At 47.0% G+C, this 51,262-nt stretch overlaps 4 protein-coding genes across 8 annotated transcripts; 1 reads left to right on the forward strand and 3 right to left on the reverse strand.

Annotated features, from left to right (window-relative positions):
• Positions 1 to 5,793: 5,793 nt before the first annotated feature.
• LOC117848601 (protein ROS1C) lies at positions 5,794 to 16,875 on the forward strand. Of its 4 annotated transcripts, none has more exons than XM_034730065.2 (20): positions 5,796 to 5,983; positions 6,414 to 6,895; positions 7,017 to 9,131; positions 9,655 to 9,745; positions 9,864 to 10,744; positions 10,901 to 11,217; positions 11,531 to 11,610; positions 11,960 to 12,044; positions 12,311 to 12,420; positions 12,524 to 12,592; positions 12,731 to 12,767; positions 13,111 to 13,193; positions 13,610 to 14,044; positions 14,536 to 14,572; positions 14,641 to 14,704; positions 14,779 to 14,918; positions 15,468 to 15,533; positions 15,627 to 15,741; positions 15,818 to 15,856; positions 15,941 to 16,319. In XM_034730065.2, exons 2-20 carry the CDS (start codon positions 6,664 to 6,666, stop codon positions 15,976 to 15,978), a joined length of 5,034 nt encoding a protein of 1,677 aa, XP_034585956.1. In that variant the 5' UTR covers positions 5,796 to 5,983; positions 6,414 to 6,663; the 3' UTR covers positions 15,979 to 16,319. The 4 variants fall into 4 exon arrangements, with proteins under 4 accessions (XP_034585958.1, XP_034585956.1, XP_034585953.1 ...); XM_034730062.2 differs by lacking the exon at positions 15,941 to 16,319 and adding an exon at positions 16,353 to 16,875 and having other exon boundaries at positions 5,797 to 5,983; XM_034730064.2 differs by lacking the exon at positions 15,941 to 16,319 and adding an exon at positions 16,353 to 16,875 and having other exon boundaries at positions 5,797 to 5,983; positions 12,329 to 12,420.
• A 470-nt stretch (positions 16,876 to 17,345) lies between these two features.
• On the reverse strand, positions 17,346 to 26,705 carry LOC117848603 (uncharacterized). 2 transcript variants are annotated; one of them, XM_034730069.2, is made up of 5 exons: positions 26,377 to 26,705; positions 25,827 to 26,296; positions 25,424 to 25,739; positions 18,606 to 18,714; positions 17,346 to 18,479 (listed from the first exon to the last, which is right to left on the reverse strand). In XM_034730069.2, exons 1-5 carry the CDS (start codon positions 26,491 to 26,493, stop codon positions 17,497 to 17,499), a joined length of 1,995 nt encoding a protein of 664 aa, XP_034585960.1. In that variant the 5' UTR covers positions 26,494 to 26,705; the 3' UTR covers positions 17,346 to 17,496. The 2 variants fall into 2 exon arrangements, with proteins under 2 accessions (XP_034585960.1, XP_034585959.1); XM_034730068.2 differs by having other exon boundaries at positions 17,346 to 18,714; positions 26,377 to 26,684.
• Positions 26,706 to 27,233: 528 nt separating this feature from the next.
• On the reverse strand, positions 27,234 to 29,576 carry LOC117848604 (large ribosomal subunit protein P2B). The gene is made up of 4 exons (XM_034730070.2): positions 29,416 to 29,576; positions 28,536 to 28,631; positions 27,894 to 28,117; positions 27,234 to 27,476 (listed from the first exon to the last, which is right to left on the reverse strand). The coding sequence occupies exons 2-4, from the start codon at positions 28,621 to 28,623 to the stop codon at positions 27,450 to 27,452; spliced, it is 339 nt and encodes a 112-aa protein (XP_034585961.1). The 5' UTR covers positions 28,624 to 28,631; positions 29,416 to 29,576; the 3' UTR covers positions 27,234 to 27,449.
• Positions 29,577 to 37,667: 8,091 nt separating this feature from the next.
• Positions 37,668 to 39,893, reverse strand: LOC117847308 (cytochrome P450 94C1). Its single transcript, XM_034728496.2, has one exon. The coding sequence runs from the start codon at positions 39,681 to 39,683 to the stop codon at positions 38,109 to 38,111; it is 1,575 nt and encodes a 524-aa protein (XP_034584387.1). The 5' UTR covers positions 39,684 to 39,893; the 3' UTR covers positions 37,668 to 38,108.
• Between the last annotated feature and the right edge of the window lie 11,369 nt (positions 39,894 to 51,262).

Genomic DNA, 51,262 nt, shown 5'->3' on the forward strand with positions numbered 1-51,262 from the left:
GACGACGGGGTTGACCCTAGCAACGGGAGGTTCTTTGTCATCCTCGATCTCCAAGACCTCCTCAATTGCTAGCAGTTGCTGCCGCACGACTTCTGTAGTCATTTTATCCACCTTAGTTACTTCCCCGACTACCTGCAATCCGCCAGTGTCGTATTGAGTAGACATGGTGGTAAGGAATTCACTTACGATACTGATCCTCAGGATCTTGTCCTTCTTTGAATGTTATTACCGGTGGAGGCACGTCCTCGGTGGTGAAAGGCTTCTTCACCCCACGCTTCATGGCGACGGTACGCTTTTCCTTCGGCGGTGGAGCCTGTCTAGCCTCCAGGTCATCCTCCGTTGCACGCTTGGATGACCCAGAGGAAGACCCGGCTTTGTCTGACGGTCAGGCATTAATTACAAACTCTTCATCAACCTCAAAGTCAAAGCTATTGAAGGATGAGAATCCCTCCAACTCCTCTTCCTCGACTACCCTCTGTACACTAGCAGTCGTGTGTACGCGCGGAGCGGCATCAGAGCCATCCGATCCGGGTGGAGGAGGTGCGGAGCAAAACAAGTGTACTTCATTCTGCATGCGAAGACAAGTCAGAACATCAACAGATACAAAAATTAGTGCTCGGGGGCTATGGCCACGGGTACTTACACTACTTGGTGGGTTTGTGGCGCAGTACTCCCGCACATTTGTTGGGATCTCGCTCACATGCTTAAAAAGGCATCTCAATTGCGCCATGACTTCATCCACGGAGAGGTCATCTGATGACATCCGGGATGGATCGTTGAGGCTGGAGTAGTCGTACCCCCATGTACACCGCAGTTGTAGGACTTGGATCCGCCTCTTCATGAAACTAAAAGCTACTCCTACTCCTGTTAGCCCTTGCTGCTTGAGTGTGGCTATCTTCTCCAGGAGCTCAGTTAGCTGTAAACTATCTACCTGGGTGGGCTCGTCCAACCACCTGTTATTCCAGATAGGGTGGTGGCCTATCACCATGGGGAGCTTAAGATCGTGGTTGCCGATATAGCACCACCTTTCCTTCCAGCCAGAATGCGAGGCAATTAACTCGTAATCCAAATACAAGCCCTTGGCTTTCTCCCTCATTTGGATCCCAGCCCCATCGACTACTTCTGTATGTTCCATTTTGGGCTGGGGTTTAACTCTGAAGATCTTGCGGAACAGCTGAAAATGCGGCTGAATCCCTAGAAAGGATTCGCAAAGATGAACAAAAATTGCAATATGCAGAGTAGAGTTGGGGTTGAGGTGAACCAATTCCAGCTTGTAATATTCCAAGAGCCCGCGGAAGAAATCCAAAGTGGGCAAAGCCAAGCCGTGTTCAATGAAATGGGTAAAGATTACCGTCTCGTCGGCATATGTCTCCATTGGCCAGGGGTTGACGTAGGCAGCTCTCCAGTTGATGATGTCTTGGTCTTGGAGAAGATTGGCTACCCCAGTACCTTGATGTCCGCCTCCTTCAGCACAGATTTCTTCCAGGCACATGCAGGCAATGGCGGGGCCATCTAGTCAATCTTTCCAGATTTGGGAGCCGACAGCTGGATCCCCTTCTTCTTCGATGACTTCTTCTTTCCGCCTTCTGCTGCCTTGCTTGAGTCACCTTCTTCCCCATTCGTGTTGCCACGAGGGTCTTCTTGCGCATGCGCTCGGGGGCTAAGAGGTGGGGGACGGTGGCGCTCGAGCTTAGGATCGGGCAGCAGCGGCGTTAGGGCAACAGTGTGAATGAGCAGGTGGCACAGGCGTAACGGAGGGAAGTTTTCCTCCATTATTTATAACCACATCGTAGTTATAACAGTGGCGAGATTACGAGGAATATTCTATTTTTAAACACCCGAAGATTTCACACCGGTTGCAGTTTCAATATTTTCGGAAGAAATAAGGTTACTGTTAGCGAACGATCACGTTGACCAGTGGTTGACCCTTATACCCAAAACTAGTCGTCTAACAGCTTGGGGACTGTGTACCACATGCCCATTGGCTAAAAAGTTTTTTCTTTGGATTTTTAAGGAAAAAGAGATGCAAAATTACAGATTGACCCTCAGCCTAATTCTTCGATTCAACCTAAGGTTCGGGGGCAACTCCATATGAGTGCGACTTTCATCACACTTCCATACAAAATTTAAGATTGAAGATTCAAAGTCAAGTTAAATGAGGCTTGAGCACATTCTAGCTGCATGGTAGTGCACGAGTACATTTGAAGACTCAACCCGATGAAGTACTCCAAGAGCACCAAAACTAGTCGGAGAAGCCTACAAAGGTACTCGGACTGCTGCATTTGACTAAACAGTACTCGAGGGCTTGTCGTACATACATCTATGGGCCTACCAGAAGGTTTGGACAGTCCTAGATACACGGCGGTACACCGAGATGTGTCAGACATGGAGACTACGATGCAGGACGGTGTGGTCTACGTGGAGGATAAGAACTAGTCAAGTATTAGGAAACTACTAGCAATTAGAGTAGAACTCACTAGTCGAATCCGACTAGTATTTCTTGTAAATAAACTGACCTATAACCCTACCCCCGGCAATATAAGGCGAGTCAGGGACCCCCTCCAAAGCAGTTCAAGCCAATTGAATACAACCAACACACAGGACGTAGGGTATTATACAATCTAGCGGCCTGAACCTATCTAAATTGTGTGTTCAAGTTCACCTTCGAGTTCCATATCTCGGCGAGCCCCACGCACTAAACACTACCTCGGGCATCCCCTCGTTAGGTTGCCAGGTCTAAACACCAACAGTACCAGCTGTGCATAATGATGGTGTGATCGTCAGGGATCCTGAAGTCTACGGGAAGCTGATAACACAGATACATACGCCTATTTCTTCTATGTTTTGAAGGTACATGCCTTACACCTAGTACTGATCAGCGAGGACATGCTAGGTTGCACAGAATATCGAGTCAATCACTACAAAAGCAATGGTGAATGAAACGTCAGATCAGGTAATTGAAGCAACTTGAATAACAATTCAAGTGAGATCATAATATTTCATATTTTTCTAAGGCACCTTTTAATTCTAGGCTCATTATGCAACAGTTGGCTAATAAAGTTGGACAAACTTTGATTGTTCCTGAAGTTGGAATCTCTTTCGAATCCGAGTAGAGAGCTTATGATTTGTACAACACATATGCAGGCAAGATTGGGTTCAATATTAGATAGAGCGACATAAAGCGCCGAGGAGATGGCAGTATTTGTCATAAACATATAGTTTGCAGTAGTCAAGGTCACCGACAAACAGAGTCATCCAAGAACACTACAAGGAAAGGTTGCAATGCTCGTGTTCAGTTTAGTGTTAGCAAGGAGGGGGTTTGGACAGTGTATAAGGTTGTGCTTGATCACAATCATTACCTTGCTAGTCCAAATAAAAGGCAGAAGCTGAGGTCCCAACGAAGTGTTCAAGAAGCAGATAAGAAACTAATTGGCCAAATGAGGAATGGCGGGATGAAGCCAGCCTAGGTGTTTGAGTTTATGGTACGATTTTATGGAGGAGCTGACAAAGTGCCATTTTCATGGATCAATTGCAACAATGAGATTGATCAACAGCGTAAGAAGTATTTAGAATCCAATGACGCATAAACATTGTTGGAATAATTGAAAAATAAGCAAATAGAGGATCCATCATTCTTTTGACACCACATTTCAGACTAATAAGTTTGAATTGCCTTTTGCTCCACTACTCAGACAATCAATTTTGGGGTTGCATTATAGTTTAATCTATTGAATCTTTTTTTTAGCTATTTGAAACCTTTCTAACAGCAATGTCAGGCAAGCATCCTAGTACAATTTTTACTGATCAAGATGCGGCCATGGCAGGCGCAGTAGCTTATGTATTCCCAAACACAAGCCATCGTCTTTGTTTATGGCACATTTATTTAAATCCTGCTAAACATCTCAGTCATGTAATTTAAGAGCATCCGGAGAAGTTTCTTCCTCATTTTAAGAGATCTGTCTACGAAGACACATCAGAATTTTACTTCAAGAAGAAGTGAGATGAATTGTTGCGTGAGTACAAACTGGAGGACAATGAATGGATATTAAACCTATATGATTTGAGAGCAAAGTGGGCTACGATGCATCGTGACTTATTTACAGCTAATATGAACTCCACTCAAAGGAGTGAAGGTATGAATAATGTATTCAAGAAAAGATTTTGTAGAAAACTGGGTCTTTCGGAGCTCCTTGTAGAATGCGAGAAGGTTTCTGTTAGTCTTCGTGAAAATGAGTTGGATGAAGATTTCCAATCACGTCGAAAGAGCCTAGTTACTTGCATCCCTCTATTGAAGATCGCGACCGATTCATATACAAGAGGATGTTTAAAGAATTTGAGGAAGAATTTAAGGAACAATTTTCATTTTCTTGTAAATTGTTACCCAGCGAGGGGTCAGTTTTGCAAATATATGGAACACATCCATACATTGAAGAATTTGATAACTACCCTGTACATCGGAATACAAAAGCATCAACAAACTCTTTATGTTTAGCACATCCATACATTGTACATTTTTTTAACTACACTATACATCCGAATAGAACAACATCATGCCATTGTCGTGGTCCTTCCAGAACTGCAGCATATTGCTTCACTGCACACCATCTTCACCTCTAAAATAATTCATCACTCCTTTCATCCGCATCTAAATCTTGTACTACTGAATTTTGTACTTTCATTTTCCTGTGAGAGATGAAACACAAACAAGAAAGAATCATGTCTGTGAAAGATTGCTCATGGTACGGACAATAGCCAACATTTACCGAGGCACTGAAATACAACAACTGTGAGGCAATAGGATATACATAGGGACTGAAATAACACGACTATAAAACCTATTATTTTTAGCATCTACAATGGACATAGACGTATGTGGAAAGTAAAATTCACGAATAACTGATGGGAAAAAACAAGTACCTCTATGGGCACAATTGGTCCATCCATCTGTGTGGTCTGCATCAACTGAACAACATCAATTGCTCATCCTGATGTGCCACATAGAACAAATCAAATCAAAAGGTACTAAAATTAGTTCAGATTGAAGCATATAACCTTCTATGACTCAGGTGTAGATTGAGGTGCCTGCTGATGCAGTTGCGAAGGGGGAGCTAGTGAGCGTGGCGATTGTGGCGTTAGACGGCGAACTAGGGAGTGGAGGTGCCTCTTCAAGCGGTCAGACGAGAGGGCCACCAGTGGGCGAGGCGACTACGTTGGCAGCGGAGGACGACGGAGGATGACGGAGGCCATGGCAGTGGAGGACGACGAGAGTTAGAGGTGTCTATCGGCGAGAACGGGGGTGGGGGGTGTGCGGATTGCGACGGACCACGGCGGCGACGGCGGACGACGGAGGCGGCACGTTCGTATGAAATGCAGGCGACTTCGATAGGGAAGCAAAAAGGAAATAAATTACTCTTCTGCCTGCGAGTCCAGCGCTGCAAGCCACATCTTGCACATACGAGTTGAGCGCTAGCTGCGAGCCAAGCTGCTATTTCGAGGAATCGTGTGAGCCGAGCGTGATTGATCTTTGTAGGAGGAAGCCTGCGAGCAGCAGGGCGTCCGATGCTTGGGTGTCCACGCGGCAACCATCAGGCGTCGGACTGCACGGACGGAGCTTTGCAGCCCGGCTGCACAAAAGTTTTTCCCATTTTATTTGCATAAATTTATATCTTTTTAAAAGTTAAAAATTATATAATACAAAACTTAAAATAAAAGTATCATCTATCGAAAATCGACCGTTACAAGGATTTTGGTCGGACCGTAATATTTGTTGCGGCGATCACCCATCGTCGTCTATTTCTCCCTTCCGTTCAACTCTCTCCCTCTCCCTGCTCTCTCTTTCTCTGTCTTCCTAAGCTGCCGTCCCGAGCCGCCGAGCGCGTCGCTGGTGAACGATCACCCTTATCACCTCTCTCTCGGCCTTCCTTTACTGGCAGCGCCGAGGCGCCCTACGCCGGGCCCTTCGCCGGCGGCGAGCCTCCACCAGGTATGCTCGCCCCTTCCTCTCCCTTCCTGCTGTGCGAAACGGAGCACTGCAAACCCAAAAGCAAGCTATTTTTGTCTTCGGATCTAACCCAGTTACAAGTAATCTTCTTGCGAAGAGCCTTTTGTTGCGTGGCATTTTGTGCCCCCTGTCCTCCTCCTTTCTTTCTTTCTTTCTTTTTTGCCTTATTAGGCAATCAACTGGAATAATTTGCTGATCTCTCCTTCACTGCGTTTTTCTGTCCAGTAACATGAATCCAGTTGGAGTGTGTAACATCGATTATAAGATGCAAGGAAATTATAAACTTTGTATAAGTGTTTTTGCCTTTTTGGTGCAATTATTTCCCGGGGTTTTTGGGGAGGTTTTAGCCCCCCTTCCTTTTGTTTACTTACTTACTTATCCTTAATCTGATGTGATCTTGTTCTTTGTGCAGGTTGTGGAAGAAGAAAGGATTCACCCCTCAGGGTGCACCCTGCACGCATTTCCTGAAAACCTGGTGGATTTTGACACGGGCATGTCGGCGGGGCGATCTAAACATTCCTGGCAACAGACCTCTGTTCCTGAATGCTGGGGTACCTAACTTAGGCTGTGACAATCTTGCTAATACAGCCGCAGCAGGCTACAGCAGCCCGATCGCCTCCCCGGCCTTATTCTCCACACGCTCCACGTCTGTCCTGAATAACATGCAGGAGAGTTCTGCTCCACAATCTGCTCTGTCAAGTCCGATGAGCACCGCAGCTGAACAACACGGCAGCTCCTCTGTCCAGGCATCCTGGAATATGCCTGCCGGGTGCACGAAGGTGCCCATTAGTATCTTAGTGTTCCGTAGGCGACTGACCGGAAGGGGTTCCAGGCCGCAGTTGCCACCATCTCATAGTTCTATGCCAGCCCCTGCCTTGCCTGATGCTTCAGAGGGTAAGCATGTCTTGATCTTATTCTTTCCAGGTTTCATGTTGGTTCAGCTTTGTGGCTGGATCATCATACATTATGAATTACTGAACACCTTTTATTTGTTGTTGCTCTATATATTCTGAAGTGGGAGCTTCTGTTCAGCTTGCTGGGAGTAATTTATTGTCACTTGGAAGAGCATCAAACACTGTTGCAGGTGATATGACAATGAATCCGGCACAACTGGCCACTCCAGATAAATACAATTCTGAGCATCTTTGGCCAAATGGTTTACATGGTGAAGAATCCAAGACTGAAAATGGAACAGAAGCTAGCCAACTGCAACAATTAGCAACAACAATTTTCTGTAACAACCATGATAATTTGGAAGCAGTGGTTCCTGCAAACACCTTGGAAACACGAATCCAGCATTCTGATGAATCAACTGCCCTTCTTACAGAAAGAACTGCTGATGACAACATGCATACTTACCAGCCTATGCAAAAAAGGCCCAAGACACAAACCAATCAGAGTGAACATACACCATTGTCAACACCAGCTGCACCCAAGGAGAGAACACTAAATCAAATTGAGATGCAGATCGCAAGTGCTGAGAAAACTGAAATGTTCAGGAATGGGGAAACCCCAGCACAAAAAATGAAGACTCGGAGGAAAAAACACAGACCAAAGGTAATCAGAGAGAATAAGCTAGCCAAAGTTCAAAAATCTGATTCAACACCAGATGGAGAATCTCCAAATCAGAAAATCAAGAGAAGTTATGTCCGAAAGAAAAGAAGTCTCAGCTCTCTGGAGAAGTGCTCGGCTCCTGCTAGTGATCAGTCAATCTCTAGAGGAAAAGGAATTGCAGCTAGAAGAAGAACTGCATCAGTTCGAAGAAGCCTACAATTTGAACCCGAAGAACAAGGAGTGCAGGGAGACCATTCGTCAATGGCCAACTTACAGCACCACAACTATGAGAAACCTGTCCATGCTCAAGGTTGTTTTTGCTCAGAATCAGAAGTGCAAATTGAACATGGTCTACAAGCAGATGTGGAAAATTCACCAGGAGGATTAGCTTTTGGCATGAGTCTCAGACTGAACAAATTGTTAGATGAGTACATACATTTGCCAGAGGTCACTCCAAAACCTGCAGAAGAAGTTTCAAATGCAACCTCTGGATCTTTAAGTAAGGAACTAGCAAGTGAACAAGATAATGTGGGAAGAACTTGTGAACCTGATGACACAAGTAAGTCCAGTTTGTGCATTGAAGAAAGGGTGGTAAAAACAGTAATAGAAGGAAACAAAATGGACTTGGAATTGAAGTATTGTGATGTTGATGGTTTCCATTCCTCAGCTAGGTCTATACCTGAACAGATGAGTAAGGTGTCAGAAGTGGAGAACCATAACAATGGTGAATCGTCCCTAACTGGCACACGGAATTCTGTTATCTTGAGGACTGCAGCTGAGATGCTAGCATTTTGCCAAGCTGGTGGGGTAAAAAAGAAGCGATCAGCCCGAGTCCGCAGAAATTCCTTCTATTCTGTGATGGATCTTGAGAATAATACTTTACAAGCATCAACAAAACTGCCACAGCCATGCATGGATGCTCTGTATGAAAGTTCGTACATTAAGTTTATGACCAAAAAACGTTCACAAAAAGCACGACCGCACTGTTCCAGTTTCATTCATCCAAATGATGAGCTGGAAAACAGGTTTTCAGCTGAAAGCAATTTTTACGGTGGATCTAATGGATCCATAATATCAGAAGATACTTTTCCAAACTCTTCACCTCTGACCCTGGGCAATGAAAGAATAAACTCTGATACTCATTGTGATGTACCAGAAGGGAGCTCAGCAAATACATCAACAGGAAAATATATGGATTACCTTCAAGGAGTTGCCTCAAAGCTGAAACATCTTGATTTGAACATTGAACAGGTGCACGGAACTGAGATGCATTTATCTCTGAGCACACCTGCTGTCATTTCTTTTGGAGAAACAGATGGTCTATCAAATGCCCTTGTCCCTTATGGTGGTGGAGTGATAATTCCATACGAGAGGCCCTTGCAGTTGGTCAAAAAGCAGCGGCCTCAGGCTAAGGTTGAGTTGGATTTTGAGACGACAAGAGTTTGGAATCTTTTGATGGGGAAAGCAAGTGAGCCTGATGGAACTGATATTGAGAAGGAGAGATGGTGGCAGCAAGAAAGAGAAGTTTTTCAAGGTCGTGCTAATTCATTTATAGCACGCATGCGACTTGTTCAAGGTACTGAACATCTATATTATCCTGAAATAAGTTTCCCTTTCTGGTACTAATACCCGTCTCAAGAGTGCCAGCTAAAGTATATCAATTTACGAAGTCTTCGAAGTAGGAACTTAGCCTAATTTGGGTTTCTATTTATTTTTATTTTCTGCCGCCTAGTTCCTCCTAGGTTGGTCGAGTTTACATAGTCCTTGAAATGTTTCAGATTTCCCATCATTGAGCAACCTAATTTTGAAAATGCTCTATATGTGCTAAATAGCTATGGAATGGTAATGCTGAACTCCACCTTTTCAATATAAAATGATAAATAACGTTTGAGCTCATCTTCGGCAATTGATCAGCCACTTAAAGCTTTATTTATGCAGGACAATATGATAGCAACCATTTAGACTTGGATCCTTTTATGGGTTTGACCATAGCTTATATGGGAAAGAAGTGTGATAGCACAGAGTCTACAATTAAAAAATTTAAATTGTGAATCCATGGTTGAAGCTTGTGGCTAATTTCTCAACCACTTGTTTATCAGGGGACAGGCGCTTTTCCCCTTGGAAAGGATCTGTAGTTGACTCTGTAGTAGGAGTATTTCTCACTCAGAACGTAGCTGATCATCTTTCAAGGTATGACATTCACATTCTGCGTGCTTCAAAACTCCGAATCCTTGAAATCAAAATGATGATGAATGAATAGGTCTTATGTACAAGCTCTCATTATGATTACTATTTTGACAAAATACAGCTCTGCCTATATGTCCCTTGCTGCAACCTTTCCGTCACAGTCAGTCAATAGCAACTGTAAGGATGATGCTACTACCACCAAAGACAATGAACAAACCATCAGTGCAAGTGCACTAGGAGAAAAAAACATATTTGACCTTTTTTCCAATGGTACCAGACCTGATAGAGGAGTGGGTTGCGAGGAACTATCAATGACCTATGAGAAAATACACATGGGACCAAAGGACAATACTAGGACTAGTGAATTGATTGAAGGTGAAACTTATTCCTTTGGTTACAAATCAGCAAATGGAAGTGTTTTCAATCACCAAGTGACAGGAATTGAACATAAAGAACAACAATTTCCAGATTTCTCCTTGGTAGAATTAACTGAGCCTACAGAATTCATCCAACAGATGCAGATCCAGAAGGAAACGTCACCCTCTCAAAGTGTAACTTTGGAAACTATTCAATCAAGATTATCTTTAAGTTCTGGGATACCTATAAATTTTGTTGATGGTATTTCCTCAGCATCTTATCAGCAACTGGGAAGCAATTTTGATCTTGAAAGATCATTAACAGGAAACAATGCCATCAGTGAAATTGAATGCCAGAGACTCCAAACAGCAGCAATAAACGATTATGGATTTGCTAAACCCGGGGTTCCTTCTAGTTCTGCGATGCCATTTATCTTGACTGTTGATCCTCAACAACTGAACTTGAGAAATGAGCCAAATGTTTCTTCAACGTCTTCCAACAGTCCTTCAGATTCTGCATCACCAAAAATAAAAAATGGTACCAGTCCTCTTTTCATGCCATTTGATTCCTATGTGCCAGAGTGGAGTGGTAATAGGACAGCTGGCACCACTCTGAACTCCACAAAAACAAGCACCGAGCTTCCAGGTCAGTATGCATGTCTTTCTTCTATAATTTAGTAAAATGAAGTACTTTTTGAACTGCTTGACAAAAACTTAACCATGCATTAAAGTGACACCATGACCAAAGGACTAGATTTGAAGATTCAGAATTCAAGGAGCATGAAATTACTTTTCCTGACAGGTGAAATTACAGCAGAAACTGCAAGAAAAGAAGATGAATATACTTTGAAATCTGGTTTAACTTCCTGTAATGAAGTACCAGATTCTGCACAAGCATCAAGGCCAAAGAAAACAAGAACCACAAGTAAAAGGAATACAGAGAATTTTGACTGGGATAAATTACGAAGGGGGGCTTGTAGCGAAGGCCACATGAAAAAAAGAAGTCGTGAAAGAAGAGACTCTGTAGATTGGGAAGCAGTAAGGTGCGCAGATGTGCAAAGAATATCTCATGCCATTCGGGAAAGGGGAATGAATAATATTTTAGCAGAGCGAATTCAGGTAATAGTTGAATAGTTACTAGGATTAACTATGATTTATATGCACTACCTATGTGTGGTTGACATTCAAACCATTTTTTCCCTCTTAGAAGGCTGCATGATAGAGTTAGTAACTTATTCCTTAACCCTAGGTTTGAACAGTTGATTTTTTTATATGTACATGATGTCTTTGTGGAAAGTCAGTTTTTTTGTCCTTTAGTCATAAGGCTCTATCATAGAGAGGACTTAACTATAACGATATTTTCTACTGTAGCATAAGAAGTTTTATCATCGTTCCTATAAATTTCCTAATGTTAAAATTGGTGGTTTTACAGAATTTCCTGAATCGTTTGGTTAGAGACCATGGGAGCATTGATCTTGAGTGGTTAAGAGATATTCCCCCAGACTCTGCAAAGTAAGATGCTATGTTTACATTCGCTCAGTTCTTGGCAATTGACATTTCTATTGCTGGAACTGACTAGACCAGAATCATTTTTAATTGTGAGAATAAATTAAATACAGGAAGGGGTGCAACATTTGGAAGCCAACATTGGAAATCAGTATATAAATTCACTGTGCAATAACATTTAAATTCCGTGAAGTGCCAACTTTATTCTTTATTACTAGTATACAAAAGGTTGTAAGTTGTAATATATATTAAAGTAGTGAAGGGCTCCATAGGAAACTACATGCATTTATATGAGCCTTGTGTACTTAACAGGTGAGAACTGTTTTTATTAAAAATATATTTGGTTTACTGTCAGGGATTACCTGCTAAGTGTACGCGGGCTGGGGCTTAAAAGTGTTGAGTGTGTTCGTCTTCTCACACTGCATCATCTTGCCTTCCCTGTAAGTTTGTTTCTGTTGTCCTTAGATAGAATCTCTTCAAAATCAGCAATCCACTTGCTTGAACCATGGACAAGACTTTTATTAATGCCTTTCTATATTACTATTACTATTATCAATACATTTCTATATTTTATACAAGTTTTTTTTTTCAAACTGGTGGCTCATGTTGGGTTCCATCTCTAGCCTACCCCAACTTTCTTGGGACTATGAGGCTTTGTTGCTATTGAGTATTTAATTTGCCTGTAGTAAATTTAATATTTGCATAGCAATGCTTTTCTACTCAGGTTGACACCAATGTTGGTCGCATATGTGTAAGACTGGGATGGGTGCCCATTCAACCCCTTCCTGAGTCTCTACAATTACATCTCTTGGAGCTGTACGTGTCCTGCACTGTCCGCACCCATTATGCCACTTACAGGTTTTTGCTTCAGTTAAAATCTGAATCCATTGCTTCTTTTTTTTTTTTTGCCTTGTCACAGATATCCTGTCCTCGAAACTATACAAAAGTATCTTTGGCCTCGCCTTTGTAAACTCGATCAACAAACACTGTGAGTTACAAACGCATTTGCTTCGAAGTGCGGATACTTTTATTAGTTTTTGCGAGTCCATGCCAACTGCAATATTTGCATATCATGTATAAATAAGTCCTGAGGGTAATAATTAACAAAATTATCACATTTTCACAGGTATGAGCTACACTATCAGATGATTACCTTTGGGAAGGTACTTCATGAGCATCTTTGAAACTAGCTGAATAGTCTGTGCATGTGCAGCCAAATGTGAATTTTGTATATTCATTAATCATTATATACCTCTAGTGACTTTAATGGAAAATAGAACTGTATTTGCTATAAGATTATAATTCCATACTTATATTTATTATAGAACCTTAAAATTCTAAAATTAATCTACAGATAATCTGGCCCTACCATATAAGCGGGGCAGATAACTATACGGATTCCTTTTTCCCCCCTTTCAGACTTGAATCCCAATAAGAGGTGCCTTGAGTCCCACTTGTTGCTTATAATATATAGATGAGTGAGACTTCTTCACATCAACCATGCAGGTCTTTTGTACCAAAAACAAGCCAAATTGCAATGCATGCCCAATGAGGAGTGAGTGCAAGCATTTTGCAAGTGCCTTTGCGAGGTATTGACACACTTTCTGTACACCTTCAGTCATAGTAGGTTATGATTAAGTAGAAAAGAGCTTTGTGGAGCAATTAGTGGACTTAAGAACCCACCAATTGGTCTGAATAATTGATACTTTCACAGCGCGCGCACATAAACCTTGTGATGGGTGCGTCCACTTTCATTGGTTGAGAGATACTGGAATCACCTCAGTAAAACAACATGACAATATAACCTACTGGCTCAGCCTCAGGGTGCAAACAGAATTGTGCAATACCTCAGAGCCAAATTGATTTGGTGCCACACTTAGAGCTGTGAATCTATTGATCCTTATGCACAGACTACATAAACATATCATTTTTGTATAGGAGCTTTACTTCTGTTTACCTCTTTATATTGACTGACTTTCTTTTCCTGATTGCATTTGGAATTAAGTGCAAGGCTTGCACTTCCTGCTCCTCAGGAGAAAAGCATAGTGAGGTCAAGAAATCAATTTGGTTCCCAGAATAGCAGCATGTACACTATGGATTCAACTCATCTGCCTCGTCTTGAGGGGAGTATCCATGCAAGGGAGTTTCGTCCTAAGAACTCAGAGCCAATAATCGAAGAGCCTGCAAGTCCAAGAGAGGAAGAATCCCCAGAAACAATGGAAAATGATATTGAAGATTTTTATGAAGATGGTGAAATTCCAACAATAAAGCTCAACATGGAAGCTTTTGCACAGAACTTGGAAAGTTGCATTAAAGAAAGCAATAAGGAACTCCAGTCTGATGATATTGCAAAAGCATTGGTTGCTATTAGCACAGAAGAAGCTTCAATTCCTGTACCTAAACTGAAGAACGTGCACAGGCTTCGAACAGAACACTATGTGTAAGTGGTGAATTAATTTTTTTGGGGAAAATATCTGGTGAAAATGCATGGAAATCAAACTTAAAACACTCAGTATGTATGAAATCAAACTTAAAAAATCTCTTAAGATACCAAAATTTGGGTAGCACATGTTCAATATGTATGAAGAAGTTGCAAGGTTGAGCTCTACTGCATTTTTCTTTACTCAAAACTATAGGAGACTTATCCTATGTGTGAGATGCAGGACTAAGTATTTGTGTCTTCTGCAGCTCACAAATGCAATCGAGTTGAAACTTGACATTTTTTATTAGGGATATAAAGCATGTGTTTCTGGATTTTATTAAGCTTTCACCTTTCATTTTTACCTATTTGGCCTTTTCGCCAATTACGTGCTCTTTTGATTAGCATTGATATCCATCACTTCAGACTTACAATATTGTTATTGTCCATCTTAAATAATGTCATTCATCCTGAAGATATTTATTATTTAACTGCAATTTATGTGCTTGCAGATACGAACTTCCAGATTCACATCCACTACTACAACAGGTGAGATGCTGCCATTTCTCTTTGAAGAGTTACAAACTATGGTTCCTGATTCAGCAATTGATTAACAGCTAGATCTTGACCAACGGGAGCCTGATGATCCTACCCCGTACTTATTGGCCATATGGACACCAGGCAAGCTTATTTTCTTTGGGTGCATGGGGTAGACAACAAGTTGATTTTCACTAACTCTATGGACTACTGTGCAGATGAAATAAATGAAATAAGCAAGGCACCAAAACCATGCTGTGACCCGCAAATGGAAGGCAGCTTATGCAATAATGAGATGTGCCACAATTGTACTGCTGAGCAAGAAAACCAATCTAGATATGTCAGAGGCACAATTCTGGTAAAGGAACCCTATAAACTAGCAATAACTGATCTAAATATGGTTTAGGTTGAAAGCAAGTATGGCTCGGAAATAATAGATTGATTATGGAGAGGCAAAGCTCATGTACATATATAGGCAAGGATGTCCTAGAGTTTGGTTTATAGAAACAGCACCAATTAGACAAATGCATCTATCTATCCCTGGCACCCATGGCCAAAGGGTCTACTTAACATAGCTAACGCTAACATAGGTGAATTAATGTTACATGAGTTGTGAAATAAAATTGATATTCTGTGCACAAACCCAGATAATTATTGGATATTCTGAGCTTATATACCTACAGTTTGGCTCAGAATAGAGGTGTAAAACTTGTATCCAATAATTTATCGATTTATAATATTCACTTCCAAGAAAAAGAGCAACATATACTATTGACTCGTCAGGCTAAACCATGCATTCTTTTTTGCTAGATAATATGAACAGATCTGAGCAAGATGAATAATGCCTATTGGTTTCAGAAATTTCATGCACATTTCAGCTAATGATAAGTTACTGGGACATGAACAGGTTCCTTGTCGAACAGCTATGAGGGGTAGTTTCCCACTTAATGGCACTTACTTTCAAGTCAATGAGGTATACCGAGCTACATCTAATATCTAAGAACTGCTCATAAGCCTCCTGTCTCCATGGACAGACTTTTTGAATTTTGTGTATCTGTTCATACAGGTATTTGCTGACCACAGCTCTAGCCACAACCCTATACATGTCGAAAGGGAGCAGCTATGGAACTTGCAAAGGCGCATGGTCTTTTTCGGGACTTCAGTACCTACCATATTCAAAGGTTCCCCCCCTCGCACAAACAACTCAATAAAATTTTATCTGTAATAGTACCAATAACAGTAATTTTGATTATGTAGGTCTAACAACAGAAGAAATACAACAATGCTTCTGGAGAGGTATGAACAATACTTCCATTCATTCAGTCATCTCATGCTATTCCTGGGAAACATCTTGCAAATTGTCATCACACAGTTTTACAGAATGCAGATCCTGTGATGAACAGTATTCTAGACCATAGTGTGCTGGGTGCTTGGGTGTCCCAATAGTATATCGGAGTCTTATGATTGCCACATGGTGTCTATTCAGTAATGAAGACAATAGTTCATGGTGGCTATATGATTGACTGGAGTCAGTGTTACTTTTCAAGATTACCGGAGAATAGTGGAGGCATCTTGGAACAAGAGAATGATTAAGGCTGAAGAACAAAATTGCCAATATGAACTGAGAAACAAACTAATGAAAAATTAGAAGAGAAATTGACGTGCACACTTATTCATAAACTTATATTTCCTATGCGCAAGATCATGAGTTGTAGTAGTTCTAGGCTTCAACTAAACAATGACTTTCTGTGTGAATCAACTCAACTGTGGCTCTTACTAAAATGCAATGCAGGATTTGTCTGTGTGCGAGGATTTGACATGGAGACTAGGGCACCAAGGCCGCTGTGCCCCCATTTGCATGTTGTAGCCAGGCCAAAATCCCGCAAGACAGCAGCAACTGGTTAAGTAATCTAATTCAGCAAAGATATCAGTTTTATAAACATCATGTTTATGGCGATATGATGTCATTAGCTCTCGACCTGTGCATGGACCATATTAGTTCCTGCCGGACGACAGCCATTCTTCTAGGCAATAAACCATGGAGTTGGAGACTGTTACTTGAGATGTTGGAACTAATCAAGATAATGAAGAACCAATCCTTTCCGTTCGCATTGCTGGTGCGAGTTATAGTTATCATCAAGCGTTAATCCGTTATGATGTCATTGTGTTCCTTTCTGAGACACAGTATCTTATCAACATTCCATTTGGTTAATCAATTGTACTTGTACTAGATTTTTGTGTGCTGAGATCATGTTGCATGCTACATACCTAAAATATTGGTTTGAGTACTGGACGGCTTGCCAGAACTTTGTTTCTGTACCTGTGTTCTAGTTATATGCATCAATGGTTTAGTGGTTTTTGGTACAATCATTATGAAGATCACACGATGTGTTGGGATGATGACAGTAATGATGGTGATACTAAACATGCGTAGCATAGTAGTATTGTAATAAGCTGTAAATAAAGATTGCTGGAGAAGCAAGCAAGCTATACTTGCCATCATGGAAGGATATCCTTTGCCACAAATTACATGATATAAAGAACAGAAACCCTTTGAATACCAGGGGAAAAAACGATACCTTCCCTGATGGATGCATATCGTCAAAGAACAAGGATTCATCGGGAGAAAGCAGAACTCAGATCTCTAGGGCTGGCAACTTTGCCTGTATCCTTCATATACAACTCTTGAGGAAATTCTTGTTCATAGGGCATTGTTGATTTCAGATATTTAGCTTTACTGAAATACTAGTAGCTTTTCAATTTGTCATTATGACATAGAACAGAGGAATTCAAACATGGATACTGCTTATAAACAGAACTTGTTCTCAGATACTAGTATCCAAACCTAGGGCCAAAATTGATGCAACAAATGGCATCTAACTCGACACAACGTAGGGTTCAAAGCATGCAAAGGTACAACAGAACTTATTTAAGCTCTAACCATGACCATACTGGAAGTGCATGCCAGCATTTCCAGAAGGCATTACCCTTCTAAAATCATTGCTAAACCTCGAAACTTCGGGGAGAAAAGAACCACTCCCCATTCTGAAATCCGGCGCAGTGATGTTATACCCACCAGAAGTAGGCATGGATAGCAACATGGAACTATGAGGATCATGATATGGATCTGGTGACAACTCAGAACCATATTGCGAAAAAGATGGAGCTGACATGATATGATTAGCAGGGTAGCTTGTCAATACGTGTAGTTCATTTGCCGCTGTCAAACTGAACCTTGAACCATAGCCATCACTTGAGGCCATCTCATTTCTAGGAATCGAATCTGTTGGCAAACGAAACAAACCAGCAGGGCCTGCGGGTACTTTCACATTGCCTTGTGGTAGGACCCTGTTAAAGTAGCCTGCTGGTGCTTGTAGTGCCAATACCTCCTGGCCGAGAGGGTTTGACCTGCTGAGTGAAAGTTGCATGCCATTGGCTGGCAAATGATTCGGTGCTGGAAGTGCCAATATATTCTGGCTGGCTGGACTTGGCTGGCTCAGCTTTGCTCTGAGAGACATCCTGGCACGTTGAAGGGCCTCTAGCACCCCTCCAACATCATCGCTTGATGGTTGATGAAGCCGAGTATCAAGCTGGTTCTCAGTGTGGTTATGAAAGCACGAGGAGCTCCATTCTGAGACTTCACTTTTAGGGGTATCACTTAGTGGGCTCCCAACTGATGATGTATTTACATAGCGCTCAAAAGAGCGAGCATTCACACGGTAGCTTGAACCACTGTCTGAATTTTCATCTCCTTGACCTTTGTCATATCTTGCATTTAGGATGCTATCACAGCTTGCTTGTGGAGGGAGAACTGATTTCCCAAGATTATTACCACTTCCTTCAAGATAGCTCTTAGTCGTAAGCACATTCTTCCTAACCTGCAATTCACCATGGCTTGAGGCAACTATCGCAGTGCCCACTACAAAATCATGATCAGACCCATCAGCTTTACGCTGCTCAATAACACTATCTTTGGCTACATTTGGGGGCAATTCTAAAACAGAGCCCTTTGGTAGAAATTCAGAGGGATTGTGATAATCCTCACTTGATCTTGCATGTTCGCAAACCATTTCTTTATCCACAATCTGAGCAGTTTCCATCCTCCCGCTAGCATTTTCAGCCTGATTTAGCTTGTTGTTTAAGTTAACATTATCCTGGAGATTAGAGAGCAGAAATAGGTGCACAATATGGAAATATTAGCTCATTTTATTTTTTATCCAGTCAAATGCAATAACGACTAAATAGAAAGTGCATCAGGAAACAAAACAGATCATGGCTCTCGCTTCGCTCCGCTCCCCGCGCTCCCCGTTGAGCGCCGCCCCCGGTCCCCACGACCACCCCTCACCGGCGGCCACTCCGGCACCGGTGACCACCAGCCCCACTTTGGGAGGATCCCCCTCCCCGTCCCGAAGGCTCTCCCCCCGCGCGGAACCCTTCTTCCCCGGGGGGACTTCCGGCGGTCGGGGCAAGCAAGTCCGATGGAGGGACGAGTCCGGATCTGACTCGTCCTCCTACGGAGGATCCCCGCGGCCGTCCTACCGCGACATCCTCTTATCCAGCCCGCCGCCCCCCCCCCCACCTGTCAAGGCCCCCCCCCCATCCCACCCCACCGCGCCTCCCCCGTGCCTCCCTCCCCCGGCGAGGGACGTCGCCCCTGGGCCGCGAGGTGCCCGCCGCCGCCCCATTGGGCGCCGCGGCCAGACCTCTGTGGCCCCCGGGCCCCCTCCACGAGGCCACGCCCCCCCGGCTGTTCGATCTGCAGCCGCTCCTCTGCCTCCGCCCAATGCTGCGGCGGACGAGGGTTGGACTACAGCGGAGAGTCGCCGCACCCGGTCCAGGAGGCGTCGGCGTCAACGCCGGGCGCAGCGCCAGTTCTTGGAGGCCCTCAATCCCCGACCTGCGGCGAAGGGCATCCCGCCGGAGCTCAATGGTCGATGCCTCAACTGCCTTTCCTTCAGTCACCTCATTGCCCAATGTCGTCGCCCCATCCGTTGCTTCCGGTGTCACGGGTTCTGGCACCTCGCCCGCGACTGCAAGCGACCGCGCAGCCCGGCCAGCTCCGCCTCCTCCGGCGTTGGGGACGAGCGCCGCTTCGTGCGTGCCCGGCGGGATTCCCCCCCCCCCCCCCCGACGCCTCGTGGGCGCGACGCCGGCGGCCGCACTCCCTCACCGCCTCTCCCTGGAGCTCGCTCGGCGGACGCCCCGGCCCCCCGGTCGGTTGCGGGGGAGGGCAATGCTACCTCCCACCCGCGTGGATCCATGACCGCGTCATCGCTGCAGCTGAACCCGCCGCGGCCCCCGCTTCACGAAGGGCCGTCGGGCTCTGGCACCCCCTCAGATGACGACATCGGCAACGAGCTCTTCTTCAACGACTTCCCTCCCGGTCACCCTGATTGCCGCCCCGGGGAAGTCACCTGCTTCCTATCTAGAGATGCTGCTATGGATGCGGAGGAGGAGCGCCTGCGGTTCTCTCTTCTGGCGGCGGCTCCAGGTGCTCCGGCGGATCTGCCGATTGAGGGATTTCGCCGCGCGATTGCTGATTTGCCGGTGGCTGGGTCCGACAACTTCTCGGTGCGCCAATTCTGGCCTGAGAGTTTTCTGGTCTCCTTCACGTCGCAGCGCGCCAGGGACGCGGCTATGGATGCGCGGTTCGTGCAGGTTGGCGACCTCCGCTTCTCTCTCCGCCCCTGGACACGACTGGTCCGAGCGAACACCGGCTCTTGCCTCTTTCGTGTGTCTCTGGAGCTGGATGGCATCCCCGCGCACGCCTGGTGCGCCCGCACAGCGAGGAAAATCCTTGCTCCCGGTTGCTGGGTGGAGCAGGTGGCGTCTGCTCCCGGCGACGGGCTGAACCTGCGGACGTTGAAGGTGCAGGGATGGACTGACGACCCGGCCCGCATCCCGAAGCGATGTAGGCTCTGGATTGCAGAGCATGAACAGCAGATATCTTACGACGACCCGATGATGCAAAGTATTTGGGGGAACCTTCCACCTTACCTAAGGCTGAAGAAAGGACTGTTTTACGATATCGTCATCCGGCTTCGCCATGTCGCGGATTTCCGCTCGCGCTCGCCGACTCCATCCCCTTCACCTCCGTCCAGCGATGGGGGGTCTGATCGTGATGGCGACCCCGACCGTTTCGCCCCTGGAGGGGGCGGAGTCGGACCGCGGCTGCACGGCTTCCCCACGCGGCAAGGTTTCGAGGACGGCTCCTTCTTCGACGGGGACGATGTCGCTGCTTCGGGCTCTGGCACCAGGCGTGTCTCTTCGGCGCCGCCGCCGTCCCGGACGCTGCGGCGGCCTGAAGCCCCTGTGACGGCGCGCCCGGCGGCGGCCTCTGCTCGGCCTCAACCACTCGTACCTCTTCTTGGAGGGCCGGACCCCGGTGTGGGCGCGTCTGGCCTCCCTGTACGTTGCAAGTCGCCGCCACACCCGGCTGCTGTGGCACCGCAGGGTGTCGCCGGTTTCGGATGAGCTGGGAGTTATGCAGGCCTGGGAGCATCCGACCCCTCCCTGCACGTATTCCAGGCGTCCTCGTCGCTCGCCGGTGTTGCTGGCGGACCCCTCTCCGTCTGAGCAGGTGCCGCCGACGCAGGAGATGACTTCGCCTCCGGAACCACAGTTGGAGTTACCACCATCCCCCTCTTCCTCCGTGGTGGCGCGGGCGAGAACTGAGGCCTTCCTCCATAGTGTTCGAATGCCCCTGGATCCCCCGCTGGCGGAATGTCCCCGGACCCAAGTGGCGCCGCCCATCATTAAAGAGACGCCCCGCCGTAGCAACCGGCTCGCCACCAAACCGCTCAATGCTGCTGTTCGCCCTTCCCGTAAGGGAGAGATCCTCGCCATGAAGAAATTGGGAGTTCTGTCCCAGGATGCTGATGACAACTGCGCCACTCCCCGCAACTTTGATAAGTTTCTGTCGTCCTCTGTGCAGCCCCAGCATTTTGCTGCACTCCGTGACATCCTTCCAATGGCTAACGGTCTCACTGACGCCCAGCTTAGGCACCTGGTGAGTCAATCTGAGGTGATCAGCGTCTAACGCTGTGCTGCTGTTGTATCCTGCTGACTGGGGCTACGTTTTCTAATGGAAGTTGCAAATATTAATATGCTGGTGTGGAATGTCCGCGGTCTGAACGCTCGTTCCCGTCGCGAAGCTCTGCGCTCTTTGGTGTCCGACTCGAGGGCGTCTATTGTTTGTATTCAGGAGACTAAATTGAGTGCTATCACACCTTTCACGATTGCTAGCATGCTGGGCGGCTCCTTCTCGTGGTTCGACTATCTGCCGGCCGAAGGAACCAGAGGAGGCATTCTGATAGCCTGCAAAAGCCCAGATGTTTCTTGTGTGCGTTTGCATGGGGGACGCCACTCTTTAACCATTTCAGCTCAAATACAAGGCCATGACTCGCCTTGGACTCTGACTAACGTTTACGGACCTCAGCCAGACGGTGAAAAAGTTGAATTCCTCGACGAACTGCGCTTAGTTCACTCGCTGGCATCGTCCAGGTGGCTTGTCGTGGGGGACTTCAACCTCATCTTGCGAGCATCGGAGAAAAGCACATCCAACATTAATCGTCGCAATATCGGCCGCTTTCGGAGCTTCGTGGATGATGTCAACCTGAAGGAGATCTACCTCCAGGGCAGAAGATATACTTGGAGTAATGAGCGACAAACTCCGGTTATGGCACAGCTTGATCGTGTTCTTGTGTCGGTGGATTGGGAAGTTTGTTATTGCTTTGCAACGCTTCAGGCGCTATCGACGGACATTTCGGATCATTGCCCACTTTTATTGGCGTCCAACGCCAGCTATCTCCCCAAGCGTCGTTTTCACTTCGAACCATGGTGGGTTCGAATGCCCGGTTTCCTTGCAGCTGTCCAGGGGGCCTGGGATGGGCCGACGGCCACAAACGACCCGTTCATCTCCCTTGACCAGAGGCTTAAGAGGACATCCAAGGCGCTGCAGCAGTGGTGCAGTAGGAAAGTGGGTGATGTCAAAGTGCAGCTCATGACAGCCAGAGCTCTAATCCTGTGGCTGGACCGGGCGCAGGAGGTCAGGCCCCTATCATCAGATGAAGCTCATTTGAGGGCTCAGCTCAAATGCAAAGTCCTTGGCCTCTCTTCCCTTGAGCGCACCATTGCACGCCAACGGTCCAGGCTTCTCTTCCTAAAAGAGGGTGACGCCAATACTAAATTATTTTACCTCCATGCCAGTCACCGCACGAGGAAGAAACATATAGCTAGACTTGAGCACAACGGTGTCATTGCTATCACACATGATGAAAAGGAGCTACTTCTATACAATTACTTCAGGATGATCCTTGGAACACCTTCTTCCAGAACTGAGGCTATTGACCTTGCTTCGCTTGGACTACTGCCACTGGACCTGGATCCCCTGGAAGCTCCATTCCCTGAACAGGACATATGGAGAACCATCGTCGAGCTACCTAAAGAGCGTGCCCCCGGGCCGGATGGCTTCACCGCGGAGTTCTATAGAGCGGCTTGGCCGGTGATCAAACGCGACGTCCTGGCATGCTTTGACGCGCTCTACCATGGGGCTTGCATCCAGTTTGGCCGGTTAAACAGCTCTCTAATCACACTGATACCGAAAAAACAGGATGCCATCTCACCTGCTGACTACAGGCCTATCAGCCTGGTGCATAGCTTTGCGAAGTTAGTTACGAAGTTGCTTGCTAACCGGCTTAGCAAGGAGCTCCACAATTTGGTGGATGTTAATCAGAGCGCTTTTGTCAAGGGAAGATCCATCCATGATAATTTCAAGTTTGTTGAGCTTGCTGCGAAGACTCTGTACAGAAAAAGAAAGCCAAGTTTGCTAATCAAGCTAGATATCTCTAAAGCTTTTGACACGGTGTGCTGGCCATTTCTCCTGCAAGTCCTCCAAGCGAGGGGCTTTGGGACTAAATGGAGGGACTGGATTTCTGTCCTGCTGTCTTCGGCCACCACCAGAGTGCTGCTCAACGGCTCCCCCGGTCGACTAATTGACAATGCTAGAGGGTTGAGACAAGGCGACCCCCTTTCGCCGATGCTTTTCATACTTTTCATGGAAGTTCTGCACCGGCTCCTCAGGAGGGCAGCTGAGCTGGGTGTCCTCGCCCCTCCTGCAGATAACACCATTTGTCATCAGTGCTCGTTGTATGCTGACGATGTGATCATCTTTGCACGGCCTGTGGTTCAGGATGCTATTGCTATCAGAGGGATTCTGGATTTCTTTGGTAATGCTTCTGGACTCCGTACAAACCTGCAGAAGTGCTCCATTGCACCAATTGCATGCTGTGATCAGCAGGTAGAGAGAATCCGTGGCATCTTTCCAGCCCAAGTTGTAGGTTTTCCTATACAATACCTTGGTATGCCACTGTCAGTACGGAGCCTTAGGAAGAATCAGTTCCAACCTTTGATTGATAAGGTGGCCAGCAAGATTCCGAATTGGAAGGCACAGCTTATGAATAAGGCGGGGAGAATGACTGTGGTCCAATCGGTTCTGACGGCCACCTGCACCTATAATCTTATTTCTCTTGACATTCCAGCTTGGGTCTTCCAGGAAATTGACAAACTCCGGAAAGGATTCTTGTGGGCTGGTAAGCCGACTGCCAATGGTGGGCAATGCCTTGTGACCTGGCCAATTGCCTGCCGACCTAAAACAGTGGGGGGCCTAGGTATCCAAGACCTCCGTCGGGCTTCGGTGGCTCTGCGACTGCGCTGGTTGTGGTTCATGAGGACTGACGATCGGCGGCCTTGGAAATGCTTGGCCAACACCCTGGAAAAGAACAGCACTTTGAAAAAAGCCTTCCAGATTTCCACCAGGGTGCAATTGGGCAGTGGGAACACCGCACTTTTCTGGGAGGATCAATGGCTGGACTCCCTATCTCCTTGCATTCTTGCTCCTGATCTGTGCCTAATGGTCAAGCCTCATGTCAGAAGTACAAGAACAGTGGGGTCTGCTCTCATGGAGAAAAGTTGGATCCGGGACATTGTCGGGACACTAACAGTGGCTGCAATTGCACAATATGTTCAGCTATGGCATGCGGTATCCAACGTCCAGTTACAGGAAGGAGTTGAGGATAGGATTGTGTGGCGTTGGGAGAAGTCAGGCTCATACTCGGCCAAGTCAGCGTACAATTTCTTCTTCGTGGGGTCTGTTCAATCTCTGGCCTTCCGATGCATCTGGCGAGCGTGGGCTCCCCTCCGAGTTAAGCTCTTCATGTGGACTGCTACAAGGCAGCGGCTCTGGACATCGGCTCGTCGGATGAAGCATGGGTTACAAAGCTGGGACGATTGCTGTCTATGCTGCCAGGAGTCTGAGACCTCTGATCACCTGCTTGCAACCTGCAGCTACACGCAGCAGGTATGGTACGTAGTTGACCAACTGACCGGAAATGCCTCATCCTTGCCAGCTGCCGGGTCTTCACTATTGGATTGGTGGTTACTCCGGAGACGAGGATTTCATGGCACTAGTAAGCGAGGATTCGACTCCACTTTCACCTTAGTCTCCTGGCTCATTTGGAAAGAGCGCAATAATCGGGTCTTCGCCGGAAACATTCAAAGGACACCGCAGCAGCTAGCGGATGCAGTCTCGGCGGAAGCGGCGGCCTGGTACATGGCCGGGGCGCTTTGTCTCCATAGTGTGGGTTGGTGTTTTGTGAGCCAGTGATGTTAGGACTTAAGGTCTTCTTTGGTAGCTCCAGAATCCTGTAATCGGCACTGAGTTATACTGCCCGTGTGCGTGTGCCCGGTATAGGCCCGCGTTGTATTATTATTTCCATCTCTTCTTAATGGAATGATGCGCAGCTCTCCTGCGTATTCTAGAAAAAAAAAAGAAAGTGCATCATATCTGAAAAGGACAATGTGTACCGTTGTTGAATCTCGACTCTCGCTGAATTTCTTCTCCCACTCCCTCTGAGCATTTTCTTCAGCCTCATACTGCCCAATTAGCTCAGCCTGCTTCTCGAGCACCCTCTCCATCTCCCCATCCTTCTCATACACCATGGCAAACCGATCACCATCATCATTCAATCCTCTATTGCCAGAAGAGCCACGCCCATCGTGCCTCGCCTCGCCATCAAAATCAGGCTGCTCGTCAGTACAAACGGTACAATCTGATCTCTCCTGCCCGTCCTTCACACCCTCCGCAGCAATGTTCTTCCCCTCCTGGCCTTCCGTCTGAGATCTGTCGATTAGAACAGCACGCGTGTCAGATGGCGAAAGCACCAGTCAGCAATTGACATAGAATTCGAGCAATGCGCAACGCTTGGACCTCAGCTCCTTCCTCATGATCTTCCGGCACGACTGCCCCGGATGGTACTTGGGCGACGAATCCGCGGCGCGCGAGTAGAAGTAGCCCCTCCTATGGCTATGGCCGTGCCTCTGCCTGAGCTGCCTGCCCTTCTGCTGCTGCAGCGGCTGCCGCCGCTCGCAGTCGTGGCTCCCGGCGCGGCCTTTCCAAGAGAGCCCCCCGGCCCGAGCAGCAGCAGCAGCCGCCTGGGCTCCCAGCTCCGATCCCGACAGCGCGTCCTCCGCCTCATTCCCGCCGCCGCGGTCCCTCTCGGCGGCATCAGGGTCGCCCGCGTCAACCTCGTCCTCCGAGCCCGAGCCCGAGTCGCCCGCGGCGTCGGAGAGGCGGCCGAAGCCCTGGGAGTCGAGGATGGCGAGCACCTCCGCGGCCGCCCGCTCCGCCTTGCGCCGCTGCGCCGTCACCGTGCGGAGCTGCTCCTCCAGCTCCGCGACCTGCGGCGACGGGGCTAGGCGGTAAGAAGGCCGGGAATGCGGAGGAGGGAAGCGACGGGAAACGGTGCGCGCGCACTTACCCGCCTGGCGAGGTGGTCGGCGCGCTCCTTGGCGGCGCGGGAGACGGAGCGCTCGGAGAGGAGGCGCGCGCGGAGGAAGTCGATGGTCATCGCCGTCGTCGCGTCCGCCGCCGCCATTGCCGAGCCCGCAGTGGAGTCTCGCGTTCCCCGAACCGAAGAAGCCGCGCTCGCGCGACCTCACCTCACCGGGGCACGGGCATCCCTCCCCTCTCGACTTTCTTCTCAGGTCTCGGGACGGGAGCCGCGTCCGGGGGTCAAGTCGCATCCAAAGCGACACCGATACGGTGTCGCGTCCCGTGCGCGACGCTTGTTATTGCCTGCCCCTGCCGTGCCGCGTCGGGCGGGCGGCGATGGGTTCTGCCGTGCTGGTGCTGTGAGGTGTGGAGGTACCGGCCCGCGATCACGTACTCACGTGATCCCGTGATGGCCGGTGCTTTGAGACCTCGACCAACCCATTCCGCTTTACGCCACACTCGTCGTCTGATCACGCCGCGCAGGCTTCGCCGCGATCAACAGGGCACGCCATAAAGCGACGGTGCTAGCTGCCGGGGTTGTTGCTGCCCCCGACTTGCCGTCCGGTGTGTCCGGGCGTCCGGCACCGAAAGGTGGCCATAGCAGGTTGGTGCTCGATTCACCCACAGCACCGCTCCAAACATGGCAGAAACACAGGTGGGCCACCGCCATATCAAACAACTGCTCAGCAATCGGCGGTCGGGATGGCACACGGCCACACGGGGAACCAGGCCGTACGTTGACGAGTCGAGCACTAACAACCACTGATCAGACATTCAGACGCATCGTAAGATCACTAGCAGCCACTGCCCAGATGCATCGTAAGATGCTGGGAGATCTTACGATACTGAACGTTCGGGAATTCAATTTATGCAGATTTACATCAAACATCAAAGTTTCCTGAATACGCGGTCTCACATATCATGATACCAAGGTACTAGACATATACAATCACACGCAAAATAGCACACAAATAGTAGTTTTCAGCATGGTTATTCTGCGGATACCAACCGACGTATCAGACCATACGCGAGAAGAAACTATATGCAGTGCAGCAGCACTTAATCGAACAAGCTGAAACCCATATCCTGCAAGGAATTCACCAAGAGTAACAATCAGTGAGGATGTACTAGTAGTTTGTACCCAAAAAAACTGCATAACTCAAATGAAGATAAACAACATTCCACGAATTGTTGTATTGCTTATGAGTCAAAAGATACGCTAATCCTCTACATGTGCAGTTATTTCAGGCAATCTGTGAATTATAGTGAGGCAGAGAAGGGCTGTTGCCGTGCCAAACATGGAAGAAACAGCTTGCTATGACAAAATTACAATAACCAGGTAACAAAGTAAACTTTTGATTGGTGGAAGCAAAAAACAAAAAATCTTAGTAATCAGTAATCGTTCTTGGATTAACATCTACAGCCTGGTTAGAGAGAGGCCTGCCAGAAGAGCAGCAAAAGATGAATGAATAAAGAACAATTCCCTAGGTGAAAAACACTTACATCGTCAGATTCTTCCTTCTCTTCAACCTTCTCTTCCTTCTTTTCCTCTTCAGCAGGTGCTGCACCACCAGCTGCAGCAACCGGAGCTCCCATGGCAATTGCACCACCACCTGAAGGCACCGAGGCGAACTTTTCCCTTCCAGCTGCAATCACTTCTGTTATGTCCTTGTCCTTGAGTTCTGTGAGCAGGAAGTCCAGTTTCTCTTCATCAGCTTCAGCCCCAACTGTAAGAAAAACAGAGATTGTTATTAAGGCCAATAATATACAGCATCATATAACTAAATTTTTCTAACATAATTCTCTAAACATTGAGTGCTTTCCTGTCTTGCAAACATCGAGTGCTAAAATTTCTCAAAACACAGCACCATATCATAACTAAAATTTCTCGGATAATTCTGGAAAACATCGAGTGCTTTCCTGTCTTAGACTATAACAGATAAAAGGAAAATTGTGGCTGAAGTCATAATTAATAGAATGTTTCGTGTCTTGTTGAACAAAGGGGGAAAATTAGGTGTAACCCTGTATGTTAATCAACTGGAGATAGTCACTCTTATCGCATGCAGCATAAGCTAAACCTTAAGACAAGCTGCAAACTGGATAAATCTGAACCAACAGCAGTCACAACCAACATAGCAGAAATACCTGATTCCAGAATGCTCTTAACATCATCAGCAGTGGGGGAAGTGTTTCCACCCAGAACAGCAAGCAGGTAGGCAGCGATCATCTTCATCGTGAAAACTGCAGAAATGCATAAATAATTTTCAAAGATGAGTCAATGAATTCAGCTCAACTATGCAAAGCATTGAGCAATGTAAATAACAAGGGACAGAAAGAGATCCCAACATGAAAGCACTGATAATTAATAAGACATTCTACCTCTTAGAAGTTGAGACAAAGAAACAAGATAAATACATACTGAAATGAAATTACTCAAGTAAATCCAATTCAACTAGGCATGTAAGAATATACTTGGATCGAATCCTTAGGGTTTAGTTGATAGTCAAATGTGAGGTAAACCCCCATATCCGTGAAGCTACACTCTTAGGGTTTAGTCAGGATTCGAATTGAATCCCAAATTTCCCCAAAAAATCCACTCTTATGATCCCATCCAAATCCCTAGGCATCAAATATCTCATTTGATCTTAGATTTGAGCCCTGGAAGGCCAGGGTTTCTTTATTGTCAGATAAAGGAAGACTACAATTGCAAGATTGCACTGATATTTGGCTTAATATTTTATCGACTCCCTTCAAGCCACGCAAAAACTGAGTCGAATTTAAGTAGCTAGTGATCTTAGAGTGGGGAGAAATCGTGGGATGCCTCCGGAACGAAACAAACCAAAGATGGACAGGTTAGACAATCGAACAAATCATAGGTCCCAACTCCAACATGTACCAGGGAAACGTGAATAGTTGCAGTTGCAGAACAAATAGCTCTACTCTAGGACCCCAATTCGATCAAATTATACAGGAAATCGTTGGTAACGAAGAGGAATAGGAGAGATGGGGATCGGAGCACGCGTACCTCGAGAGCTGAACCGAACGGAGGAAGCGGACGATAGCCTGCGGCTGCGGCGGCGGAGGGGAGCAAATGGTGCCTAGTGTTTCCCGAACATTCTCCTCGTTATCTATAATATCGGTTGGCGGCCAGGATGCACTCCTCCCGCTGCAACGGAATCTGGCCCGCTCCATTCGGATCAAACGTTATGACGGAGAGAAATCCCTGGCTGGCCACAAAGGCCCACTATCCAGAGAGGCTGGCTAGTAACGTGAACTTGGGCCTAGAAAGTGTTTCACTGATTTGGTTGGGCCTCGAGCATGAAACCGATTAATGGGCCACACGCGGCCTCTTCTATTTTTCTTTCCCCAGAAATCACTCAACTCAATCCTTTTGCTACGTCCCTCATGCTAAAACGAATTTTCTATACGACTGACTCATGAACGAGAGACCACCTTTTCTTCATTTCTTGTCTTGTCCGTTGCATCGCATTCATCAAGCCCTGCCCCTTTCTTAGCCAGACAAAAAAATGAACGCGAACGCACAATCCCACGTTGCCATATCAAAAAGGATAAGGTAATCGATTACATCCACGAGCTGATACATAGATTCCGCTCCTCCATCATGCTTGATTATAATCTAAATGATAATTTCTCGCTTCTCGCTTTTCGCTTCTTGTAGTTTAAATTCTAAAACGATTTACCACATAAACAAAAATTTGAAAAAAATAAGCAAAGCGTTTGGTGGGATTGTCACTTATTTTTACCGATAAACCGCTTATAAGCGGAGACAAATAGATCATAAAAAGTAGCTTTTGTTAGCAGGGGCTCCCACACAGTTCGACAACCTTAATCAGATCAGATGGAACAAACAGTCCAAGAGCGAAAGAGCAGCCATGGTGCGTTGATGCCGCGACGGAGAAAAAGCCAAAGATCCTTCCACGGCGCAGCACATATGTATAGCACAAGTTGCCTAAACCCAAGCCAGCTAAACACGGTCCGACGGGCAGAGAAAGCAACTCGCCCACTCACAACCGCCATCATTGCGGTGTAGGGTACGTTAATCATGTGCCGTGCCGCCGCCGTGCTGCCCAACCCCGACCACTACGCTATGGCCGCTCCATTCCACCTCTGACCTCCCTCGTCACCCATCCAGCACATCGCGCGAGCCGGATTCCGCTGTCACGGCGCACGAACCCGCCGCCCGGTCGGCCACGACGTCGACACGCGCTACGCTACGCGCCCGCCCGCCTCCTCCAGACGCCAGTCCTCCCGTCCACCGCGTCGCTGGCGGCCGGCCGGGCCGGTACACGCTGCAGCTGGCCGGCTTTTGCAGGGGGTCCGTTTGGTCCGGCCATTGTAGATGTAGGGGTTAGCGCTTGGCACACATGGTGACATGGGCTAAGGACCTACGGTGTGGTACGCGCGGGTACGGTACGGCGACGGACCGCCGCCGCGGCCAACCACTGCGGTTGGTGCGTACGTGATGTGGCTGTGCATGGATTCGGTCGGTCCGCCCGGCGCCACGTCCGCGCTGCCTGCAGCCTGCAGCCTGCCTCGCTGGGTTTGGACGCTGCGCAGTGCTACGCTGCTGCGCCGGTCCTGCTCCGCACTACGGCAGTGTTGTGTTTGCACTGCTGGCTGCACGGCGTGGGCTTAAAGTGATGGGATGGATTCGTCCGTGCGGGTTCATTTCGAGGTGCCTGCCACCGTACCGGCGAAAGCTGCTGCAGTTGTTCAGGGCCTCACGTGCCACCGCCAGCACCCCGGTCGAGAAAGGATCTCGCACTCGCGTCGCGCAGCATGCGGGAGAAATCGAGCTGATACAAAACCTGAGCGCACAGCGCGGAGGATCTCGCCTCGTGGTCTTGCTGACAGAACTTAAGAGCGACTCGCAGCAATTACTCGTCCATCCCAAATTATAAATCATTTCAAGAATTTTGGAGAGTCAAAGTATTTCAAGTTTGACCAAATTTAGTGATAATATAATAACATTTATGATGTCATCTAAGTATCATTAGATTCTTCATCAATTATATTTTCATAGTATACCTATTTGATGTCATAAATTTTTATAATTTTCTCTATAATTTTGATCAAACTTGAGATGCTTTGACTCTCCAAGGTTCTTGGGACGACTTATAATTTGGGACGGAGGGAGTACCTTGTAATTTTTTTCTAGTGTGTATATATACAACTTAATCTAACAAATATACAACTGGATCAGCAGCAGCGCGGAACAGCATCTTTCAAAGCTTTATTACATCGTTATTATCCGTTCCATGTTAGTGCAAAATCATTTAATTTCCAGCGCGCCAAGCATTTGCAGTATGTAGTCGTCACGTCACGAGACACTACCTCTTCTTGTGTCCATCGATCCGAGTTGCAAGACTGTGCCGCGACAAAGCAGAATCGATCTCTTTTACCCGCGGAGGAAAAAAACAATCATCTGCCTCAAATGGTCAATGCAGGCCACGCCGGTCGAACGCAGCACTATTTTAGGGCCGTCGCGATGAGTGCGAGCGAGGCCGGAGAGCATCTGCATGCCACTAAGCACCCAGCTTTTGTACCAAAACGAGTCAATTTCTTACATCAGATAGCACATTATAAGCAGTACGTACGCATCAGCGCAGGCGCTTTCTGTTCCACGCGATCGACATTCTCCACTGGGCACCATGCATGTGTTCGGAAAGCTGCCCTACTTTCAACAATTCCATATTTCGCATTTCAGTGGGCCGGAGCACGCAGGATCAAAGCTAGCGTCAGGTAAGGGCAGTATTGCGATGTTCGGTGGCAAGGCAAAACAACGAGGTCACTTGTTTTCTAGTCATACTAAATAGCGATCCAGCGCGAATCTTGCAGCGCGGGCACGCACTGATGAGTAATGAGTTTTTGTAAACTAATGCGCAATCACTTTATATAGTTAGTTTTTTTTAATCGTACGATGGACGTGTGAGGACGGCATCTGACTCGTCACACCTGTACTTTTGTCCGCTACGTCCAGCATAACCATCACAACGCCACAACGGTGGCGGCAGCGTAGGGCCATGTTTAGTTCACTCTAAAATCCTAACTTCGGTATTATGCAAAAAGAAGATTCCTCATCATATCAAACTTGCGGTACATGCATGGAGTACTGAATGTAGACGAAATCAAAAACTAATTGCACAGTTTTGTTGTACTTTGCGAGACGAATCTTTTGAGCCTAATTAGTCAATATTTGGACAATAATTCACAATACAAACGAAACGCTACAGTGTTGCTACAGTAATTTTGACACTCCAAAGTTAAGCAACTAAACAAGGCTGTAGTCATGATCGAGAGCCCTCGCTCTCAAGAAAATATAAACAACACCCCCCGCAGATCTATGAAAGATTCTCTCGCGCTGAAAGCTAATCAGGGAGGTGTTCTTTATATTATGTGCCACGCGATCATTGATCAGAGACGAGCCGTGGCGTCGACCACATCACCACAGAGCCCGGCTACACGGCGGAGCTTGCCGCCCTGGCCTCTTCTCTACATTGTTCGAGCGCCCTCTGCGATATCGATTTGTTTAGCCTTCACGTCACCGGCATGGGAAATATAGAAATGATCAAAAGGCATGTAGCTTTGCGGTGGTGAGATAGAAAACACATATCTGGGGGAATTATTGTTTCGTTCTTGGTTCGGTTTCTTGTCAGTTAAGATATAGACGGGCGGTCTTTAATTTCAAACCGTCGTACTGTTCAAGAGGTGGTGAACAGACAAGTGGGTTATGACAGTAGCAGAGACTCGGTCGCTAGCAGCACGACACGTGTAGGTATTTTTTATTTTCTTTTTTGGAAAGACCTAGATAAGCACGTGTGGTAATAGTAACACACTGACCGTGCTCACGCGGACGTAACGATTCGAAATAAACATCTCACCAAGAGGTCGCCACGCACTACTGTGCCCAAGTTCGAGCGCCAGTTATTAGTTTATGAATAGAGCATCATCGAACTGTGTGCCACCAACCGATTTATGCCCGGCACTGCAACAAGACGGATCGACATGTAGGGATGTGGTGCCCAGCACATGCACGCACGAGGAATGTTGAGCAAATTTAGGGTCAGCACCCGGAAGAGGAATGTTGAGCAGATTTAGGATCAACACCCGGAAGAGTGCAGCGTGCAGAGAAGCTCGTTGCAGCACCCTCTACACAGGTCGGTATGCAAGCCGGTCAAATCGGTTTCGTTGGCGAGCCCAACGAAGAAACCAACGAACGCTCGTCCGGGAGGGATCCCGTTAGGGTAGTCACACGCAAGGTTGTTTTAGGGTCGGAAGGCCACTAGAACGTCCTCAATCAATGTAGAGAAAGGAGGAATAGCATTGGAAAAATTAAGGCAAAGAGAAAAGGTAAAAAAAGATAAAAGAGATTGGATGTCCTCAATCAGCTACGGCCCTTTATATTTACATGGAGGGGAGGTCTTGCCCAAAATCCTCACAATTTTCGTGTCAAAATACAACTCCTAACTCGGAGTATACAGATCAAACTGGCCTGACCGCGACGAGATCTACACAACGATAAAGTTCAATTTGTATTTTGAATACTTTGACCAAACTGATCTGACCGGTTGAGAGACGAGTCTCTAACCAGATCTGCCCATTTGGGTTGTCAAGGAACAACGGTATTTTCCTCGCTGCTTTCTTCCCAGCTAAACGAAACGTGCGCTCCCCCACCTCACAAACGGTCGGCCGGGCTGCTGCGTGGGGATGGACACGATTCATCAACGATTGGACGGAGCACATGGCCATCGATCACCATATTAGTTGGCAAGAGAGTTTCTGAGGAAGAACTACATGGTACTTCAAAGGCACAGGATCCAACAGTACCAGCCCCACGAGGCCCAGGCGCATGTGCACTGTTTTTCCTCTGGCTCATGGTACTCCTGTCCGGGCAGCATTTCTCCTTCCCATTTTTCACAATTTCGGATCCAGATAACTACAATATCTCCACATAAGATTTTGGATCGCTCCGGCTCTTTCATTATCTTCGATGGTTAGAGATAGTACGCAAATATATATAACACTAAAGTTAGCTTCTCCTATAATTATATATAGTATCTTTTATTATTTTTTCTACACCTCTCATTTATATATAACTAGTCCATCAACCCGTGCTCCCACACGGGCTAATATTTTTTTACAAGCTATTGTATTTAAAAATTATTTAGAAATTAAACTTCTAGCTAATAATCAAAATTGTTCACCTACTACTCTCTTATTTTTCAATACTTCAACATAATACTTATAGAGATATGTATCTATATTTGTCCAGTTGTGATTGATTTTTAATTAATAATTACTCAATGCACTTTTTCATCCATATTCATATTTTTTCCATTTTGTATCACACCTCCAATCCTCCATACATTATGTTTAGCATACAAATCAATATTTTTCATCGATTCCTCACATACATGTATAAATAGTCTAAATGGTGGCAGTCATCATGTGTATATACTTTAACTTAGTATTTTTATATTAACAATGACATAAAAACGTAATTTAAAATCATATATTAATTTACCTTTTAATATTTTTGTATGATGCACATGACGATAATTAGATTAAGATTTAAATGTTTACTTTAGGTTATTTTTAATAACGACATACGTGGATAACATAGATAAAATTTTAGAATGACATTTTAAGTTATCCTTTATAATAATGTGTATTAGTAAATTGGATGAAGGTTATGGGGTTACTTTAGATTATTTTTTATAATAGCTGAGCTCGGTAATTGAAATATAGGTTTAGAGCTCATTTTTGAATATTTTCATAATAATAGTGGTGGGTAACTTTTTAGAAAATATAATAGATCAATGGCTATGATTATTAGAGTTTATAGGATTGATGTTTGATGTTTTTAATTTTTATGAGAATTTGTCTCTTTTTTTCTGGCTTGTCTCGTGGGAACTAATGCGAAGCCTCCAATGAAAAAAATGAGACTATAATGCTAAAAAACTATTACCATAAGCTAGCTCTCGTTTGTTAAATATTCGAACACACAATGCTTATGTAGATATATACTTAATATCTTCATCCAATTGTGATAGATTTTAGTTAGCAACTACTCTATAATATTTTCATCCACATTTATAATCTTTAACTTTTCACTTTGCATCGCAGGTATGCGCTTGAATTTGTTTAATGAACATTAAGTTTGAGATACAATTTTAGCATAGAAATCTATATTCTCATCACTTTATATCCTTATAAATGGTGACATACGTCATGCGTATAGACCTTAATTATTATATCATATATCAATAGTGCAAGATATAGACGATTTAGAATCATATATTGTTGTATATTTTTAATTAAGGTTATTTGATTCAAACGTAGAGTTACCTCATGTTATTTTTAATAATGGCATGTGTGGGTAATAGAGATGCAAATTTTAAGGGGTTTAAATTTTTTAAGTAATAGTGGCAGGCAATTCAGTTGCAAATTAAGGGGTTATTTTAAATATTGTTTATAATGGCATAAGTGGGTAATTTTGATGAAGATTAGGGGGCTTACTTTAGTTTATTTTATATAATGGCAGAGGTGGGTAATTTATATATAGATTTAGGGGTTTACTTTAGGCTATTTTCATAATGGCATAGGTGGGTAATTTTTTAGAAAACATAATAGATCCAATGGCTATGATGATTTGAATCTATCGATTGATGGTCGGATGTTTTGCTTTTTTGTGAGAATTTCTAGGATTTCTCTCTTTTTCTAGAGGATCCACCTAGGAATCCTAGGTGGCTTCACCTGGAGGCTTCAAAAGGAGCCTCCAATTAGTAATAGTAAGATTGTAGTATCTACTCGTGCACGTACACACACCAACCCTACAAGCACACCACCGCAGTCCGCGCGCCACAAATAATCCTACAAAATTTGTAGAGAGATCATCGGAACCATTCGTAGCTCTTAGGCGATGGGCATGCCCCTACGGTTCCGCACTCGAGAGGCAACAAAATTTGTTAAGAGCAAACCCCGATGAGAGATGCAAGTGTGATTCAAGGAATTGAACTCATCCGGTTGGTGTGCCCACGAGCTCCGCTAGCCACATGAGCATTTGCTCAGTTCTCGACCTCTTATTGTTATTAAAGGTTGCATATTGCCTCATTTTCAGCTATAGTATATCTCGCAACAGAATCTGGCTTGGTTCTTTTTCATCATTCTCTTTCCTCCATGTAGGACAATCAAAGAAGTTGGCACTCTAAGTCTCTGAGAGCTGCTCCTCTGTCCCAAATTACTATTTATTTTGGTTTTTCTATAGGCATAACTTTAACTATGTATATAGGCATAATATATATATATATATATATATAAATTATGCATTTAGAAAAATCAAAATAAATAGTATTTTGAGACCGGGGGAGTACCTGACATGTCACCACTGAATAGGTGGTGGTGGGCGTAGTTCTCTTTCCTTTTTACTCAAAAGCTGAAAGGTCCCCACAAAAGATATATATTTCAAAGTCGTTTCCGTTATTTTAATATGAGGTCTATGGGATAATCTAAATTCATATTTTATTAAAATGCAAGCGGGAGCGGGTCAGTCAAAAGTTTGATCTTTATGCGAGTTGAAATGTGAGAGCGGACGGGCAAGGTGCGAGGTGGTGGTAGTGGCAGTGGAAGTGAAGCGTGCCGTGTGTTAAAAGTCTCCCTATTTATATCAGATATAATCATCAACTAAGATCATGCTACTATGTTGAATTATAGTTGCTCTAGCGTTCCAGTGATTTTTTTATATATATATAGTGACTGCACATGCCGTGTAAAGAGTCCAGGTGCATTCTGTGTCCAAGCTCAAGGTATATATGTCTTGACGTTGTATTTGCCGACTTCCTAATAAAGCGATTTTTGTGACGCGTTTCCTTTTCCTCTGCAAGAGACTGATCGTATCTAAACATAGGTGTAATGCTTAACCCTTTGTTTGACAAAAGGATACACTTCGTTTGCACATATTCATTTTTGACACGTGTGCAATGCAAACCTCTAAAGATCAGTCAATAACACATACAAGTTCTATCATTCCAACCAAAAAGATAAGTTAAATTATTGTCCACTAAATATTTTAACTTTGACCATTAGTATATTGCATTTGTTATAAATATTTATCACCGTTGACTTTTTTTCATTCATCTACTTATTTACAAAAATTTTTACGGATAGATAAACATAAAGAGAAACTTAAAAATACTCATTTCACTTTACCCAACTTATTATTTAAATAAATATAATTGCTCAAAGTTTGAACAATGATTGGTCGAGCTGCCCTCGTAGAAACTTTGAATCATTGTTTTCTTTTCAACATTTCTCAAGGTTTAAATAAATATAATTGCTCAAAGGAAGAACATCTAGATGCGCATTCTGCAACCTTGAATCTACAATTTTTCTTTTCAACATTTCCGCTTTGAAGTTGGAAAGAATAGCACACATGCTGACATGCAGAGTCGACTTTAAGCCTCCTCCTTTTATCCATGTGCGAGAACAAGTGCCGTCGGGCATCAGATTAGACTAATCTGCTATGCCATGACCTACCGGAGGAATCTCCGGACTCCAGTGGAGGCCAAGAACCCAGCGCACTCGCCAAACTGTGCGGTCGTCGCGAATAACGCATAGATCACGGCGCCATAATGTAATCTAATGCTCTGTTCGAAAGCACAGGAGTACGATGAACAATTCGCGCGTGCCGTGGCGACGTTAGCTTGGTGGTCGGAGCGCGGTGGCACGAGCTCGCCGGCGCACTCTGACCGGCACGCCCCCAGCGAATGTGGCGGTAAGGCCTGGTGCGAACTTGGGCCGGTGGGAGCTACGGCCGACCGCCTCGATGTCGAAGCTCTGCACGACGGAGACGATGACTGACTTCATCTCCATGATGGCGAGCTCCTTGCCGACGCAGACACGCACGCCGCCCTGGAAGACCGGGTACCGGTAGGGGCTCTCCGGCACGAACCGGCCGTCGCGGAGCCAGCGCTCCGGGCGGAACTCGGCGCAGTCGGGGCCCCAAACGGACTCCATGCGGCCCATGGCGTAGGCGTGGTAGGTTACCCGGGTGCCCCTGGCGACGAACGTGCCGTCCGGGAGCGTGTCGTCGCCGGCGGCGAACTTGGAGTCAAACTGCACCGGCGGGAACAGCCGCATGCACTCGTACAGCGCCGCGTGCACGTAGTGCATGTCCTTGAGCTTCTCCGAGGTGGCGGCGGCCGCGGGGTCGTCGCCCCTGCCTCCGGCGACGCCGGAGACTTCGTCCCGGATCGCGGTGGCCACGTCGGGGTGGTCGGACAGCAGCAGGAAGAAGGCGGTGAGGCCTGAGGCGACGGTGTCGCGGCCAGCGAGCATGAAGCTCACGACGATGTCGCGCAGGTACTTGTCGTCGTTGATGGAGCCCATGAACCGCGACAGGAGGTCGTCGCCCGAGGCGGCGGTGCCGAGCTTCCGGCGCTGACGGATGACCTCCGCGGCGAGCGTGTCGACGAGGCGGATCGCGTCGCGGAGCTCCCGCTCCTCCCCGACGTTGAGCAGCCGCTTCAGCTTCCAGAACACGTACATGGGCGCCGTCGCGCGGCGTGCGGAGAGCATCGAGGCCGTGTCGAACGCGTCGGCGAACGCGGACATGGGCAGCGAGAGCTCGAGGCAGCCGGGGTCGAGGCCGAACGAGATCCTGCATATGCAGTCGAAGGCGAAGCGGCGGAACACGTCCTGGAGGTCGAGCAGCTTCTCGCCGCCGCTGGATGCAGAGTGGAGCAGAGGAATGAGGCGGCACCGCAGCTCGGAGGCCACGACGCCCGTCGCGTAGCCGCGCAGCGCCGGGGCCGCGAGCTCGGCGGCGGCGAGCTTGCGCTGGAAGAGCCACGAGTCGCCGTCGACGTTGAATATCCCGCGGCCGAGGAAGTCGGCGAGGATGGCGGAGAAGGGTGCGCCCTTGGGGTAGTTGTCGAAGCGGCCGCGCAGCATGTGGTCGACGGTGGGCGGGTTGGCGGTGAGCACGTTGCCGAGCACGTGCACGTGCACGGTCCGCCCGGGCGCGCGGCGCAGGAGGTGCGCGTACCAGTCGCAGAGGTTGTCGAACTCCCCCGCCCACGACGCCGTCACGTACGCCTCGCACACCGCGCACGCGCACCACCACGGCGGCCGCAGCCGCAGCGACGCCAGGAGGACGGCCAGGGCCACCGTGCACGCGGCCGACGCGAAGAAGACGGCGGCCACCACCGGCGGCTGCAGGGAGCTCGCCAGGGCGTGGACCGCGACGTGAAGCGCGGTTGCATCCGCGCCCATGATGGAGAGCAGCCTAGCTCCCTGGGCAGCTTCTGGTTGCTCCGTTCTCGCGCGCGTGCGTCTGAGGTGCGCTTTAGCCTCGTCTGCTGCTGAGTGCTCGCGCGGTTGTGCTGTGACAGTCTCAGAGCACACCGTTTTATACTGGGGAGCAGAGTTTTAAAACAGTTTAAAAAATCGTACAAAGAGGCGTGCAGTACAGCATATATAGAATAGTATGTGCCACGGTGCCAGGATTTGTACCCCTATTTTATGGTTGGTTTTGAACCTTTGCCTGCAGGACCTTTTATGCACGTTCTCTCTTTCTTTCGCCCCATCAGCATGTTTTGGTTCTAGCTCTCCAGTTTGCTCACTGACGTTCTTGCAGACAATTCTTCTGCCAACTCTGCCCGTCCCTCGGGGCGTTTAAAAATTGAAATTCGTCTGGGAATGCATTTTACCATATGCTAGCATATTTTGTTCATCTTCAATAGTCTATATTCATGCCAAATGGTGGACCCAACAAAAAGGTACGAGAGTAAACTGCGGTGCGCCCTTGCAGCTACCAAGCTAGAGATGGTAATAGATCATGTTACTTATGTCTTCTTCACAATCCAATTCAGCACTATATTTATTTAGCTCAAAATCATACAATATTTCAATCCGGTTTTTATTGAACCTGATCCTTAAATTTGCTACGCTAAATTAGAGGATCCTTTACCACCTCTATACCAAACTGCTTGTCCAAGGACATTTACCACTTCTATACCAAACTGCTTGTCCAAGGACATCATCAGACTCCAAACTATACTATTCTGCATATTTGGTCCTTAAGCTAGTTAAATTTTTTGTCTAAACCTTTATTCTGGCACTTAAATCTGCCTCCTGCCATACCATTCATTTGCTCCACTCTCTGCCATTCATGACATGGGAGTCCCACTGTGTACTTTTTCCATCGAGTATTTTGGGTCTTGACATTAATATGAGTGGTAAGTTGATCTATTGGGTAACATATGGATACTAAGTAGATGGACTGACACTGAGGTTTGAACCTTAAATGAACACTTATCGAGTTCAAGGATATGAAAATGCAAAATAATAATCAAGAGCCTTAGGTGACACCCCGAGCAAGTTTAGAGATTGCCTCACTGCCTCACTTTAAACAGAAAGACAACAAACCATAGAGAAACGTAGAAGCATGTTCAGCTGTCTGGTAGGCTCCTTAATTAATGCATTTGAGACCGCCAAGCCGGCCACCGCCTCTTCTTGTTTTCACTAAGATCGAACAGCCTACATTCCGTCGTCTAACTAGAGAAGTAGGGTAGTAAGCACCAGTAGGGATTAGGGAAGTTAGCTTGACTATTTTGCAAACAAATTTTGTATCCGATCATCACATGGGCCAATCATGCTTCCTCTGCGTGGCATATTTGCCGGTGGTGAGAGAGTCCGGTGGATCAACCAATCCTGTCATTTCAGAATTTTAGTTGGAAACCGAACTTTCCTAATGTTCTGCTTGAAAGCATCCTCAGACAAAGGAAGGTAAAACATACAGTTCCTGGCCACAGTGTAAGCAACTAAGCACGCTTACATCTTGTTTTCAAATGGATTTATGTTATACAGAGAGATATACTAGATGCAGCGAGATTCCCTTTATCCGACCGAGTTACGATATCTACGTGCAAAGACATAGACGAATTATGTACGTTGTTTAGCAAAACCTTAAAAATGACGCAACAATTTAATTTAACAACTTTTTTGCTAAAACACAATTCTGCTTCTGTAATAGCATCCAAAGCGAAAAATCATGAATTTTAGACGTTTTGGTTCTGATTAAAGAATGTTGTAGGCAAAAGACGATTTGTGTACCGGAAAATTCCAAACTTTGACAGAAAAAACATATTTGGTTTGAGAAATCACCTCTCCCTAGATGGGGTGATCCATGATGAGTCCATCCCACGAATTGGTTTGATGACCCATTCATCATGTTTATACTGATTATTTGATTGTGATGATTAGATGATAGATCAATCCATTCCATTTCATAAATCAAACAAAAAATTGATAAGTGGGAAGATAATGGATCGTCATCTTCCTCAAATAAAACACCTCTCAACATCTCCTTCTCGTTCAACCCAAATATATTATTATCCTGCAAGCCTCATTAATATTGATGTACATTGGTTGCGTTATTTACGACTCCCTCCGTCGCAAATTATTAATCGTTTTGGCTCTTCTAGATTCACATATTTTGCTATTCACATATTTTGTTATGTACCTAGGTATATATTATGTCTAGATGCATAGTAAGATGGTTGTGGACTCCTTTTACCATAAGTATACTTACAGTAGGCGCAGGGGCAAGGAGTCCACAACGATCCCATTTACAAGCCGCTAGGATTAATAGAAGTTGGTTAGGATTTGTTAAAGAGTTCTGTACGGATTGGATAAGCTAGTTGGCCTGTTATGTAAAGGCCTTAGTAGATTGTTTAGGGATTATCGAAGGAATAAACTCTCCCCTGTTCAGGGCGCGAGTTGTTCTTCGACGGTGGCGGAAAAATCGGTCTCGGCCGCCGGTGACAACAACTCGCCGGCATACCTGTTGCGCTCCAACTCCCTACGTTCTCCTCGCCGTCACTCCCGCCGTATCAATTTGGTATCAGAGACAGCCGCTGGGGCATCGCCATCCATGACCGGCCCTAAGGACGATCCTGAGACCGACTCCACCAAGCTCCACCGCATCCTCGCGCAGCTCTCCATCATCAACTCCTACCTCGACTCCCATGACCGTCGCATCGCCCGCACCGAGAAGTATCAAGCTGGTGATGCCACTTACGAAGGTGCCGCGGAGGTTCCACCCGACGAAGCTCGCCGCAATCCGGGCGGCGGCGGCAGCGGTGACGGCACCGACGGCCACGGCGGCGGCTTCGGTGGCCCTCACGGCGGGCGGGCCCCGAGCCATCACGACGGCCCCGAGCGACCGCGCCCACCCAAGCTGTCGTTCCCCAAGTTCGACGAGGAATCAGACCCCTTGCCTTGGCTCAATCAGTGCGACATCTTCTTCCGCAGACATCAAACCATGAAGGAAGAGAAGGTGTGGATGGCTTCCTTGCACCTTGAAGGCACGGCGGCCTAGTGGTACTTCCAGATGGAACGGGAATTCAGCATCCTCTCTTGGGCGCGATTTGCTGAGTTCGTCAACATGCGCTTCAGGCCGCCCATCCGTTCCAACGCCTTGGGCGAGCTCAAGGATCTTCATCGCACGGGCTCGGTGGAGGAGTACGAGCGGCGATTTCTGGCGCTCCTTTGCCGCTATGACAACCTGATGGCTCAGCACCAAATTGATCTTTTCACGTCCGGGTTGGGACAGCCATTGGCCTCTGATGTCGAGCTGCAGCGGCCGTCCAACCTCCAGATGGCCATGAGCCTTGCGCGCGCCTTTGAGCTGCGTTCCAAGGAGGAGGCACGCGCTATCCCTAGGACTCTACGGCAAGGCCCCCATCCCCACTCTGTCGCTGCACCATCCACTCCTTCATCGGCCCCAACAATGCCAAATGAGTCGCCACGGCCGCATTCCCGCATTTTCGCCGCCTATCCGCCGAAGAGCTGGCGGAGAAGCGAGCCAGTGGCCAGTGCTACTTCTGCCCAGAGAAGTTCTCCAAGGACCACAAGTGCGCCGGCCACGGTGGCGTATTCCGCCTGGCCATGGGTGATAAGGCAGGAGACGTGGAGATCAACTCCGATGACATCCACATCTCCCTCCACGCTCTCCACGGCATTGCCACGGATGCCATGATCCACCTCCACATCTCAATCCATGGCGTTCAGCTCACTGCATTGGTGGATTCTAGCTCCACACACACCTTCATCCATGAGGACATTGCCCGGCGCCTCAGTCTCGCCATCACACGTCGGCATGGACTGCGGGTTAAGTTGGCTAATGGCAAGAACCTAACCAATCTAGGCATCTACGCGTCCACTCTGGTCTGCATCCAGGGCGAGGCATTCTCCGTTGACTGCTACGCATTGGCATTGAATGGCTTCGACGTCGTCCTTGGTGTGACGTGGCTGAAAACCTTGGGGCCGATCACTTGGTCTTTCAACGCCCTCACTATGGCCTTCCAATACCAAGGGCGTGACTTGTTGTGGCATGGCATCGGTGGTGAAAATGTTGATTTGGCAGCCCTGACAGCCACTCGGGATCTCATGGACGCCCTTCTGCTCAAATATGGCAGCATTTTTGCAGAGCCCCGTGGCCTTCCTCCGCAGCTCCTACAGGATCACCGGATTCATCTACTACCAGGTTCTGCTCCTGTTGCTATGCGCCCCTATCATTATCCTCAGCTACTGAAAGATGATATTGAATGGCAATGCGAAGATATGTTGGGCCAGGGGATCATTCGTGCTTCGACCTCGCCTTTTTCCTCTCCGGTTCTTCTCGTCCGCAAGCACGACGGCAGTTGGCGTTTCTGCATGGACTACCGCGAGCTCAATACCTTGACCGTAAAGGACAAATTCCCAATTTCGGTCGTTGATGAACTCCTGGACGAACTCCGCGGCACCAAGTTCTTCACGAAGATTGATCTCCGCAACGGGTACCATCAGGTGCGGATGCACCTGGATGATATTGTCAAGACAGTGTTCCACACTCATCATGGCCACTTCGAATTCTTGGTCATGCCCTTTGGCTTGACAAATGCGCCGACAACATTCCAAGCACTCATGAACACCGTCCTCAAGCCCTTCCTCCGCCGGTTTGTCTTGGTTTTCTTTGATGACATCCTTATTTATAGTTCTTCCTGGACTGAGCACTTGCAGCATGTGGAGATGGTGCTTCAACAGTTGCAGGAGCACAACCTGTTCACTAAGCAATCCAAGTGCTTCTTTGGTGAAACTTCGGTGGCATACTTGGGACATATTATTTCAGCAGCTGGTGTCTCCATGGATCCTGCGAAAGTCGCTGCGGTTGAGGCTTGGCCGCGCCCTTGTTCGCTGCGTGCGCTGCGTGGATTCTTGGGCCTCACCGGTTATTACCGTAAGTTCATCGCTGGCTATGGTGCAGTGGCCGGGCCATTGACGGCGCTACTAAAGGGTAAGGTGTTCCGCTGGTCAGCTGCTACAGAGGACGCGTTCATTGCTCTAAAACAAGCCCTCACGCCTGCACCGGTGCTACACCTTCCTGATTTCAGTAAACTGTTTGTGGTGGATTGCGATGCTTCCGGTGCGGGTTTCGGTGCTGTTCTCCATCAAGGCGAGGGTCCTGTTGCTTTCTTCAGCCGGGCTGTGGCTCCCCATCACGCCAAGTTACCAGCTTATAAGCGTGAGTTGATTGGATTGGTGAAAGCCATGCGTTACTGGAGGCCATACCTTTGGGTCGGCAGTTTAAGGTCCATACAGATCACTAGAGCTTGAAATTCCTCCTTGATCAGCGCTTATCTATGATACCGCAGCATACTTGGGTCAACAAACTTTTTGGGTACGATTTGTTGATGGAATATAGACTAGGCAAATTGAATGTTGTTGCAGATGCATTGTCTCACAGGGATGAAGAAGTTGGGTCCCTTCTTGCCCTCTCTATGCCGTCATTTGAGGTTTTTAAGGCCCTGCGTGAAGAGCTGGTTAGGGATAGTCGAGCAATTGACTTGCAGGCTCAACTTGTCGCTGGAATTGCCCCAAGTGGCTGGTCGGATGTGGATGGACTGCTTCTCTTCAACAGCCATGCATATGTTCCGGATTCATCTTCCCTTTGGCAGCAACTTTTGGAAAATGCACATGCCTCTGGCCATGAAGGCATTCAGAAGACTCTACACAGACTCCGCTTGTCTTTGTACACCCCTCTTGCTAGCAGATTGGTCCGTGAGTACGTCCCCAGTTGTGCGGTGTGTCAACGCAATAAATCCGAACACTTGCATCCTGCTGGCCTCCTTCAATCGCTTCCTGTTCCCTCGGAGATCTGGAGTGATATTGCTATGGATTTTGTGGAAGGTTTTCCTCGCGTGGGCGGAAAATTGGTGATTCTGACGTTGGTTGACAGGTTTTCCAAATTTGCTCATTTCATAGCCTTGGGTCATCCTTACACTGCGAGCTCCGTCGCTCGGGCATTCTTTGAGGGCATCATTTGGCTCCACGAGTTTCCTTGCTCAATTGTCAGTGATCGTGATCCGGTTTTCACTAGCAATTTTTGGAAGGAATTGTTTCGTTTGGCTGGTGTTAAATTGCTGCTCAGTTCGGCCTTTCACCCGTAGACCGACGGCCAATCGGAGGTGACCAATCGGACTATTTCCATGTACTTGTGTTGTTTGGCTGGAGATCGCCCTCGTTCTTGGCTTCAGTGGCTCCCTTGGGCTGAGTTCTGCTATAATACTTCCTACCAGACTGCCATTGGTACCACTCCCTTCCAAGTGGTTTATGGCAGGGAGCCTCCAACCTTGCTGCGCTTACAACCTGGGGCAGCAAGGGTTGCAGCTGTTGATCGCCAGCTTCGTGATCGAGACGAGTTCTTGTCCGAGATTAAATAGCGTCTTCTGTTGGCTCAGGATGCTATGCGTCAGCAGCATGATAAAAGCACTGGGATTTGGAGTTTGCTTATGGTGATTGCTATGGTTGCATATTCATCATCAGACTACTGCCGGGATCACTTCTGCTTGCTTGACGAAGTTCAGTCCTAAGTACTTTGGGCCCTTTCAGATTCTTGCTCGAGTTGGCTCGATAGCCTATCGTTTACACTTGCCTGCAAATTCGCGCATCCATAATGTGTTCCATGTTGCTCTTTTGAAGAAGTTTGTCGAGGAGCCTCCTACTGCAACGCAGCCGTTGCCTTTGCCACCCATTGTTCATGGTCGCGTCATGCCTACTCCTGAGAAGATTGTGCATGCTCGCCTTTACCGTGGTGTGTGGGAGGTCTTGGTACAGTGGGCTGGACAGTCGGCAGCTGATGCTACTTGGACACCGGTGGACGACTTCAAGGCAACTTATCCTTCCTTTCAGCTCGAGGACGACCTGTCTCTCGGGGAGGGGGGAAATGTTGTGGACTCCTTTTACCATAAGTATACTTACAGCAGGCGCAGGGGCAAGGAGTCCACAACGATCCCATCTACAAGCCACCAGGATTAATAGAAGTTGGTTAGAATTTGTTAAAGAGTCATGTACGGATTGGATAAGCTAGTTGGCCTGTTATATAAAGGCCTTAGTAGATTGTTTACGGATTATCGAAGGAATAAACTCTCTCCTGTTCTGGGCGCGAGTTGTTCTTCGACGGTGGCGGAGAAATCTATCTCGGCCGCCGGCGACAACAACTCGCTGGCATACCTGTTGCGCTCCAACTCCCAGGCTCACCTGTTCCTGCAGTCTCCCCTGCGTTCTCCTTGCCGTCACTCCCGCCGTATCAAAAAGATATTTTTTTTAAAAGGAGCATAGTAGAAGGTATAAATTTAGAAAAGTCAAAATGACTAATAATTTGGGACGGAGGGAGTATTATTTCCAATGAAGCTGTTCTGTTCAATCGATCTATATCAGGCATTAGCAGCTCGTCACACTTTCTTGGCTCGATCAAAGATTATATCTTCGATTCCTTGAACTTTTTTTCACTTCACCTAGTAGGCATGACTCTCTCGTTTACCATGTGAATGATTTAGTGATCGCGCTTTAATTAACATCCCTGGTTCTGTCTCAACAGCTGATCTGAGCAACCATGACAAGACAACATTGTTCAGCGAGCTAATGTCAGTTGACTAGGAGTATAGCGCAGCCAACTATGCATTTTCCCGTCAAATAGCTAGGCAGAGAGCTCCTGCTTGGCTTACATTATCCTAGTTACATTTAATTTTTACTGATGCGGCAATAAATTAAATAGATGAGAGAATGAGGCAAGATACATACAGCTTTGACATGACATCCAATATTTTCGTTCAAAAATAATGTTCTATATCCACTCTCATAGATATAACCATAACAATTAACTGTTATTATAGCTCACAAGAAACAACATGATACTCTACCTTGTATTGGAGGTATTACATCTATATATCAATTTAATGACATGTCAGTTTTGAATAGAACTATCATGATACTATGCAACCTAAGTGGTCTAAGTATGGCATGACAACAATGTCACACAATGTACAACACCTAAGCCATGCTCCACGGTTGCTTGAATGCGACATATGTATTCATCATATAGTTGTCATATATTTCATTAAAAATGAACAGAGTGAAGCGATACCGTACCTATTCTCTCCAATTGCAAAAGTAGTATAACTGTGCTGTCACCTAGCTATATCATATCTTATTAGTTCTCCTGATTCATCTCCTTTTCTAACGACTACATGTGTTTATATTTCAGCTTAGTTGGTCTCCACTAGCCAACAATAACATGATGATGAGTCACTTGTACTAATCAGTGCAGTACTAGCTGTCTAAAAACGTATACGAGGTGTGTGACGAGGAGGCCTCTATGTGTTAGCGCTTCCTTCTGATTGACATTATTTGTTGCCGAGCTGTCCTGAAAATATTGTTGTTATGCGCACAATACATCAAGTCATTGTCAATGCTAGCATGTGAGACAGATTCCTAACGATTATCTTTCGAATAGTAATACCGATACAGCATGATAGATTCGCCAACCAATCATGTTTTTCCATGATCTATGATTCCGACATGCAGAAGCACAAGTGGTGAAAAGTACCTTTGTTCGTATATGTGGCCAGAAAAGAAGAAGAAACCTTGTAGAAATTGTTTCGTTATCCATCACTAGTCCTTTTAGTCAGTGGCATGGCCTTGTCAACTCCTTTCAGGAATGAAACGGATGTATTTTTTGACGAAAACTTGGTGCCATATTCCAGTACACGCACTTCTTGTTCAAATATATATACCCGATTTTCGTATTTTTAACGGTCAAATTGTCTTAAATTTCATTGTGTAATTAACAATACGTAAAAAATAGGCGACTGTCCACGTAAGACTACATAGGTAAATCAATTATGAAGATCACGTATAACAGTCATTTTTATTTTAATTGGTATGTTTATAGATTTATTTGTGAAATAGGAGAGGTTTCGCTGCTGATTATATTTAAGAATAAAAATAGTCAAAGAGAACAGAAGAACACAAAACCATAATCAAGAAACAAAGAAAGGTACAAAGAAATATGAAGTATTTCTTCTTTGCTCGAGGAAAGGAATGTTTCATAGAAATTGCGAACTAGAGTTTTATTTTGTAGACTATATAAAAAATGCCTTATATTTCTGATAGCAGGATCTTTCGGAAAAAAAATTCTGATAGCAGGAAGTGCGTTTTACAAAGTTACACTTCACTGTCAAGCCATCCAAAGTAGCACACCTGCTACTCGGCCTATCTAGTACCTAAAACGAACGAGTAAAGTCTCTGAGTCACTGCTTTGCCCGGTGACAAGGCTTCGATTAGCTTCACTCTGGAGTCTGGAGCGTACAGGAAGTGACCTTTCAGTGACTGTGACTAGGGAGCTGGGAAGAACCAAGCCACGAACCTATGCGCCGTTGCGTACAGCCGTACACTAACCCCCGCTCCCCCCTCCCTCTCGATCGACAGCAAAGTTTCCCGAGCAAACGTGTTCCGCGTGCTGCAAGGACCAAGGAATCGCCGGAGCCGACCGCAGTACCCTGCCTGTAAAGCTTACCAGTCGTCCAGTCGGCCATCGCCCAAGGACGTACCGGTAAGCACGGAGCTAGCGGACACGACACACCACCTGCACGAAAGAGGTCAGGGGACACACACACACATGCAGAGGGCGAGACCAATCAGCTCGCCAGCCCAATCAGTCACCCATCATGCATGAACCGTGCAGGGAGCGCCGCAGGGGAGTAGTGATAGCGAACTAGGCCAGGCAAGGCCACCGCCCGAAGGCTGCCGGCCACTCTGGCCGGATGGATGTTCTCCGGTCGACATGGGGTCGGGCCCCCGCCGGCCGTGTCCGCTTGCGCGCACCGCCGTCCCCCTCCCGTCCCACGCCGAGGAGGCGACGGACCATGCCGCACGTTACGTCCCCCCCCCCCCCCCCCCCCCCCCCCCCCCCCCCCCCCCCCCCCGCCCGACGCAGCTGCCGTGCCACCAGCCGCGAGCCCCCGCGGCCCGCGCGCGCGTAAGCTGCCGCACCGCACGGGGCACGGCCCGTGGCCATGGCGCCCGCGCGCCCGCACCCCAAAGGCAGGAGAGCTGAGGGCCGTGCGCCGCCCGTGCCGCGCGGGCGTGCTACGCCTGCGCGTGAACAGCCGCCGCACGCACTGGCGGGCATCTGATCTTACGAGGCCGGGAGCCCGGGACCAGCGGCCAGCGGGCGCCCCGCGCGGGGAGTTGTAGTTCCATTTACCGCTACAAATTTTATTTTCGAACGTAGCAGCGCATGCGTAGGGAAACCACACCGGAAATTGATAAGGATAAGCTGTCACCGCTCCCTCGCTCCTATCGGTACAGGAACAATTTATTTTCTGTATTTTTAACAACCTTATATTTTTTAAGTATCAACAATTCGCTTATAATTTGTAGTCCCACACCTTGTAATTGTTTCATTTTATAAAAAAGAGTAGGCAAATGAGACTTGATAAATTGTTTGCTGCATAAATTACTTTTGTAACAGGGACTAAGTAACCTTAAGCTTCCAGTGGGCCAAACGGCCGTTACCAGGCAAAAACGGCGGCAGCAGCAGCTACAGCTGCGCTGCAGCAGCGGCAGCGGAAGTCAGCAGCCGAAGCCGCAATAAACGCTGCCGAATCGGCATTTCGCGTGTGTGTGTGGGGGGGGGGGGGGGGGGGGGGGGGGGGGGGGGGGGGGGGGGGGGGGTGGGGCGGGCCTCACACGAGCGAACAGGGAGCCAGAGCCAAGGACATACCCATACGGGGCTCGATGATCCGGTGCACTGTGCGGGGCGGGGCGGCGGATTCGGCTACGCTAACGTGCTACGAGCGTCAGTTGGATAGCGTCGCGGTACAGTGCGGATAAGGACGTGTGATCGGAAAAGGAAAAAACCGTGGCACGTGTGAGAAATGAGGGATTCCATACGTGTCGATCGGGGAACGGAGCATGGGCACACCGCCGCCCCCACGATGAAGTTTTCCTGCGTCCAAGCCCTGAGAAAAATAAGAATCGCAAGAGTTCGCTTCTAGCATTCTTTTCAATTTGGGCAATACTTACGTGTCCCTGTATAGTTAGTTAGTTGGTTAGTTCTTTTTTCTCAGTATGGAGATTTAAATCAGAGTGATATGTGACATGTCTATATAGCAAGATTTCTATATTAACTTTATCAATCTTATAATCTCCCATAAAATTATCCATAGATATGTAGGTTTGTTTGGTAGTGGAATATGAGAGGAAAAACTTATATGATGCTTGTTGTATGATAGTTTTTTTATGAGAACATTGCAGCAAATTTTGTTTAAAAGGCACTCTAGATATTATTTTAGTGTGCAAACTAAATACTCCTTTTGCTTCTCTTTTATAGGGAATTTTGCAAAAGAAACTTCCAAATTTTTTACTAATAATTAGTAAAATTATATGCATGCTTACGCTAAAATTGTGTATTTATAAATGTTTAATATGACAATAATACTATAGCAATTGATAATGTAAGAGGCCAA

The sequence above is a fragment of the Setaria viridis genome, chromosome 3 (assembly GCF_005286985.2).
Source record: "Setaria viridis chromosome 3, Setaria_viridis_v4.0, whole genome shotgun sequence".
NCBI classification, from domain to species: domain Eukaryota; kingdom Viridiplantae; phylum Streptophyta; class Magnoliopsida; order Poales; family Poaceae; genus Setaria; species Setaria viridis.

Bases quoted from the DNA above. Each gene is read 5' to 3' on its own strand.
- LOC117848601 (XM_034730062.2), top strand. From the start codon at position 6,664: ATGCAGGAGAGTTCTGCTCCACAATCTGCTCTGTCAAGTCCGATGAGC. The intron at 12,045-12,310 runs GTAAGTTTGTTT...ATATTTGCATAG, and splicing joins TGCATCATCTTGCCTTCCCT to CAATGCTTTTCTACTCAGGT. The intron at 14,045-14,535 runs GTAAGTGGTGAA...ATGTGCTTGCAG, and splicing joins CTTCGAACAGAACACTATGT to ATACGAACTTCCAGATTCAC.
- LOC117848604 (XM_034730070.2), bottom strand. From the start codon at position 28,623: ATGAAGATGATCGCTGCCTACCTGCTTGCTGTTCTGGGTGGAAACACT. The intron at 28,118-28,535 runs GTATTTCTGCTA...TTTTTCTTACAG, and splicing joins TAAGAGCATTCTGGAATCAG to TTGGGGCTGAAGCTGATGAA. The intron at 27,477-27,893 runs GTAAGTGTTTTT...AATTCCTTGCAG, and splicing joins AGAAGGAAGAATCTGACGAT to GATATGGGTTTCAGCTTGTT.
- LOC117847308 (XM_034728496.2), bottom strand. From the start codon at position 39,683: ATGGGCGCGGATGCAACCGCGCTTCACGTCGCGGTCCACGCCCTGGCG.
- LOC117848603 (XM_034730068.2), bottom strand. From the start codon at position 26,493: ATGGCGGCGGCGGACGCGACGACGGCGATGACCATCGACTTCCTCCGC. The intron at 25,740-25,826 runs GTCCAAGCGTTG...TCTAATCGACAG, and splicing joins ATCATGAGGAAGGAGCTGAG to ATCTCAGACGGAAGGCCAGG. The intron at 18,715-25,423 runs GTACACATTGTC...TCTAATCTCCAG, and splicing joins AGAGTCGAGATTCAACAACG to GATAATGTTAACTTAAACAA.